The sequence below is a fragment of the Amblyomma americanum genome, chromosome 1 (assembly GCF_052857255.1).
Source record: "Amblyomma americanum isolate KBUSLIRL-KWMA chromosome 1, ASM5285725v1, whole genome shotgun sequence".
In the NCBI taxonomy this organism is placed as follows: domain Eukaryota; kingdom Metazoa; phylum Arthropoda; class Arachnida; order Ixodida; family Ixodidae; genus Amblyomma; species Amblyomma americanum.
In genome coordinates, this window is record NC_135497.1 from 165,707,172 (window position 1) to 165,779,260 (window position 72,089).

Genomic DNA, 72,089 nt, shown 5'->3' on the forward strand with positions numbered 1-72,089 from the left:
GCCATTCTTTTTTCACTCAGACGAGGCATGCAGATAGATCCCACCCTACACCTGAACGAAATAGACTTAGCCGTGAAAAAAGAACATAAATTTCTAGGTGTAACATTCGACAGAAAGCTCACCTTCATGCCTCACATAAATGCGCTGAAAAAGAAGGCTTCTCGATCCCTGAACATACTCGAAGTACTGACGAGAAAACACTGGGGAGCCGATAGGACATGTCTGTTACAAATATACCGCTCTGTAGTACGCTCTACCCTGGATTACGGATGTGTAGTGTATGGATCAGCGAGACCATCGTACCTCAAACGGCTAGATCCGGTACATAATTTAGGTTTACGTCTCTCCACTGGTGCATATAGGACGTCACCCATAAACAGTCTCCATGTAGAGACCAATGAACCATCGCTTACAGATAGAAGAGCCATACTCACATGCTCATACATTCTAAAAATCCGTTCACTGCATTAACATCTATGTTACCCTATCGCCACAAAGTGCCTTTCTAGAACACTCTTCAACAGCAAGCCGCAAGCTACTCGGCCTCTCCTCTTGCGATTTGAAGACATGTGCCGGAACCTTAGCATATTAGACGTATTGCCAAACATTGCCCGAAGGCGAGGTCCACTGCCGCCATGGCACAATTTCCCCGAAATCTGTGATTTCACTCTAACACAGTTCCGTAAGAAACAAATTCCGCAACAACATATAATACAAGAATTCCTCACACTCGAGGAAATGTATACTACTTTCACAGCATTTTATACCGACGGTTCCAAAACAGATGCATACGTTGGAAGTGCAGTTGTACAGGGAAATTGGAATAAAATATTAAGACTTCCACAGTGCGCTTCCATCTTCACTGCGGAATGTTACGCCATTTGTGTAGCCATAGAAAAAATACTAAACGAGAACCTACCCAACAGTATTATTTACACAGACTCAATAAGTGTGCTCACAGCCCTTCATCCTAGAAATGCAATAACCCCGCTGCTTGGCGACCTCATACACAACATTACAACAGCCATAGCTCAAGGACAAAACATAAGACTCTGCTGGGTACCAAGTCATGTTGGCATAAAGGGCAATGAAAGAGCAGATTTGTGCACTGCTCAAGCTTGTGAAAAGCAAATTAAAAACATAAATGTGCCCTATAGAGATTGCATGAACTTAATACATATTAATGCAAGGAAAAAATGGCAGTCCACCTGGAACAACGAACTAAATAACAAACTACGGTTAATAAAATCAGTCCTAGCTGAATGGAAGTCATGTGTGCACCAGAAACGTTTCAAAGAGGTCATTATCTGCCGACTCCGGATAGGTCACACACACTTCACACACAACTTTCTGCTAAGGAAAGAAGACATACCAGTTTGTACATGCGGAGATGAACTTACAGTGACTCACATTTTAATTTCATGCTCTAAACTGGAAAGGCTACGGAAAATGTGTTTTTCTCCGTTTCATAACCAGTGCATCCCTTTTCATCCAGCACTGCTCTTGAGTGATAACGCAATTGTGGACATGTCCTGTGTTTTTAGATTTTTAACAGAAGCTGGTTTTCTTAAAAATATTTAAATCATGACCCAGTACTTCGCCTGACACACCTCGGCCATTCCTCATTCCTGAGAAAAAGGGTGAGGTCTGTATTTGATTGGTTGGAAGCCTCGAGATCCTTACCCTGGTAAGGATGGCTGCTGAGGTGACCCGACCCCCTTTAAACGTTTTTAATAGTACCCATTTCTAGCATCTTTTTCCTTCATCATCATGAGGTAATTTTAACTATTTAAGCACTCTGCACCAGCGACGATTTTCACATTTTCATAAAATCATCCAGAGATTTCTCCTATACCTCCAGCTTGGCGCATGATGGCCTTAGTTGCCTATGCGCCATAAAACCCAACACAACACAACGTGAGCATGGATATAGTATAAGTATTACTAAAATGGTCGAAGAAACACTTTTGTCCCCGGTACTGTCAAGATAAGGGGCTTTGTGTTCGTCGGACTGGCAGTGCATGAACTGCACGACATGGAACAAAGACCCCGCTTATATTCTTACAAAGTTCTCATGCCTAGGGTTCGTGGAGAATAAACTACGTTATAACGTATGTACCTGCCGTGAGTGTACGGGTATTAGACCATTATGGCAGACGCCAGTCACAGAGGCGAACGGAGGGCCGGCCTATAGGAGCTCACCACTAAATTGTATTGTGACAATCTCCACTCTCTACTGCTTTCAAATCATAGAGTATCAGAGAGGGCGCATGCTATGCTATGAGTGGATACACGGTAAAGAGATAGCAAAGTGGCATTTTTCGAGGCGAAAGCAGAGAAAAACAGCTGGCGGAGACATTAAGCAAAATATAGCCCAACCCTTATGGCTTTCCTCTATCGTTTAATGCCACGCGGGAGAAAAAAGAAGAAAACAAACATATTCTGAAAGCGCATGTAACCTTAGGCCGGACAAAGCCAGGGAGGATAGCGACCGTGGTGATCTTCAAAGAAATTCCACTACTTTTCCAAGGCAGCCCGACGCCTTGGAATGAGAGTCATGCGTCTTGACGAAAAGGATGCTGACGAAGAACCCCTTCGCTCCACAATGGGAGACCACTTATCTCTAATGCGAAGCAGCAGCGCAGTGTCCCACTCGCAACGCAATTACACACGCGAAATGAACCATCCCGTACAGCACGCCCATGGTGCTTAGCCCTTACAACAACTCGGCGAGCATCGGGCCGCCTAGTGCGGCTAGCCAAAATGGAGACGAGTCTCTGTATGCGTAACGCGTCCGCTTCCTAGTAGCACCGGCTGGAAAGCGAAGTGACTCGCGGCGCATCCACCCCTCCCCCTAACAAGTGACAACGCTGAACATTAGCCAACGCCTAATGACAGTCCCGTACATCATGAGATCCGGCGATGACAGCGGTCCGGCTGTCTCAGTGGCGTGCGCGCGAAGGTTTGCGCTACGGGCGTTGACGGCCTCGGCGAGCGTTCGAAAGGATTCAGCCAGCGGCGACGCGATCCTCTGCCGGATCGGAGCCACGACGTGCCCGTGGTTCGCCGCGTGTAATCTCTGCGTAGGCGCGAATACCTTGGATGAAGTGACTTCCACAGCGCAAGGTTTTTGTTGCGCCGGCCCTGAGGTCGTGCGCCAGATGACGGAACTGGTTTTCACGGCGTTTCCTTTCAAGGGTCGACCTTTGATAAAGCGAAAACAGCGCCCCAAAAGCTCCCCCGGTGCGCCAGCAGTCCATCCAGATTAGATTAAGCAGTTGATATTGAATTTCCTCGCTACACGTGGCGGAGTAACCGCTGTGTAGACGCGACGTCGATGCGCGATAAGCTTCGCCACATTTCCGTTCTCTTTCAGCACTCTGCGTAATTGTTTGTTTTGCCTTCGACCGCGGGGGACTGCGCACCTGGAAGAGAAAACATCGCACATGCATGACGCATTTAGTTCGTCACGCAGCTGGAATTTGCGTTCCGGTGACCAAGGCACACACGTCCTCTGGCAGCACAGACAGCGTCGCGGAAAAGTGGCGAGCACGGGATGGTGTGCATGCAGAGCGTAGATTCTCAAGAAAATAAATGCCGTGTTGCAGATTTCTAACAATGTCATAAGAGTCGATAATGCGATTGGGCTAAAAACTTGCGACCTTCCCAAGTAATTAAAAAAAAAGAAACCTCTGGGGCCAACAGCACGTTGTACTACCAGTTCGGAGACGTAAGATAATCTATTGTATTAAAATGCGCCTCCAGCCCCCAGTGCAAGATATGGTTTCCGGGCGTATACCGGCAGCCGTCCTTTGCCTACTGTTCTGCAAGGTCTTTCTTGTCTTGAGGGATTGCCTGGACTGGTCATATCAGATTAAACTTTTGATCGAAAGTTGCTCCCTCATTCTTCGACTACTGTCTTTTTCCAGGATAATGCAGTGACATCACTCACATAGAGCAGTCAACGCTGGGACTCCAGATGCGGAGTCATAAATTTGACACAAGTGCATTACACTAAACGATTTGGCCCTGGCGATTGAATTCAGCGCGAAAGCTAGCTTTGTTGCGTCACGATATGTGAGCTGTCAGACACTTTGGTGCAGGTTCCAATTATACGAAACGGAACAACCAGTTGGCACAAAAGACTAATTGTTTTGGATATTCCCCTACTAAGGTTGAAAATGTCTTTTGGAAAATATACGCCAAAGGAAAACTAGTTCGAAAACAGAAAGAGGGCGTGTCACTCGTTATTATGCAGCAAGTTTTAATTGAAGACTCGAACCTATTTCTCTTTCATATTGGTTGGACCTGTACATGATTTAAAGATACGCATTTATTCAATTGACGGTAGAAATTTTATATTAAACGTATCGAAATATGTAGTTCGGATGAATAACTGAAGGGGTCTCACATGAAGCCTATGAGCGTTACAGGCTTTCAGTGATCAGCATGGTGAAGACGCCACGGTGGCTCAGTGGCTAAGGTGCCCGGCTGCTGACCCGAAATAAGCGGGTTCGATCCCGGCAGCGGCAGTCGAATTTCGATGGTGGCGAAATGCTATAGGCTTGTGTACTGTGCGATGTAAGTGCACATTAAAGAACCCTGGGTGATCGAAATAATCCACAACCCTCCACTACGGCGTCTTTCATAGCCTGAGTTGCTTTGCGACAATAAACCCCTAAAACAAAACTAAAACCGTATCAGCGTGGTTTATTTCATGTAATTTACGATATGAAAGAAAAGCGGCCGAAACCTGCCCAAGCAAAACGCCAGAGATAAATGGTGTTGAACCCAACAGTAATGAAACTTGAATAACATAGCTAACAGATGGGCATGGAGGCAAATAAATACGAAGTGATACCGACGTTTACTATTCAATACACGCTATTAAGAAACAAGGTGTGACTTAAAAGAACACAATAATGTAATACATACCGAGGCAAAAACATCTTTGCGCAGGCGAAATTGACACCCTACCTAAACTCTTTTTAAGGGAGTCCTGCTGTTCACAAGCCACCATAGGACTCACTTTTATCTTCAGACATTGAAAATGAAGAGATCTCTTCGCACTTTCAATCCCAATAATATTTATTTCAATAAATGCATCCATATGCATTCAAAGCAAGAAAAATACAATTTTAGCACGCACCGTGCATGGCCTAAATGCTGCCAGGAATCACTCTTGTGAGATGAACATACGATGACAACGATATAACACAATGACAAATGAACTATTGAAAGACGTATCCGCGTATTTTTACCGACACAACATTGATTATATTTACACTCGCAACGCACTTGCTGTCAAGGTGGCTCTTTAGCTTCTCAACCACAGGACCTAGAACTGCTGTTGTCAATGTTAAATGTCATTAACACTTGAAAACATGTTTATCTTCTTTGATAAAGTCATGTTTTGTCAAACGAAGAAAAGAAAGTTAATCTTTATCTCGAAGGACGAAGGCCAAGCTTGATCCTATCATTCAACGCCGCAATCAACATTTCACCGCCCCCGGCCCCTTATTCACTCCTCCCCGAGTTGACCCCATCGTCTCGCTGCCACTAAACTGCCCCCACTAAACAAAGGCCCCATTATCAATCCTGCTATTTGTAAAGAAAGTACAGACATGATCGAGGAACGGTCCCATAAACAAGGTCGCACTGCCACACCCCTCCCTTTCGCCGGCGAGTCGCTGATGATGACGGACTCTTCCTCAGGACATCTTTTCTATTCTTCTACGCCTTGGTTGTCTTGTGCTACTTATCCTTTCCCTTTCTCTCCTAATCCTGACCAATATTTGATATCTCACAGCCTTTCATTATTTCTTCACAATTTTTTTCACTATTCTTTGCTTCCTTTTCCCAAATCATCCCTGTGTGTGGAACTCTTTTTCCGGACTAACATGAAGCGAGGAAAAAAAATCCTATCCTGATTTTTTAGGTGCCGCATAAACCTTGCAGACGCCGCGTAGATAACAATGCCTGTCTTGAACAGCGTTTTTACTAAACGCATCCGTTCCGGAGCCTGTAAGAGTAACTGGAAGTCCTTACAAGTTGTTTTCTTGGCCCAACCAGATTCCTGATTACAGCGGCCAAATAACTCCCTAGTTCCTCTCACCTCACCATGAGGTTATTTGTAATTTTTCTTTAAATATGCATTCAACCGCTTCACTTCACTTCACTTTATTACCTTAAAGGCCCCCGGGATTGGGGGTGTTACATAAGGAGTGGGTTACATGTATAAATCAGATTTAATAAACAAAGAAAAAACGTAAGGTACATACATTATACACTGTTAAATATAGTCGCTAAACAATTCACAAATGTTGTTGGACAGGTGATTGCGGCGATGCCGTGTGGAAGGCTGTTCCAGTCCGTGGCTGAACGTGGAACGAATGACGATGCAAATGTAGTAGTGCGCGTACGAGGCCGGGTAACTTGAAAGGGATGACCAATGCGGGGGGAAATGCGTGCCGGCGGATTTATGCAGGGCGGATGACGAAGTGAGCTGTAATAAAATTTATGAAACAAGCACATACTAGTGATACAACGTCTACAAGCTAGAGATGTTAAGTTTGCCTGTGCTTTTAATGAGGATATACTAACATTACATGAATAGCACGAATATATGAATCTTCTGGCTCGACTTTGTACTGATTCTAGGGAATTTGTTAGATAATTTTGGTTAGGGCTCCAAATAGCAGAGGCGTATTCTAATTTAGAACGGACAAGTGATTTGTAGGCAAGTAATTTTACGTTTTGTGGAGCATGGCGTAGATGTCGTTTAAAGAATCGAAGGCTTCTGTTAGCGGATGATATGACTTTTGTCACATGCGCGTTCCAGGTTAGATCATTGTAGAATGTTACGTCGAGGTAATTGTAAGTCTGAACTAATTCTACCGTGACGTGCGAGATTTTATACGAGAAGAGGAGAGGATTACGTTTTCGGTTAGATGACACGAGTTTACATTTACATTACATTATTTAATACCTAAATAAATATGCGTCAGAAAACGCTGTTGCATTTCTCTCACGCTGTAGAGACCGGTAGCGCAGAACATGGAAAAAGGTCAGCGAGACAGCACAACCGGACTTAAGGCTGCAAACTTTTTTCTTGTACGTTCATGAGAATATACCCAGAAGTTCTAAATAATATACTTCGATTAACACCGCCAAACCGAACATTTGCGCAGGTCTGAAGAGCACATATGTTTGAAAATTACAACCTGTTCTCTGCTTAATATGTTTTTTTCTCTCATTCGGACATCTATTTTCTGTTAAACCTTGAAAGCAAAGCGTCACTTAAAGTAATTTAATGGTTAGAATGAAATTGTTGGAAGCGATGAAAGAAAGTGGTTGAGTAAGGAAGGGGAAGGAAGCGAAGTCGTCTTTAGAGGAAATTTGCGAATACCAGTGCGTGGTTTATTACGGTGCAAGAGAGAATTATACTTTGCTGATCACTCAGGTAGGCATTAGTGTTAAAGCTATTGAGCTATTGAAGACACAGATACTAGGCACAGGAGGACAATTTTTATATGCCTTGGAATATAAGGACAGTAAATGAAACAAGGAGACACAGAGCAAGAAGCAAACACGAGAAGAGCAAAATAAGATGAGAAGAACGATGAGAGGAAAAAAGAAAATAAACATGACTTGCTTTCTTGAGAAGCCTCACGAGCCGCCAACAGAAGATGGAGAAACGTTAGACTTTAGTTGCGAACCTTGGTCATTCCCCCCACCCTCCTCTATGCTACGTTTTGGCGTTAGTCCTTCGCAATCATCGGCATAGCTTCGTTGGGCACCGAAAAGTGTTACTGCAAAATGTTGTTCCGAAATGGTACTGTCCAAACATTTTCTTCGGCCTTAGCAGTAGCACTATCAGGTACAAAAGTTCACAGTAAACTAGGTTCGTTGCGGGGCTGTGTAACAGAGGCCTAGCCACCATTCCCGTCATTTGAAAGTTCCACGGGAATCAGAAGGAAAGTTCTGTCAATCCTCCAGAAATATGGAGCCCCAGGGCAGCGGGCCCACTGACAAGCCCGAATGGAGAGTTCTTTTGAAACGAACACTACAGAGCGAAACCACAGCACAACACTATACAGGAAGGCGTCTAACGCACTATTGCCCTAGCTGAATAATTTTGCTGTGCCCTGTGTCATATTTTGTTCACAAGAAGAAACTAAGAAAATAGAGGAATATGTTACCTTTTTACTGAAGGCCGGTTCCTTGTTTCGCTTAGATTTGAAAGAAAAAAATGAGAGGGCGGTCATCAAACCTGATTCGAGAAAGCTGCGATAGCAGTTGAATTTACATTCGTTGATTATTTTGATGATTTTACTCTTATGAACGCTTTTACTGGGTGGGTGGATGTGGGGTGGGGAGATGGGTCGAGGGTGACGGTGGGTGCAGAGTGCAGTGGGGAGCTCTGTGGTGAGGGGTGCTTCTGGAGGGTATCTGTCTTTACCGCTGCGCTTTTGAATTGAATTTCTCCGTCGGTTTTTAGTTCTTCTGCTGCGTGGGCTTTTAGTGGGAAGAGGCCTTGTGGCGGGTGGGTGTGGATAGAGCTGAGTGGCGTTTCTGGAGGGTAAATCTTGGTGGAGGTGCGCCGGTGGGTGGATTTACATGCCCCTAGATAGGGGGCATGCTTCTGGAGGTGGAGGCTTCACTCCCCGATGCTTCACACAGAGGCTTCGCTCACCGGGGCTTCACATAGATAACGCCGGCATCTTCGCCAAGTTACACTGTCACTGCAATCACAGTAAAAAAGGCAGAAATGAAACAAACAAATATTAATATTCGGAACATCAACACGCAAAAAAAATCGAGGTCTTCGAATTACTTTTCAACGGTGTTCTGAGGCTAAACTTAAAAAATATAAGCACTCGAGCATGAACCTGCACGCACGCATACATGACTTGAAAGAACGCAGCGAAGAGAGCTAGGGCACGTTTATTACGGAAACTGAGTAGCACAATGAGTGTGCAGAATTGGGTGTGTAAGGTGCCGCATACTGAACTTCAAAATCGTAGCGCAAAACAGACGTTGAACTGAATGTTAAGACAAACACACAGCGCTGCGTGTACGTTTCTTAAATTTCAACCTACAGTTGTGTTTCGCTAAGATTTTAAGTTCAGTAGCACTACTATCTATAATGGCTTTGCACATCGCTGTCGGATTCAGATTAAGGGCAGGGTTACAAAAGCGGTGACGCTCCTCCCTTTCGGCGGTTTGTCACAACACAAACAGGTTTGGCTGTGCCTAGTAACCATGGTGTAGGAATACTAGTGACCATGCTGCGGCGAAAAGAAATCAGACTCACTGCGGTGAACCGGCAAAGAACTTATACTAGACGCACAGCCTGAACTGAGTGAGATAGAGGCTCGCTCACCATTGGCTGCATCGAAGTCTTCATGTAGGTTCGGCGACCTGGGCACCCCATCTCGGCGTGTGTTTCGGTGAAGAAAGTATGTTGTAGACATCTGCACATGTGTGTGCTTGCATGTTTGCATAAATTCTGCCTCCATGTCTGATGTATGTCGGCGCGTCATACACGGCTCACAATCAATACTACCTCACATAGGTTGAGGACTTCCCCTGCTTCCCCTTTTTTTAGTCATTTATGATGAATGGCTCAATATGGCCGTCCATGCTGAGGTGCGTGAAACGCGTTTGCACTCCTTCGCGAGGAACACTTTGGGGCTGGTTGGGGCTGGTTCCTTTCCATTTTCAGCGCCACCCCCCGAAAGGGAAAAAGGGGCGCTTGTAGCTTTCGTCGGGACAGTCCCTAACGGCGTCGGCGCAACATCGCTGCTCCCTATGACAGGCCTACTAGCAGGTATGGTCAGCAGCAATTGCGTACGTCGATCACAGCGTTCTCTCCAGCCGTAAATGCTCCTGGGTGTAGGGGAAAGGTTAGCTTTCTTTCCCTTTAAAGGCACAAAAACAATGCCCCAGACGCGGCCACTCCGGGCTAGGAAGTGCCTATATTCTTCGACGCCTCGATGTATTTGAGCTGACAGTTGCCAACAACGAATAGCAACTGCCGGTGTCGACGGCGGGGAATGCGGCGTGGAGACCGCCGTCGCATTTTGTCTTCTCGTCTTCGTATCGGCGGCATGTGCCCGTAGCGCCACGAAGGTGCGAGTCACGTCCAGCCCTCCCTCATCGCGCACTTCGCAGGCCTTACGTTTCCTAGCATTGTTCAGGAAAAGGCGTCCAAAGTCCGGGTGCACCTGGTCCATGCGAGCTCCAGTTAGCGACCACGCGAGGCGGGAGTTGAGAGCGGGGGAAGTGCGCCGGTCAGGGAAGAGAAATCTTGAGTTTTTACTGGAGAGCAGTACCAATGGCACTTGACAAAGATGCCGGCGTCGTCAGTGTGAAGTGTCGGCGAGGGCACCCTCCAGATGGAGCGCCACCCAGCATCAAACCACCTACCTACACCCTCCACATGGCCGCTACCCACTAGATGCCCGGGCAGCAGCGGATTGGAAAAGCGACGCAGAGGGAAAGTCTGCTGCCCTCCGAGAGACCCAGCCACCTCCCCACGCCACCCCCGTTACTAGGAGGGCTGCCCTTCCACCCACTGCCACCCTCGACTCACCTCCACACCACACCTTCATCCACCTGCACCCTCCTAAAACGCCAATCACCCAACTAACTCCGCCCACCTTCACCCTCCAGAAAAGTACCGTCGCGTTTGTGAAGTCTTGGCTCAGAGTAAAAGCATCAAAGTAATCGTCGAGAACAAAACAGCTTTAGCGCATCAGGTTTCAAGATCGTGGTGCAATTTTTTTGTCATTATTCTTTCTTTTATCTCTCCCGGTTGGGGGGCGCGGCCAACTGAAAGCTTTTTGTAATTAACCTCCCAGCCTTGCCATTCCCTGCGAGTTATTATTGTTTTCTTTCAGCAGTTCATGCACCGTGCATCGTCGTGTGCTTTGTGCAGTCCTCAGTGGTTGTTATACAAAAAACTTTCTCTTCGTCTGATATGCCCTTCGCCAACCCTTTACTTCTTGATAAACTTCAAGCTAAATGTTAAAGACCTCCTGCAGCGGTATTCAGCGGCTATGGCGTTGTTTTGTGGATAATAAGAACTCGAGTTCTGTTCGATCAGGGTAGCAGATTTCGGTGAGGTGCGGAATGCAATAACTATCATGTGCTTAATTTTCGACCACTTAAAAGGACACTGAGGAGAAATTGAATTTGGCTTGTATCGATAGAATACCAGCTCCTGATCACAAAAACGCCGCTCTTGCTGAAAACAAAGCTCTTGTAAGGTAGAAAATAGCAAGAACCAAAATACAGGTATCGTCGCCACAGGCCAATCTCCCAAGTACAAGCGAGATGACGTCATAGGACAAGCGACGCCACCTTGCAGGAAATTTTGTTCCTACATAGGAATCGCGAATCTCTGAGGCTGACAAAGGAAGGTTGCGCGGTTCAATATTGAAGTAATTTTGTTTTAAAACCGATAGTGCACTTTTATCGCACAAGGAAGACAGACAAAATACAACCTGAATGTTAGAAGCAAAGAAAACCGATGCTTGGCGGCGCCACAGGCGGCCAGGAGAGTTTCGATTTGTTAAGTAGCTTCGCGTCTATGAGCTTTGCGTGCCCCGTGGTTTTGTTTTTGACGCAGCTCGATTTACAAGCGCCGAACAGCAGAGCAACTCCAAGTGTCGCTTCAAGTGCTAGTTAACCTTTGAAGGAGCCTGCTAAGGCTGGTCAGATGATCGCCACGGTCGATTAAAAACTATGATGGCACGATGGTCGGTGATCGTACAAGGTAGTTCGCAGTATAAAGAGCACTTGTGTCTTCGCATGCTCGCCCGGCGAAACATTCCCGCCTGTGCCAGTCAACTTCAAATTACTTAACGGAAATCGTTTATTAGGAACGGGAGACAAGGCACAAGGCAGCTAAGAAAAATTGCTGTTGGCCTAGCTCTGTTAGGCCAGGATATACGTAACGAAAGTGCGGAGATTTCTGCATCGGAAGAGTGCATTCACTAGATGCGCCTTCATTGACGGTGACACCTCGAGGCGTCGTGACGGAGTGGTAGCGTATCCGTCTCAAACGCCGAAGGCCCTGGTTCGGTTCCGAGCCTCGGCACAGGCAGGGTTTCTTTTATTCAGTGAGTGGGCGGGGGGCTTCAGGGGCGCCCATAGATGCCGCCACCGAATATGTTGGTTAGCGATTAAGCGCAGGATCTGTTAAAAGGGCTCTGAAACGCCTTCCGAGGAGGGCACATTAACTCACTTAATCACATCACTGTGTTGCCATGAAAACAAGAGCCAAATAATACTCTTCTGCACGCAGCAGACGATCCACAATCACGCGTCAAAGTTAGCGAGCCCTTACCGGAGACTTTTTCATGCTCGCACCCTCCTCCGTCCCCCGCATCTCCGTAGACAATGTGAGAGGTGGCCATTGGTTAGATTCTTTCAGACGTCAGGCAGCTACCGTGGCCGCGGCCAATAACCCGCTTAGATCCGGCGGGTCGGGAAGCTCCGCTCCCAGAGGGGGGGTCGGCGACGGTGCGCCTACCTTCCAGCGTGCAAAAAGTGATGAGAGGAGAGGGAAAGGCGCGAAGACGATGAAATTCAAATTTTAACTACAGATAACTCCGCTTCTACAAAGCGCATTTAAAAAATTCTTGCTGGACACTATTCGTGAAGCGGCGTGCATCATTATCCCTGGCATGCCGCAACTTTATCAGAGCCCCCTTCACAGCCCCTCTAAGGCGCGTTTTACACCGGCGTAACGCGCGCGCGCGCGCTGCACGGCAACGTCACGCCGGCCAAGGAGAGACCCTCTATACTGCAATTGCGCTTGTCCGCCGACGCGTTCGGCGGCTTCAGCGCACTCTGACCGCACTGGCGGAGACTTGGAGCATGTTTCTATTTCGCACCGAGTGCGCCAGCCGCCGCCGGCCCGGCCAGACCGATTCTGCTCCGCGGCGAGGTGCGCGTTGTGACGTCATTCAGTAGCTTCGGCAGTTGGGCGGAGCTGCTCTATTATGGCTCTCGGGTAATTTAATGCATTCACAGTACACATCTGAAGGTACATGCAAGTGGGCGAGAGAGCCCGATCCAGTGGACCCGTTGGATGCAGAGGAAGCCGTTGAAGCGTCGTGCGTCGGCTTTAGTTTCAAGCCGCCAACTTTAAACGCGACCACCCTTGAGCACCCATCCGTTTTTTGTGGCAAAAAATAAATAAATAACTTGGCCCTTGCAACCATGGGAGACCTTGATGCCGCCTGCTGCACCGTGCAACCACGCCGTCCAAGGAATCACAATCCGTTGGCCCCAAAGCCCCGGCCAGCCTCCGATGGGCGCAATGGGAGCAATGCGCCGACCTTGTCCTGGCCCCTCGCGACTCCCCGCACTGGGGTTATGATATTTAGTTTGCAACTGCTGCTCACGGCGGAAGGGGGAAATGACCCGCCAGCGCCTAACCTAACCATGCTCCCTCGAAAGCATCGCACGCTCTGTGGGGCTGAGGTCGCTGAAATGCAGGCCGGAGTTTTTGCGAGAACTACGTCCTCGGGTTCGGGATCCATCATAACGCTGGCAAGACGCCGGTGCAAACGTAAACGACGCGACGGTACCGACATCCGATAGATACCTTCAACGTGCGGCGGCGGTAGCTTTCATTTCGGCAGCTGCTAGACCGCACCGCTAGCGGCCAGAAGTCATGGAGTCGGCGTTTACGTCACGTTTCACGTCACTTCGTTTTATGACGTCATAAGAGTTCGCCGTGACGTCATAAGAGTTCTCGAGTTTGAATCAGAGCGGCGGGAAAAAACTTTTTTAACTTCCAATCCAAATTTCTTTGAAATAAATGCATCTTTCGCTCCCGGACAAGCGGCAACGAAGCCATGAAATGCCGAACAATCAGATTTTGCTAACAAAAAAAATTGATAGAGTTCTCCTCATTGTCCCTTTAATTACGAAACCTCAGGTGTTCAAAATTGATCAAACTCATTTGGTTATACGGCATTCTTCGTGGCTCACAGATTTTGTGCTCCTCCTATTTTTTATCCCGTTTCCAAGCATACTACATCCAACAAGGAGTAATTATATCACCGCTAGAGGTCACAAGAGCTACTACTTTGGTCTTTATTTGATCAGAAACGAGGACTACAAGTGATGGAGCCGTTTGTTTCAACTACGTATCTGACGTTCACGATGGGCTTTCACGCTCTGCACTGAATCACTTCTTTCCAAGAGCCACGCCTTCGACTGGTGCCCGTGAGTCCATGACGCACCTTATAACGTGCTCTGCAAACCAACGGCGCGCTTTGCTTTATCGCACTTACGAGCTCCAAGGAGTGGGAATTGTTCGGACATGCACAGAAAAATACGGCGGGGAAAAACAGTGAGCGCTTACGAAATATAATGCGCGTCTTCGCGAATGAATAGCGGAAAAGGAGCCAAAGTTCACGCGTGTTAAATGCGTAGCTTCCTGGCGTTCGGACGCAATCGCAGAGACCCGCTAACGTGAGAAGAAAATGCACGCGCACGCACTGACAGCTGGCGCAAGGTGTTACGCCGAATGAATTGCTAAAGGACCCGTGTGAAACTGCTTTGGCCGACGGACGAGACAAAGCCGTCGCCGAAGAGCGCTCTGTTCGCTGTCCCAAAGCGGTCGTTTCTGCGATGTTTGGATTTCAGACTGCATTGGCACCCGACGATCTTGCCAGAATTCAGTGCTTTTTGATGACGGCAGCAGTGGCGGTCGGCTGGGAAGAGACATCAAGGCCAGGCTATGTACGGATCACCCGGAAAGCCTGTTAGTGCGCAAGGCTATTCTCGTACTACCGCGTACTAATGCGTGTGAGGGCTGCGCTCACGCCGTACATGCGATTAGATCTTGTCGAGCTTGGCAATGCGTCCCTTATTTGTAGTCGGGTTACACTCTGTCTAACGGCGTGTCTGTAGACACTGGAGTCGCGTAAACGAGATAGCAGATTTAAAAGGACGTGTCATACATGCCTATAGTAACCCTTGCTTGCTCGTCGATGCAGGTAACATTCTTTAAAGCACTGATTTAAGATATCGGCTCATTTTGTAAATGTTCTCTTTACTTTTCACTGCAAAGCACATGATCAAGTCTGGGAGAACTAGTGTCCATTTCCTTTCCCTGTAAAACAGGACGCATTCTGCCACAACTGCCTCTGAGAAATCAGGCGGGAACTTTGCTTTCTGGTAACGAGAAGCCATGCAGCGTGCTGTGCAAAAATTTCTAGGCAGCATCGACAACCTTCCTCTAGAAAGGCTGTCTAGCAGACCAGCAAAAGAATATATACGATAACTCATTTACTGGTGCGATATGGTATTTCCTTCGCAGGTATCAAGTGGATTACAAAGGCATGATATGATCCAGCTGGGACTTTTGACCTTGATGAAACAGCAACGGCTCTACCAAAAGTATTGAAACGAAATGATATTGCGTGTTGACTGGGGCAAGCTGGAGACTCTGTGAAGAGGCACTAACCCCACTTTTGTCAAAGCTCCCGTTTCATTGTACTTATTTATGGCTTCCCCTCTTGACTCAGCACAGAAAAGGATTGTGCCGGAATGCGCAAAAACAGCTTCGTTGCAGCACGCGAAATGCCTTCCGATGCTCGGCCAGTATTACACCTCCTTTTTCGCTCATGGCATCTCTTTTTATTCATTGGCCCAAGAAAAGCGTTAATAGAACGAACGGCAAAGCCCGAGAAGAGTGTCGAGGGGACCCATACGAAAGCAGCAAGGGGCGTACAAAGGGGTTCAGGTCCTGTTTAATAGGTTCGAGAGGATGAGCCACCTCAGCTTGCTGCGAAAGCTGAACTTTTATGGCCTACTTCTTTTGAAGGCGGTGGGCTCGATACCCGAACGCCGCTGCCGCAACTAATCCGGAATGTTTCACTAAGAAGTCTTCTATCACACCGTGTGTAGAGCTTTGGAACGAAAAATGAAGATGCGCTTCCTCAAATAAGGTAACCTTCAACCATAGCCATCGTCCGCCTATTGGAAGCTCGGGTGTACACTGCACTCCACTCTAATGCCCTGCTCCTTATGCCGAGCTACATTACTGCGACAAAAGCTGAATGGTAGAGGGATTTTAATCTCTGCGAGGACGGCTTGGAATGTGCTGCTGTTGTAGGTCCTTCGATGAAAAAAAAGTCATTGAATGAGCTTGAGCTCTGGACAGGCCTGGTTATCTTAATAAGCTATCGGATGAAGAAAAACAGAAGAGCAAAGCTACTTCAGGCGGACCTTGCACTATCGTGCGGCCGTACACGCGCCTCGCCGGAGAAAAAAATAAAAATGAGGTCGCTTCTGTCCTGCACTTCCTTACGCAACGCGGTGATTACCATCGAGGGAAAGTGGCGGAGAAAGCGAAGCGTTCGACGATGTCCTTACGCATTTATGGCCGAGAGCCGCTCAGCTCTATTCGAGCGCGGAAACAGCCCGTACTGACGATACGGATCGGCAGGGGCGACAAGATCTAGCCACGTTCGCGCTCCTATGAGATTCCCGGTCCTTCGGCTGCTACTGATCCGACGGCCGTCGTGTCAATTGACCTGGCAGCGCTTGCTTGCACGCAGTCTCACCACTAGCGGCGCATTTGTGAGCGCGTATTCACTGCTCGATATCCTGCGTTTTCTGCTCGACGTCCGCCTACGAAGGAAAGGCGGCAATACTGCAATGCCGAATGGAATAAAAAACCGCAGAGGTGAGCTGACCATGCCTTATAGTCACCCCAGCGTCATTAACGAGGTTTAGCCAGCCGGGAATCTCGCGTGGATCCTATTGCGCCGGCCAGGCTCGCGCTGATACTTGAGAGATGTCAAGATGTCAGCAAGCAAACGGGTCGGGGGTGTCGCTCGAAAGCCGCTCAGTGCTCGCAGTGGTGCAGCAATGCGATTCGCTCACGTTATACAGTCGTGTAGCGTGCACAAGTCGAAACTGTTCTGGGATTGTGCATCGTCACCGCTGGGCTCACGTGCATCGATTTGCACCCGGATGACGCATCGGCTAGTGCGCAGCCGGACTGCCTATAGGAACGCAATACGTGTGCAGTCCGCTTTTTAACATACGCACAAATAATATTAATCGGCTGACAGAGCTCTCAGAGAATGTTGTGTGTTTTTAATTCTCCCATGAATTTATACGCTTTCACGCCTTATATCTGATGATGGTATCTAAATTTTCCACTTACATTTGTCGGCGCTGTGGCAATGCGAGTGTCGCTTAAGCTTTAGTTAACTCCGCAGCAGTTGTCATAGAAATATTCTAATTGTGGGACATACCTCAGAGTGCCCGAGGGGGTGGTAGTCGGCAGGAGCATCAGCTAATGCTTCGCTCGTGCAAGAAGCAAAGTTCTGTGGAAGTTACAGAAAAAAAACGCAATGTCTGGGAACGAATCCTCAATGAAGACCATGGTAGCGGCTCCACGGGAAATGCTCGGAGCAAAAAAAGGAAAAGAACTTTCCAAAGCAAAAACACAGAATGATGCATTACTTTGCGCATACCTGATTGACTTATCTGCCAGGTCAGCTACACCAAACTCGCGTTTTAGCCATTGCAGATCCTCAAGCTTCCATTTAGAAAGTTTTAGTGCGCACGCAAAGCTACAGCAATTTAGACAGTGTTCCCCGCTGAGCACTTTTCGCTCTCTGAAAAGAACGACCACAGCTGAAAGGCTGTAGGAACAAAAAAAAATCACAAAGAAGAAGAAAAGGAAGAATTCAATTAAATAAAATAGCAAGTGGTTGCTGACGATTTCAGCGCACTGAATTTCAGTAAACAGCAGTGATGTGAAGCGGACACCCGAGATCGTAAACCCTGAAAGAAACTAGGGAGCAACACCACCTCCACCCACCCAGAGGAAGAAAGGAGAAAGAAAGAGGTATGCAAAGAAGCACACAAAACAAATCGCTTTTTTAGGAAACCACCCAACTCGGACTACAGTATTGAGCCTCTGGAGCGCTGCTGTTTGAAGATATGCCTGCTGTCGTTAAACGATAATTATTTGGACTGACGTGCGGAGCCCAAAGAGAGCACCTGCAATGGCGTTATATCGCTCGTATCTCACGATACATAATGTGCACACCGCTAATAAAGCATATTATTGAAGCGTTCACTGACTGATATGAAAAAGAAGTTAACATGTAATCAAAGCCGCAGTTACTTTCTTTTTCGAAACCTGGTCTAATTAACATCGTCCGAGAAAAAAAAAGAAGCGCGAAGCAATTATTGCCGCCCTCCCCCTACCCTTTCTTCCTATCGCTCCTCCATTTCTTTCCCTCTCCCTGTCCTTTTACTCAGCTAGTTGCAGCTCAGATGCTTCAGGTTTCGATGGCACATGCCGCAGCTAGCAACATCTTTTCCTTCCAGTGTTATTTTATTAATCAAAGGCCACTAATAATAATAATAAAAATCTTTTAGCACATCCATTTTATCCGGAATGATTATGCTAGTGGTGTCGAAAAAAAAAATAATTCGAGTATAGGAACTGCACTAGAAACGAAAAGAAAAATAACCGGAAAGTCTAAAAAAAGCCTAGACTTAGCTTATGAAAGATAGTATTCACATGGGAAACGCTGCACCGAAGCCCTGGCTCCAGGCCAAGTTCGCAATCGGTTCAGAGAACCTACCACTATCCAGTTCCCGAAGGTGAAGTTTACACGAGCGCAGATGTACGGTGCCAATGAAAACGCCGCTTGGGTCGCCCACACAATGACGCCGTCTGGGAACCGAGCGTCAAGGCTAAAGGATGGCGAGGGAATGCCCTCGACGTTTTAGACGTCGGGTACATCCTGCAATAAACGCAAGAGGGGCGCCACTGCATAATTAGCAGCGGGTAAGCCTCTGCATAGACCCTTTTACCCACTGGGTCCCTGGTGGAAACGAGCTTACCCGCTGGACCAGACTCAAAAAGGCGTTCTTGGGAAATCATGAGAAGCTATACAGAGCCCATCTCGTAACCTGGACGTATACCTTAGGAAAGGGAATAATCTCTGGTCATCTGTGCTAAAGGAAATGAGATCTGATTGCATTCATAATCTGCAGCTTGTCTATTGAACGGGGCAGCTGGACCCGGCCAAGCGCCGCGTTAATTCAGTTGCGTCGAATTTAGAGTCAGCGCTGTCACGGCCCATACGTGGCGTGGTATTTTCTAAAATCCAACTTTCTCCACTGAAAAGCAAAAACACGAGAGAAGCAAATGGTAGTGTCGCGAAAACTATTCAACCTGACGCTCACATGACCGAATCCGAGTCGTGGCGGCTGCGTTAGATGGAGGCGAATTGCAAAAACATCTGTGAGCTGCGCGATATCAACCCGCCTCAAAAGAACTTCATCCCATTACTACATGGTTCCGGTGTCTACAGGGACTGACACATTTACTGCGTATTTTCTTTTATTTTCTCATGATGATGCCACACAACTCACACTAAATACGACCCTTAAGATTAGAATTTAATTGAACAGAAAATAAAATTTTATACATTTTCTGTATGTGTCTACAAAGGTAAGGTATTTAAGAGTGTGTGCCATGTGTGTTATGACACATTCTATTTCTCTGGACACGCCTTCAGCAAAGTAGCCTTAACTCCTTGACGAAATCAACAGTGATATCATATAAAGAAACCCAGATGGTCGAATTTTTGGCGGTTCCTGCTTATTTTTTTTTTTGCTCGCCCCGGTAAAGCTGTCTTAGCTAACAGCGTGGACCACTAGTTAAACTAGAATAACTAATATAGTATGCATTTTAGTACGACGTCACGCGAGTGCACTACTCGTGCGCCGATGGTGTGAGCAAGACCTTTCTAGTTTCTACTGTTTATAAAGAATTTGAGCTCCGGGGTTCTGCAGAAAGATCAATGGCGTATAATCAAGTTTTACTGAAGCGTTTATATAACCATCATCGAAATTCAGCTGAGTGTCTTTTAGTGCGAATGCCCAAGGGATAATAAGACCGGCAATAATTCTTGGTTCGTAATTAATTTGTCAGTAAAATATAATACAATAAAGACCTTTCTAGCGCATATCTGCTAAAAACCAACACAGCGTTGGTGAAGTTAATGATTTTTCAGTATTTGACATGTGCAGCAAGATGCACAGTTCTGTCTTTTTCTGTGGTGTGTCAAATTATTTGCAGCGCTTTGCTCTCCCACAGTATTTTAAATCTTTGCTCATGTTGCAAGGAATACCCTGCGCAAAGGGTGATGTTTTTGATAGATGAGTTTAGAAATGAAGTCCTGACTTTTTTCGCCGGTGCTGTTCATGCAGGACGGAGCAGCGGGGGAACAAAGGGACAAGTGTTGGACTGGAGGACCACTATAAACGCAGTTCACTTTGATTAATGTTCTAACATTAAAAAAAAAAGTTGCGCGATATCTTCGCGACAAAAAGAAAGAAAACGCGAGCAAGTTCAAGCAACCGTAAAAGGCCAATCCATTGTGAGCTTATCTATTTTTATACGACGCCAGCGTTATAAACAGTCGAGCCCAATTATAACGAACCTGACGGTCACGCGGATTGTATCCGAAGTTCGTAATAAGTGGACTAGCCCTGTTACAATAAAAAAAAGCATTAAGTGAGGCAAAACTGGCATTTATTTCTTTAGAAAGTTCGTTGTGGATGTCTTTTTTTTTTCAGATCAGAGCCTATCAGGTCGCTTTCCAAGCTCTCCAGCGCGGTCATGTGCTCCTGACCGACAGACTTTCTGCGGACGAGCTGCTTTAGGGATGCATAATACCAATGGCTATTAATATGGCAGGAATGGAATGGCAATGAAGGAATCGCAATCTCCTGTGTGTTCTGTGATGTACAGTTTCTGGATCTTTTGACTGACTGAGTGAATCTTTTATTAAGCAACTTAAGCGCATGTGTAAGTGCCCTCGTATTCTTGGCTCTGAAATTCACAATTGTCAGGGTTCTTTGGAATCAGATTTATTTTTATTGACAACGTATAGGTTGCTCTGTGAGAGCAAAGAACTGTCATACTCAACACTTATTCCCACTAAAGTGAAGAAGATGTTTGCTTTATTGCCTGACCAAAGTCACTGGGGAATCTCGAGTTCCGGCAACACTTTCGCCGATGGATTATATTTTGTCTGCGCTCTCAGCACCGAACATTGTTACTGCGTCTTTAGCAACTCTAACGTCTACCACGCCCCGTGCCATTGCTGTGGGGATAGCCGCAAGCCATGGACAGCCCCGCAGCCTACAAAGCGCGTGTGCTGGTGTTTGCTTTAGAAACATTTTCTCCGCGAGGTTTATATCCTTTTGTTCGAGCCGTCCTAACGAGCATGACGAGATGATCCAAAGCCACAAGGGTGTGGCAGCAGCTGCCGTCAGTTTAGAAGAAAATTACCATGGGGTGTTCGTTTCTTTCCCTCTAGGCTGCACGAAGGCCACCCAACATAGAGCGTTCCTGCCATCTACGTCAGGGTTGCCGAGGAGGAATTATTTCGGATAAACACTTTGCATTCAATTACACTTCCCGCTCATTTGTATGCTGCAATTAAACTTGTACATTGTGTGTGTTATGGCACTAGAAACCTCCTAAAGAGTGGTTCGGCTAAGAAGCCGGCAGAAGTGATTGTAAAGCCTTGACCAAACCCTCCTGAAAACCTTCCCTCAGCGCAGAGGCGAGAACGCCACTCTGACGATCCTGTAGCACCGCCCGCTTGGTGCCTTTTGGGCGACCGCCTTCCATCAAGCGGAGGGGGCTCTAGGTATTTCATATGGGGACTTTGCAATACGCGTCAACCGAATCACCCCTCTTACTCTTTGCTGACCTTCCGCGCTTTTAATCCGCGATGTCTCACGACCACATTGCCTACTCTTCCTTATAGCATGCTGATACTGCCAGGAATGACGCGAAGGTGCCATTGTATTGAATTGCTGCTGCACCACCTTTGCGCGTTAGGCCGCATGGTGCAGAAAAGGTACGCTTGGGCTGCCAAGAATTCTAAATGGCGTCTACCAATCGGCACTGCTAAGCAGAACTGTGAAATACCTGACAGGGCACAAGCCAGCAAGAGAGGTGCTCTACAAAGCAACCTTTTGGGCTCTTTGAGCGCTGTACGAGAGTTCGTTTGCCGCCTGCTGGCGCGGTCTAGCAGCATAGCGAGTTCGAATATATCGACTTTGCCTTTCGTGTACTTGATGAGAAAGTACGTGTGCACGCCGCTGAAAATTCCTCAGTCGAGACGCTGCATGACCTTTGCTTAAAGGTGAGCGGCAGCACCAAGCGTGAAAGCCGGAAAGTAATTAACCACAGCGCTTTGGCAAGAGCGCTCCTCCAAGGTAGGGCAATGACCCCGCGAACAACAAAGCTGCCAGACAATAAGCGCTGCCTACACGCTACTCTGTCATTTGCCACAGCTAGGCGGCAGACGCAACGTACACGACTTGATCATGTAAAGCTCTCGGATTTCGTAAGCAATAAGAAGAGCTTTTGGCCTTACTTTTGGTTCTTTTTCTCCCGCTCACACCCAAAAGGAAAGAAACCGCACCGCGCAGCTCCACTTTCGTGACGTACTCTCAGACGCAACGGTTGGGCAAGAGTGTGCCAGCTGGAATTCGAGATAACTAAAATGAGGGAAACGAGCCTGATTAGCAACCGCGCCCAGTATTCCCCGCGCGTCAACGCGATTACGCGGCGCAGAGAGGGAGGCAAGAGGTATAGTACTCGTTATGCATCCCTAGTTTTACCCAACGCCATTTGATATGCGATGGAGGACACTCAAGTAAATACTTCTAGCTGTTTTCAGCTCGCCGAAACAGGATAGCCGCCGCTTTGAATCTTCGCTTCATGCATTATGCAAGGGAGGTCAGTGGGCAAAAGAAGTCCCTGCCATACCGTTGTAGCAAAACCATGACGGCCTCGTGCGCTCTGAAAGAATGTACCGAGCCAGCTGAAAACAGCGAGTTGGAGGCTGAACGTTGTCGCCAAGGGAATCAGCGGATTAAAACGGGGTTGGGAGCGAACAGGGCAGGTGGCGACGAAATAGACCCGAAATTGCGCTGTACCTATAGGACACGCACATAGAAAAGAAAGCAAAAGCAAATATAACAGCGAAAAAAAAAGACAGAGGCCCAGTTGATTGAAAGCCAGGGGAGCAGTCTCATGTCACGAAACTGCGGTTAAAAAAGACAAAAGAAAGAAAAAATAAGGAAAGAAAGAAAAGAAAAGGAAGGAAGGAAGCCCAGAAAGGAGGAAGACGAATGCGGCCAAGGTGGGCTGTGATGTGAATGAATAACGCCGACCCGACATCTCGAGCTTCCCACGACCCGCGTTTCAAGCATCCTTTCTACACTACGGGAAACACTCGAGAGCTGCGTCAACCTGCAAATTGATGCAGCCCGACGTCATCATTTGGCTTTCCGTTCGGTCGCACATCCATAACAATCGCGTGGAAGTCAGAAGCCATCGCGACTTCTTACCCTTTCCTTTATCGCTCACTTTTCACGCGAACTGTTTTCGCGCGCTCGCAAGTGGACGGTAACTCCAGTCGAAGGCTGTCGACCAGCATCAGCGGCGGCGATTACCGCGAGCCACGCGTTGGAGCGAACGAGGGGGGCCCGCTCCCTCCTTCCATCGCGCACTCGCCAGCGCCGAGAGGCCATTGACGTAAGGACACTCCCTCTCTCTCCGCCCGCGTTGGGTGAGGGGGAGGGGGTGTCCCCACAAAGGCCCCCCGCGTCCAAGGCTGATTTCCATACGGCGACCAGAGCCTCGCGCAACTCACACGCCACACCTGAGGCCCGAGAGGGCGCGAGCTTTTAGAGACCGCGGCGCCATCCCGCCCCGCACAGAGAGCCCCAGACGACGGCCCGGAGGAGGCTGCCGCTGCTCCCGCGCCACTCGCACTCCCGACGGCTCCTCGATCGGCTGCTCGGAAGCATAGCGTCACACGACAGCCTCGCGTAGCGCTCTGTCTGTCGCGCGGCTTCACCCCCGAGTTACACCATGCGGACGCTGGGCCGAAACGTGGCGCTCCTCTTCGGGGCTGCAGTCCTGCTCGCCGGTGCTCCACTGACTGCCGTCGCGCAGAACGCCACCGACGAAGAGCCCGTGACACTCGCCGATATCCTCGATGTAACGACAACCAAGGCGCCGGAGCCGAACATGCTGGAGCGCATGCGCAAGATGGTCCGAGACCGCATCGACGAATCCTACGACAGCATGTCCGAGCGGTTTCTGTCGGCCAAAATTTCGCCGCCCTGTGCCTTCAAGTTGCTCAAGTTCGTCCACGCACTGCGAAACTTCGAGCCTTGGACGCTACGAAGTGAGTACCGATGCTCCTCGTTCTCTTTTGCGCTGCAGCCGTGCTTGGGAGTGAAACTGCTGAGATGGCTTGGGCCTTTCCTGGGTTCGGGAGTATTTAAAAAACGACACCATTTTTTTTTGTTTGCTTTGAAATGAAGTCAGTATAGTCGACATAATAGAACTCTGATGAGCTGATGGGAGCGATTGCAACCTGGCTCTGTAGCCCATGTGTGAAAAGGGCGCGCCTACTCCGTCCTTTGGCACATGTGCTACTTGACAGGATTCGCTTTAACAAATGGCATTCCGTCACAACACATATGTCGGAATTGCAGAGCAGCCGGATAACGCAACTGAGCCGGCCTACGTGGCCAAGTAGTCTAGGAACACAGAACAAAAAATGGTAAGCAGCAGGACAAACAGTCTGATTTTCTTTAAAACCAAACACCCGTCATATCAGGTGTACGTCCGGCGCCACACGATTGTAATCACTGCGTTTAAAGCACCCGCGCGCCTTAGCTGCAGCTGACGCGAACCACGCTCGATCTGTCGTTTACTCGCTCACTACAGCACACGCGTCGAAGACTCGGCGTGAGATGGATTGCCCCGATATCTTGTTGTCGTTACGAGACATGACGTTGTGTGCCAACCGCCGGCGCAGCATGGAATCCCAGCGCGTTGTCGATTAATCAGTCGCGCTGTCGTCTGGAGAACACGCGCCGAGGAGACAGTCCAGGGAAGCCCACCTGCCGGGAAAACACCGGCGGCGGAGTATCCCCACGTGCCGCGGCACGTTCACCGGCAGGCGTTACACAATATCCGAAGGCAGAGAGATTGACGGGTGCCGTTTACATTGCCCGAGCGCTGGCGCAAGCAAAGGCAATAGCGGAGGTTAACCGCTGCACGCAGAAAACGGGTGCAAGGGGCGCGAGGGCGCCCGTAGTGGAGCCTTCCGGCGTCGCCAGCGACGCGCGGCCTTCGCGCCCCACTGAACAAACACGCACCGCGGTCTGGGCCAAGAAAATAAGTAAGAGGGGCAGTCGATCAGGAACTTCCGCGGCTGGCACGGCCAAGGTATTATAGGCGAGTATTCGGCCACTCTTCGGAGCGGCTGCGTCTCCCGACTGATTCCGCAGCTTTCTCGCGAGGTTCACTGCGCCTTGATCTTGCCGCTAAGACTGTATAACAACGACGAGCTTCGGCGCGGCGATTTGCAGATGGCGCGAGAGCGAATGTCTCTCTCCGCGTAGGTCGGATGAAGAAGACCCCGCTTTTCTACGCAGGCCATCGGGTACAATTTGTCACCCCACACTCCTCTAATACGTTCGTTCTTCCCTTTGTGCCGAACGAAATTTGCTGAGCTCCACTTGCAACGCACTCGCCGCTGCCCGTGGCCCCGATTCGCAGCAAAGCCAGAACGACACCCTCGAAGCGGTGCAGTGAAACAGGAGCGAACTCTAAATTCCCTTTCTAATATATTGCTCGCATGGAAGCCTCACGCTCTCGTAAACGGGACTCCAGATGGTGCACGTGTGAAGAATTGAATTCTTCATAACGTGGGAGACAAAAGGATACATCCTTCGCCTGGCTCGTACGCGTTAAATGGCAAATAAGACGCTTGCTGCGTATTAACTGCCCTCTGAGAAGAATAAGAAAGGTAAGAGAGGAAAAGACTCTCTTTAATGCTGACTGGACAGGTTTGGCTGGCAGGTATGGCACGGCAAGGGACGCACAGAGGCAGCAGGCGCATAGTGATCATGAAAATGTAAAGAGACCCGGCTTGGAAAATAGCAGTTGCACTTCTACTAGTAGCTCATCGTATACTGGTTGTGAGGAGGTGGTATATTCGAATACAAGGCAGCAAAGCGCTGTGGGCCATACTATCGACGCCACCATTTATATATTCTTCACAATAAGTTCGCATCTGGATGAAAAATAAACGTGCATTGAAGGGCGATAGAGGAATTGAAAAACCCTCCGTCCTGCAGCCCCCTTCGGTGCGCTGCATTGAAAACCTGTTTCACGTGTGAATATTTCTGGGATTGAGAAGCGCTGCATCGGCCGTCGCATCCTGGATAAAGAAGTGAGATGCGAATTTTTCACATTCTTGCATCCTCAGAATAAACAAGTCGGTTACCTGTAATGAACGAAGATAATAGAATGCGTTTCGCTTATATTTTTCAATGTATGCAGAGAAGTTCGTATGTGGGCCAGCATCTTGTCGGCTGAAAAAAGACACTCTAGAGCGGGTACCGTCATTAAGTTCAACAGTCCTTTTCACTTGCGCGTAATAAGCTCTTAACCTTCGCTTCACCACATTCCAGTCTTGTGAAGCAAAAACAAATCTGTCTTACGAGGCGAAATGCAAAAAACCAGGGTGTGCTGTGCAATGTCAGCGCACGTTAAAGATGGATCGAAACTAATCCCGAACCCTCCAGTACGGCGTCCCTCATAAGCCAGGCGCTGCAGAGGGATGCTAAATCTCACAACCGCACCAAAGGACATATCCCGGCCCCATAACTTACAGGATATATAGCCAGCCACTCCACAAGACAGGCGAGAACAACGCCGTGTGAAATTCGCTAACGGAATGTTGAGAAGGATGGAAAACTCCTTTTGAAACCTTTGTCATATGCGGTGCTCGGTGTCATATTGCGCACTGGAAACTATTAAATGCCCGCAAACGGACGCAGTGTGAGGTCACCGGCCGGTTCAAGCAGTGCCTTTTCTCTTTCGAGCGGAAGCGAGCCGGATGTGCCCTTCGCGCTGATTTGCATCGGTGTTATGCGTGCCTGAGCAATACCGCTGTGCGAAGCGCGATCTCTCAAGCGCTGAAATATCGAGGTCCGGAGGCGGAAGGCAGTGAAGTCACCAAATGAAGGACATCTGATTTATTCATGCGATCTCGCCGCTGTAAGGACTTATCAGGTGTTACAGTTCGGGTGAAGTTTCCTTTATAGAATGTCGGGCAGCAGCCTGGCTAACGAAAGCGGAAGTAAGTCAACGATACGCTCTGAATCCTTGGCTTGGCTGATGGCAGAATGTGAAACTCAGTCTCGTGTTTTTTCTCTCTTTTTTTGTTCGAAGCAAAAAAACAACAACAAAACAAACACTTCCCACCATTCGAGACGGTATTTCTTAGAGCGTACGAGTGCTGCTCTTGATGTAAAGCGCGCGAATAAAAACGCCTCGTGTCGTAATAATTACAAAATGAAATTCAGCAGCGGGAGCAGATGTGATATTCGTGGCCAAGATTTTAAAACCAACAGAGCCGACATGCGACTTGATTTTGCAGCCATGAGAAGCAGAGAGAGAGAGAGAAAGCTTGCGGCGTCAAGCTTGCGGCCGTCATACACACGAATTTAGTGACCAAATACGGTTGTTTTCTCCGCAAATCTAAACTCAGTTCCTAAACTCTAAACACGAATACGCCTATATGTGAGTAAAAAGAAAAGAGTAAGCTGTCCCCTAGCGCACACCCTTATTTAAAAGGGTGTGCGGTAGAGGACAGTTTACTCGCTTTTTACTCCTTTCTGTTTATAGTGTAGCCGTGCCAAGCACGCTGCAGTGTAATGTGCACAATCCAGCGCGTCAGCTTATCGCCTTCTCCGAATTGTTAGTAATGGCTGTATTGGTAGCTACGTGGCAATAACGAGAAGTGACGGTGCTTAACTGATTCACGGAGACGTAAGCCACCGTTGTAATGCTCCTAAGGTTTTGCCGCGCAGCCAAATGTTTCTAAGAAAGCGGTTGTTAGTTATTCAAAAGGTACGCTGAACTGTGTTGGTTTTAGCAAAGCTGCCCCCAGGCGCCGTTGGTACAGAAGAGATGTAGTCCATTTGGGAGGGCCAGCTTGAAAGATTAGACACGGACAGCGTAGAGAGCATGACAGGACACACTTTTGGCCCTGCTGCATGAAATCGAACCAACTATAGCCCCGAACTACGCAGTCCTACTTCTACAGTAGACAGAGGCCTGCCAAAAATGGCCTCCAGAAAAGCGCAGGACAGACTTGCTTTGTGGCACGTTGATTACAAGACCGGGGGATTTCAAGCAGACGAAATCTCTGGTGAATAATTTCCAAATATATGTGGGTTATCCTACAGGCAGGCGCTGAAGTGAATTGGCATTGGTGCTTGAAAGTACGTGAAGTACAGTTCACAAAACTTTACATCACAAAAAATTTGCCGCCAGGTAGCTGCCGTTTCAGAACCAGGTAGTTAGTATACTGGAACTGAACAGTCCTTAATGAACTTTGAGAAGCGAGGCGAAGAGATGCACGAGCATTGAGGATGTGATGCCAGCCTTAAGACTGAGATTTGTCTCATCGGTCTCTCGAGACTATATGACAGCCGGTTTGAGGACTGAGCGCGGTAGCTACAATATGTGCTGGAACACATATGTATATCTAATAATCAAGCTACTATTTCGTGACTGAGAAAGCATCTTCATGTTAGTGGTCAATCTTTCTCATTACTTTTTTCTAGTTTTCTTCATAGTTTGTCTATTATAGGCGACATTAATAGCGTCTTCTGCCGAAAGCATGGATCGAAGCAGCAGCAGCAGCAGGCGTGCATATCTGCGCTGAGCCGTGACGCTTCTCGGCACAAAGCGGTCTCCGTAATAACCGCCCAAGAAGCAGGGCAATGTACAGCCCTATACATTCACTATGAGACGGTCAAAACGGTCCATTTGTCCCGCGTCGTTCACGCTCCGCGAACAGCTAGTCCAAGGACAGCAGTAAAGACGGCTTTCGCGACATCGGTGTCTTATATTTTAGCCGGCTAAGGCCGCTGGTGCGCTCTTAATGTTTGCGAGCGGTCCGTTGCCTCAATATTTAAGCCCACAAATATTCCCCTCGGCACTGCTAAAAAATTTTCACTGACGCGCAGCTTCTTTGCGCAGCGCTTTGGCGGCACGCACGCGGTTGCGCTTATTTAGGGAGATGCGCTTCTCTTTTTATTCAAGGATGGTGCTCGACTTCATGCTGCTCGCGTAGCGTGCTCTAGCTGTGCGTGGCGGGTGCCGTGATTTCAAACGTGCCGTACCTGTGCCTCCTCCATAAATGGGTAAAGGTTGCGTCTCTCCGGCGCGCGGATGAAAACGAGTCGGTCTAGTTCGAACTGCAGCTCTGTGCGCGAGGAGTATTAAGTCCGGGCTTTCGGAGAGGGGCTCGCTGTTCGCGAGGTTGCGGAGTGCGGCCGCGGAGCGTCGCCCGGCGGAGGCGTCTAACCTGTTATCGACGATGCCGCTAAGCGCGCCCGCCGGGCAGCCTTGCGCGCGGCCCGCCGGAGGCACAACCCGGCGACCGTCTCTGACGCGCCGGCGCCGCACACTGCACGCAGCCTTGAACGCGGGCCGGTCGCGTGCCGCTGCAGAAACGCGGCCGAACCCGATGATCGCTCAGAGGCGAAAGCCCATTTCTCGAACGAGGGCAGCGGTGAAGGTTGCCGGGCGTTGAAAACACGGAAGCCTGTCCTCGAGCGAGCGGAAGCTGCCGAGCTCTTCGGGGCGCCCCAGAAACAATGGCCGCGGACTCGCTGCCACGGCGGAAGGGTCCGGGGGTGCGTGGAAGGAGACGGGGGTTATGTTGAAGAAGGAATGCAAATGGAGTGGTCACGCGGGATGTGCTTCCAGAAGGGGAGTCGCATTGCGAGGACGCGGCGGCTGACGGGCCCGTATTGAGATGAGAATGGGTTCGCTCGTTCCAAAAGCAAATGCGCCGTCGAAGGTCGCTTTAATTAACGGCCTTGAAGTCTCCCCCTCTGTCAGCACCTGCTACACGATGCGAATCGTGTACGCACGTGACGCAACGCGGATACGGCGTGAGCTGGAGACGCCAGCGGCGTGGCACTCCCGCTGTGCTGGCTGGGCTAAATTGGGAGTAGGCTGATTAAAAAGAAAGCAGCCGACGTCCGTCGCGTGCAAGGTACAGCGTTCGCGCTGCACTGGAGCATGCGCTTGACTTCGCAAGGGCGGAAGACCGTTTTTCAGCGCGCAACTACTCGCGAAGGTGCGCAGCTTAGAAATGCAAGGTTTTGCCCGACAGCTCGGGCGACAGGAAGGAAAAGAAACAACAACACTGGAACGGATGCAGCGTTTGTTTGCACGGAACAACTTCGTGCGGCATGAAAGCGAAGGGTACCCCTTCCGCGGCGGCACATCGACAGCGGTGTTCGATGCTTAAACCGGGCCCACCAGTTGGGTTTCACTTCGCGTTGGCAGCGCTCCACAGACTGGGCGCGAAACAGAGAACCGAGCATGTGCTGAAATTCAAATGTCTTCTAAGCAACTCTCAAGTGGTTCAAATTAACCCCGGTGATCTCATTACTTCTTCACAGCTCATAAAAAAGGAAGAGCCTTCTGCTTGCTGTCGAGGAAAGCTATACCGTCGTTTAAGCGTTAGCTTCCCCTGCGCAGACAACCTATGGATCCGTGCTTGTGGTGCTCGAGCTGACAGCACGATGAATGTTCTTACTAGCGTGAAAGTGCGTGCCACGGGAGAAACATAGACAGGCGACACTTGGGGGCGCTAAATTTAAACGTAGGTGCATTCGCGCATCCAGCAGTTAAGCGTACAGCTGACTTTTGTACAGAAGCTAAGCGTACAGCTGACTTTAGTTCCCACTCACTGGAAAATTGCACTTCGCCGGCCTGCGAAGATTCCTCAATAAATACGGATATAGGTAAATAATTTAGTGACGTGCGAATAGTATTTTTTTTAGGCTGAATCGAACACGATAGGCTAGTTTTGCTACCGACTTTAATACAGCTAGCGTATCGACAAAGCGAATCGAATATGAATCGAATAGTGAAAGAAATGAATAGAATACGAATCGCATATTCGCGTGATTATTCGTTACTTGTGCGAATGTTAGTACAAAAGCAATATTCATACGAAACAGTGAAGCACTAGTTGTGGCTCTATAGGTCATGAAATTAAAGCTATAGCTGTCGAAAGGAGCAACACAGATTTCCACTATAGGGACACGCAACATAAAATCAGTACATTAACTGAATGACCGCCGTCTTATACACATAGGAAAGAACCTTTCGTTACTGGTGAGGACAGCCAACAAATTAGCGCCAAATCTGAGCTGATGAAAGGGACGACAGTTTGAGCCATGACTTCCGATATCGGGCACGTTAGCTCTACCTGGCAGAACCGTGTCGCGTTGCCCAATCTTGTAGGCCATATGCTCATATGAGCACTATGAATGCCGCCACGCAAAGGGACAGCGTCACGGCGCTGACCCTCGTTCCCGCACACAAAGATCGCGGCAGCAAGCTCTACGGCATCAGTGTGGGCTCTGTTTCTGGAACAGTCGTTAAAAAAAAACTACGTCATGACCCTATTCGAAATTTGTGACAACTATTACATAAATAATTAGAAAATGAACTTATTCGATTCGTTGCGAATAATTTTGAACATTCACTATTTCATTCGTTCGCCGAATCGAATGATAGATGCTCGATTCTCTATACGAAACTTTCATATATACTCTCAGCCCTACTAATTATTTATATACCGGGCCATCAGCTTCGGTGTTTGTGTCCTATATTCTTTTACGGCGTAGGTCAATAATTGTATCAGCGCTTCTGATGGCTGAAACACCGAATAAATGTGCAAACGGTTGCTTTATCGTTTTACATTGAGAACACAGGAGGAGTATGAAACATTTCTCTTGGCACTTTATCGGTAAACTGGGTGACTCCTGCAGAAACGTTCTACTGCGGCCCTGACGTGAGCCAGGTGTGCCGATGCTGCCAGGTTTCATTTCAAATTTGGTGACCAAGCCTGAATACGACTCTCGTGCGACTACAGACCATGGTTCCATCAGTCGCCAGTGCTCGCCTACCATTTGGTTCACCACCCACCGCACTGTGCGGCGTTTAATCCCGTTGGCGCCATGCCTTCGGCCAGGAGCACCGATCACTCACGCCAACGAGCACCCGCGATCCCTCGTCATTAGGCTGTCAGAAGCGCCGGCGTAATGCAACATTCTAATGGTGCCACGTTGCCTCCACTGAAAAAAAAAAGAGAAAAAAGTACCTTTCCCCCCGTCTGAAGGTTTCAAAAGCACTGTCAGTCTCAGGCCGCCGACGCAGCTGCAGACGTAATAATCCTTACCTGATGGGCAGAGCCAGTGCACCAAGGACCGAAAACAAAAGGATGACGTATCTGCTCCAAGTGCATCGCATAATTGCCGCAGTTCAGTGTTCCTAGAGTGCCCGCTTTGGGTGCGAAAATAAACGCGCAAGACAAAAGAAGCACTGGGAAAAGCTTCTTTATTCTCGACACCTTCGGGCCGCTCGACGCCAACTTTTGGTATACATATACACACACTCACATGCAGTGCGCGTCAGTTAAATATTTATTGCACGGGGCAACAAACTGCGCGAAGAATTACAAGCGGACATCAGCGGTCAAGTTATGCTCTTGGCTGTGGCGCCGGTCCTGTCCCCAGGTTGCGTTGTGGTTGTTTATCGGAAGCCAAGTAAACGTGAAAGGACCGCATGACTCGAAAAACGTTTGACCCGAGGAGCGCGCAATGAATTATTTATGGGCACTTTGTGAGTGGAGAACAATGGGGTGGAGGTGTTCGTTAAACTTACCTTTCCGTGAAATATTTACGAACCAAGCAGTCACTCCGGCGCAGTGGGGGAGACAAAGCATTGCGCAACGGCCTCCCGCCATGACGCTCGCTCCCCGCTCGCCCGAATAACAGCAGCGATGAGAGGAAAGGGCGCAAACAGCGACGCCGCTTTGTTCGGGAATGTTTTTCTCGCTTCGGATAACTTGACTGCTGGCCGACAACCTCTGAGGCACGGCGATAGACGAAGACGCCACGCGCTCCAGTCAACGCGCGCGAAAAACAGCTGCCTCCTGGTGGCGGCACAAATGGCTCCGCGGACGCCCGTGAAGGAGGAGGCGTGCAAGAGGGGGCTTCGCTCCTTTCGCGTTACCTTTGCGCGTGCAAGAAAGGCGTCGTGGCGCTGGGAAGCGGGCCCCTCAAGATATAAGTGCGCAGACCGTCCTCACCGGAAATTGCTGTGAACGCTTAGCTAACGGAGTTCGCACGACCTTGACAAGTTCGATCTTTACTCTTCTTGTAGTGAGGTCCCAAAGAAAGGGAAAGTTTATTTGCCCTTCAGAAAAGGGCTTCCGCAGCGCTGGGAATGGCGGGGGGTCGTCGCGACGTGTCTCTATTAGCGAAAGTGCCACGTGCTGCAGGCACGGACGAATCGAACAGGGCGTATTGATTAGCTGCTGTTTTTTTTTTTTTCGTGGCATGTCTCGCAAGCCACACCACTTCACAGTTCCGCACTTGTTTTCCAGGGCAGCGAAGCACGCATTGTTGACATTTATTCCCTTCACGGACGAGTTAGAGATAACTTGCGCGCCGGATGCCCAAGTCAGTGCACCTTCGTGAAGAAGGGTAATTTGCTTCACATAGCAACGCCCGTATAGGCGATCTTCTCGAGACGCTGGCTCAATATGTAATGCAAGACCTCATAACTCGATCCCTGTTTGTGTCTGATAAAACATAGAAAATTAAAATTACGAAACGAATTCGTGCCTACTTTGCTCGCATGCAGCTGCGTTCTTGAAGTCCGTCGACAGGTCTGTCGCTGTCGTTTCATTCACCCCTTTGTAAAAACCAGCCGCCCCCAGAGTGTGCGCCTAAAGCAACAACTTGCCGTCTGTTGACCTCCCCAGATAACTATTTGGCCGGGTTTGCCATTTCAAGACAACGCCGTCGCAACGCGTGGCGCAAGGTTATGCAGTACTCGGCGAAAACAAACAAGACAGAAAGTGGTTGGAGGACGACCGCACAGACAGACGACCGGTCTGAAAGCAAGAAAAGAAACGCCGTCATTCCTCCCCGTGGTAATCTGGGGCTTCGATATCGGTGGTGGCCTTGTTTGCCAGGCAGGGTTTGGCGGAACCAGTTTATGAGCTGCCGGCGGAGTTTTCAATGCCGCCGCCGCAAAGCCACTTTCAGGACCGAATGGTTTACTTTCTACCAACTCATAGATCTGCTGGGAAAAAGAAATGGCTAGCAGTTTACTGCTAAGTACGAAATATTGTGCGATAGCTCGGTTTTCTGCGGGTGGACACTGCCGTCACGTACCTCAAAGCGCGATTGAGGTGTTCACTGACCCAGGGTGGAAGTTGTGCGCCTTTCATTTCCTCAAAATCAATGGCGTCTAAACCTTCCGCTGGATTTGAGAAAAGCCCCGCCGCGGTGGCTCAGTGGTTAGGACCCTCGACTACTGATCCGGAGTTCCCGGGTTCGAACCCGACCGCGGCGGCTGCGTTTTTATGGAGGAAAAACGCTAAGGCGCCCGTGTGCTGTGCGGTGTCAGTGCACGTTAAAGATCCCCAGGTGGTCGAAATTATTCCGGAGCCCTCCACTACGGCACCTCTTCTTCCTTTCTTTTTTCACTCCCTCCTTTATCCCTTCCCTTACGTTGCGGTTCAGGTGTCCAACGATATATGAGACAGATACTGCGCCATTTCCTTTCCCCACAAAACCAATTATTAATTATTAATATATGAGAAAAGGGAAGGCGCGCAACTGCCTCAATTTGTAGGTGGACGCCACCGACTACTCACAGCGCGAATGAGGTGTCCACTGAGCCAGCGAGCCAGTTACACGTGCTACTCGAGGCTTCATATACACACACGGACACACGCCGCCGAAACCCGGGAAGTGCGGCTAGAAGTGCTTTCGCACTAGAATAATAAAGGAAGTCCAGGAGATGCAGTGACGCTCCGTCTCAGAAGTTTATCGAAAGTATTATCAGTGAAAAATTTCACGCCATCACCGTCATCACACGGAGCCTGGAATAGATATGCGGAGCTTAATTCCGAGTCTAAGATTTATGCACTGCACCATACATCCAACAATGAGCCCTACTTGCAAAAAAAAAAAAACTATTTGCGAAGTTGCGTTCCATAAAGTGACAACCGTGAGTGTGCAATGAAAATACGGGACCATCTCTGACTGTGTCCTTTTTCCTTTATTGCGAAGAGAACTGCCTTACCGAATGGGACAGGATATGCGTTTTAGTTCCGGATCAGGTTTTTTTCTTTGACACGCTAATGGCAGCTGTGGATGCTCTCCACGTCCGTGAACTTATTAAGCTAATTTAACGTTCTCTACTCTGGTGTTCTTTTGAAGTACACCCGTGTTCACCCCATACCGTCATTCCGTTCTTCAAATTGATGGCCACATTTTGTTCAGCCATTAAACGGCCAAGTTTCAGAAAAAGGTTGCAAGTTTCATCCTCGCTTTCTGCGCTGAAAGAGGCGAAAAAAGAAACATGCTCACGATGAAAGTAGCGCGAAGGACGAGCACAACACGAACAAGTATGACACGACGCGATACTTGTTCCTGTTGTCCTCATGCTTCGCGCACCTCTCATGAATTCGATTCAACGCAACCAGCTTTCCGCGCAACTACTTGCAGCGTGTGATTGCGAAACGCCAGACCCTTGTCCGAACGCCAGCCGGTTGCCGCTCTCAGCGAGCACTTGCCGGAGCAAGCCTCGCGGCCTTTGCATTTTCGTTTGGTCCAACTTATGCTAGTCAGAAAGCGGTAACTACCTCGGCGAGAAAGTTCAGCGGTGTAAGCGTGCGCCTTCCTCTTGCAGTGATCGATGCGTCGGGCAAGTACCCCACTGGCCTGTTCCAGGGGTCTCTGTCCGACCTGGGCGCCTACGACCAGTGCATCGAGACGGTGGTGCGCGACGAGTACGGCGGAGAGAAGGTGCGCGCCCAGTATTGCAACGTGCACATCAAGTTGGGCAGCGACATGTCCTTCTTCGAACACGTGGACGACGTCCTGCGTCTCTCGCACCGCAGGGTACGTAGCTGGTTGCTGCACTCTGGTCCCGGGGAGTGACCCGCTGCACACCATTCCCGAGCGTGCGAGCGGCGAGACGACCTCTGCCGTTATAGATCAATATTTGTTTCCGAGAGCACGAAGAGCATACTATCACTGTCTGCGTGGCAGCGCATGATCAGTTAGGCCTTTTTTCGAGCCCTATCTAAGCAACTTCTAACTTCTACGGGGCACTCGGGAACAGATCACTCACGCCCTCTCGACAAGTGTGCTGGGGGCTGCAGGTAATTAACATTGTCCCTTCTTTCATAACTGCGAGAACCCTTCAGCTGGCGTCTTTCGATGGTGACGAAAGGATCTTGTGCTGTAGGTTAAACAGCTGTAAAAAATTTGCTCGCTTCCGCGAAGCAAAGTCAGGCGAAAGCGGGGAGCCTCTCTTGGAAAGGAAAAGCTGGCCTCTTCCTCCCAGGTACAGGCTCCTCGCTTGCTATAGAACGGAACAGTGAGAGCTCGCGCAGGCAACGTAGGTTCACAAACTGCTACCAGAATGAGAAGCAGTGAAACAGTAGGCGCTGGACGCCCGGATTATTGCTGTGACGGATAGCCAATGTCACGTACAAACTCATGGTGGTAGGGACGAGGCTTGGAACCCGGCACTGTTACCAGACTGCGTGCGAGGGCGGCGAACACTACCACATGGTGGCTGACTGCGTGAAAAAACCCGGGGCCTGATTCCCAAGGCTCTACGCATGCCTTCACGCGCAAGATTGACTTGTGATTGGCCATCGGCGCTTAGCTATCGACTCGTTGGAATTTGTGACCTGCTAGTGCACGGGCGCTGGCTGGCTGCAAACCGTCGCCTTACGCACATACAGGTTAATTAATTTAGAAGCCTAGAACGCAAATCTTGTTGACAGGTCATCATGAAACACGGCGCACAGCAAGAAGGGACAAACAGAACGAAAAGACACGCCGAAAGCAAGCGCATAACCAGTGAAGTGAATCAGAAAAATCCGTTTCCGGTGAGCGCATGCTCAACTGAAGCGGACAATAGAAGGCATACTTATTCTACACATTATGCGATTGCTCAAATGTGTAAGGGAATCCCCCAAGGTTGAGTAGATTCGTAATAAGGGAGTAAATACTCATTGACATCCATCCGAGCGCAGCCATACGGCTACAAAGGAAAGCTATACAGCTTCGTCAGAAACTTCGAAGTTGAAGAAAAATTCGTCCTGGCCTGGGGTTCGAACCTGGAACCACCGCTTCACTGGAGCAGTCGCTCAAATGCGCTAATTGCGACGGCTAGCATATGGTAGGGTGAGAGCGAATTGGTCAGTAAATCGATATGGGAACAGTGTTGCTCAAATGTTTAGCGGAATCCTCCAAGTGGAGTAGATTTGGAATAAGGGAGTAATTACTCATTGACATCCACTATAGCTCAGCCGTATGGCTATACAGATACACAGCTTACGGCTATACAGCTTACGGCTACAGAGCTATACAGCCATACGGCTATGCACCTATACACCTATACAGATTGTAGCCTTATGGCAGCGCTTGGGTGGATGCCAAAGAGTAATTACTCTCTTATTGCAATATTTGATTATTTCATGGGAGCTCAGAACTGCAAAAACCTTGTAGAAACTTAAAAATGGTGTGCTTAGAGTCGCGTTGTACGCTACACGTGTTGCCCACTTCGTCCTCCAAGGTATTGGCCCAGCAGAGGAAAACAAAGGTGATCTATCGGGAAGGTAGCTAGGACAGGCATCCGATCCGCTGCATCTCTGATTCCGTATATCATTTCGCCAAGCAGGAGCGGCGCCACCACTGCTTTAAAAATTGCTCAACGACACCACTCTCCTGCGTTGTCATTTCACCGCGTGTTTTTCAGGTGAACTATCGCACTGGGTCGTTTGCCAGAATGAATTAAGACAGAAGTCTTGCATATTTATGTTTTATGCAACCTTAGATAACTTTTTTAGTTACAACAGGCGCGGCTGGTTGAAATGGGCAATTTGTGATGCAACGACCGCTGATCTCCACTGCAGCTGTCGTCACAAAGAGACGTTTTGTTTTCATTTTCGCTGGTGCTTAGCTGGCCGCTAGTCACAAGTGTGTCACTTTTACGCTTCTTATGGCGAACGTTAGTCAACGTCTGTCCATGCGGCATTTCTGCTTCGCTTACTCAGCAGTCATGACGCGAGAACGCTGCATTGATCTTTCACTTATCTGCGTATCTGACAGGGGCTAGTCGCCTACTTTCCCCACTTAATCTCTGCACCGGCGGAAGCCCATTACGCCCTTCCAACGCTACACGTCGCCATCGCAGTTTGTGATCATTATATTTATTACTTTACGCTCCCCGCTTCGTGAAAGCGACCCTGCGCTAGCGGACCGTAACCGACCGACCTCCGCCGCTGACGTGGCCGAGTTCGTCTGCTCGAGTGAGGAGGAGGCCGGTATCGGTTTCCGACCTTGGCGCCGTATCAAAGAGGGAAGGAACGGAGCAAAATGCCAAACAGTGGCGAGAAATACCCGGTGCGAAAGTGTGCCTTCGAAGTGTGTTTTACCGCCGACGAACTACCGCGCCGCTTCCCGGTACCCGTTCGTTCATTCAAAAACGGTTACTTGAAATCCCGGTGCAAGGGACGAATTGCGCGCCTCGACTGAAACGGGCTTCCCGAGGAGCCTCGATTGTTTACGCGACGCCCATCGTGTGAACGCGCCCTTGCGATTATTTTCTCGGTGTCTTTCTCGAAGAGTCCCCGAGTTGCGAGATGCTGCAAGAGAGATAAAAAGAAGTTCCTGGGGGAAAGAGGGGGTTGCGGCTGTGGCCAGATCCGGGATGGTTTTTCGAAGCAAGCGCTACGCTACAGCGACGAACAAGCATGCAATATTTTGTTGGCGCTGCAAAGGAGTCATAAAAAACAAGACGGAAGCTGGCATACTTTATACATTATTATTACAGGAAAATGATTTGATGGCAGATACAGTTTGTTTCATTCTATCCTATTCCATGCGTAGTTACTATCCGTCGCACCGAGCGACGAACTCTTTGCTACAGCGAAGGTGCGGCAGCGTTCGGGTCTATGAAGTAAAAGATTGGCGTAGAATTGTAGCAGCGGTCGTTTTAAAATATCAGCTCTCGTTTTTTTTTTTCGCTTTTACGCTCAACAACACGACATTTTTGCTTAGTAGAAAGCCAACTCTTAATTGCGATCGCAATAACCGCACGGTTTTGCACGACCACTCCACATAAGGTTTGTCAGAACCCTTCAAAGTGCGAAGCCGGCATACTGCAATGATCCTTGCCAATAAATTATTTTCTGTCGCCATAATCGGATCCTATAAATGGCGGTGGAGCTGCGGATCTATAGACCTGTCGACGAGGAGTGAGAACTATCGAAATGGAACAGTATTCGCCTAGAGTGCCTTTGCTATCCCACCCAGGAGATGATGCCTAAGAACTAGCACTTTACATGCTTCTTTCTTTTTTATCTTTCTTTCAGACGCCGACGTTTTCTAGGTTCCAGAACAGCGAAATCGTTCATGGCGTCAAAATTGGGCTTTGCATAGTGCAGGAGTGCACACCAGAAGACATCGAAGCAGTCGCCAATGTTTGTAAGCGACAATTTTTCTGCCTGTTGTCTTCTAGCTATCGACTTTATCTTTGCGCGCTAACACAGCATACCGGGCATTGTGCGACTAGGGTTGTGCTTGCCCACGTATATACATTTTTTTTTTCACTGGACGTGTTCCGAGAACGCTAATACAAAGTAACAAAAAAATAACAGAGACAAAGCTAAAAGCCATACAAACCGGAAGGCCTAAATACACTGCGCTGAAGACATGCAACCAGGTCATATTTGTTGCGATTGCAAATGCTCTCACGTTGCTCAAAGCACCGCCTTCGTGTATAGCTGGCAATACTTGTCGCTCCCACGTTGCTAGAGTCGGGGCCACTTCCTGCCAAAAGCGCGCAAGAGAGGCGCAAGCGAGAATGTTCCCTCAGCACGCGAGGATTGCTCTTTTGCAGTGATTGTTGCCGGGGATACCAAGGTCAAAGTGACGGACTGCGTAACCAACGTGCCCCCAGAGATCGACACCACGCAAGCAGTGATCATGTAAGTCTGCGAAGGTCTCACGAAGGATTAGCGGCATTCGCGGGCTTCCCAGCGTGGCTCGGAATACCACGGAAAATTTTACACGTGCCCCGATGAGCTAGTCGTGTGAACTGGCCGCATACACGCTCAGCGGGCAGCTTGCCTTGGAGAGCGCAGTTTGTTAAACAAGGGGTCTTGCGCGAAGGGAGCTGTTTCTTATTCTTTTCATTTCACGTGGCTCGGCAGCGACTGTGAGCGTACAGAGGTGAATAGACACTTTTAGTTGGGGCGTACGCATCTCTTACTGCGTTGCGTACGCTGTGAATAGTGTAAACACGACACATTTAGTTGGCTGTGCCGTAGCGTGCCTCACGCGAACGCGTAAACAGTAGTGCCATCTAGTGACAAGACGACAAAGCACATCAACGCTCGGTTGAAGGAATTTTCATCCTTGATAACTGATAACTAGGGTGAGTGCATTGCGAGCCTTTTTTTGTTCCAAGAAGAAAAACTGTGCAAACCGAAGAAAATGTAGGAACTGACTAAAAGCTAGAAAACTGCTTCGCCAGGTGTCGTTGCAACGAGGAAAACACGCTGCATTTAGTTAGGCCTAGGAGCTTGAAAATCGCCAAATTATCTGAAAAACAGGGGCTAGTTAACGCTTAATTATACCTGTACGTGTGGGCAAGAGTAGGCTAAATAAAAGCGAACCACTACAATTTGAGCGAGCTATTGTGTAAGAGAATCCAGCGGCGACATGTATTTATTCCGAAGCGGGAGAGATGGTCGCCGCCATGTTCTCTACACAGCACCTAGCGTCCCACATTGCGTACGCTACGCTATGCTTTATAGCGGGCGGGCGTCCGCAACGCGCGGCTAGATACGTTGCGTTCTGCGCATGCGCATTTGTTACCCGCAGTGTCGTTGCGTGCGCTAGCTCACTGCGTACGTCCAACTAAAAGTGTCTAATGTATTTCCCCTTGGCGTGCTGGTCAAGTGTGAAGAGGGCAACTGCCGTTGCCTCTTGTAGACGCATGAGCGATTACCTCTGACATGTTTTTGACAACTCTTGTGCAAAGCATTTAATAAATGTAGTGTTATTATTGAGTAATAATTTGTGTGCTCATTATTACTGGCATGCGAGCAACTCCGTTTCCACAGAAAATCAAGAATGTAAAAATGAGTCAGCGTGGTTGCTGGCAGTCCCTGTGTAAATGCGATATTCTTTGGAGCCCAAAAACCTGGACCTGCATTCGTTGCAGGAAAAACCAATTTAAGAACATTGTGAATTATGTACATGGCCTCTTATAATAATAATAATTGGTTTTTTGGGGAAAGGAAATGGCGCAGTATCTGTCTCACATATCGTTGGACACCTGAACCGCGCCGTGAGGGAAGGGATAAAGGAGGGAGTGAAAGAAGAAAGGAAGAGAGAGGTGCCGTAGCGGAGGTCTCCGGAATAATTTCGACCACCTGGGGATCTTTAACGTGCACTGACATCGCACAGCACACGGGCGCCTTAGCGTTTTTCCTCTATAAAAACGCAACCGCTCTTATCTTCTGGGAAAATAGGCGTACACCATTCCGGACACACTGCGTTCTGAGGACTCTGCGCATCAATTAAAGCACAAATGATCTTACTGGTTCTCGGCAGGCAGTTCATATACGCAAGCAGACGGTTTCAGCGTTGGACTTGGTAACCACTCAACTATTGAGTCCTCTTGTATTCAGCGGTTAAGCACAAAATAACATAGGTCGAGTTCTTTTTAGCGCACACGAAGACGGCACGGTAAAGGACGAGGGAGGGAGACAGCACAGGGGGCTACTTGCAACTGTTTTATTCAGAAAAAGCTGGTCACTTATATATATATATATATATATATATATATATATATATATATATATATATATATATATATATATATATATATATATATATATATAGAGAGAGAGAGAGAGAGAGAGAGCCCTTTCTGGGTACATAATTCGGCTGATTTTTTTCCAAATAAAACAGTTGCAAATAGCGTCCTGTCCTGTTTTACTCTGTGTGTCGTCTTTGTGTACTCCAAAATGAACTCTGAGAATGGACCAGCCGGCACCACAATGCATATTACCGGAACATAGGTCGAGCTCAGGCCGAAAGAAGGAAAGAAAGCAACAACGGACCATTTGTCACTTCCAGAATGTTTAAAATTGCCTCACTATTACCTGAATGAGTACTTTCCCTTTCTTTTACAGCGAAGGGATGTACATTTCCTTCATGGTGCGGCTTGCCATGTAAGCCAAATGTAGCGAAGACGCTATGAATATGAGGCAAATACATTGGGAGGCTGTATGCAAAGATGAGGTCGTGCAGGCAGAAACAATATGAGAAGGAACGCGAGAGCGCGTGGCCGACGCAGTTAGCGCACCGCTGTCGCCGAAAGGGAGCGAGAATCGGCGGCAAAGGCGCATGCCCAGTAAGCATGGCCGGCTCGTCTTTCTGCGCATGCCCCTGGCACCGCCCGTTCTCGTCGTCTGTCGGCAGCAGCGCTTTACGAAGCGCGGTGGCCGCTCACTCCCGTGTTCCCTCTCAGATTGCTGCTGCCTGTATACATATGTTCAGAACTCAGATTTTTGTCTTTATGACGTCAAACTTCGCTGCATTATAACCGACACTGTAATATGATCCCTGACATGAAAAAAGAGAAAGAAGTATTCACTTCCCAAGAATTCCCTATGGCACCTTGCTAGGATCACGGTGTACGCAGGTCCTTCGGGACAGGCCATTGGCAACTTGCGCCGCGTTCAAGACAAGTGCGACGTGTCGCACAAAATAAAGCCGAAAAGACGCGCGGGGCTGCTGGGGAATGCCGCACGTTTGACAACTGGTACCTCGGTCTCAGGCTGCCTGTCACGCACGGCATGACGCAACAACTTCCTCCTATTTATGCTTTTGACCAGCGCGCCCTTGACCGGCTGACACGATCCGCGCCTTGCTACCGCCCTCGGTCCCACGTTTTCTAGGCATATCACTGTCAGGCGCCGCTCCCTCGCAGCTGATGCGCTGGACAGTCCGCGATGACGCAGTTGCGTGAAAATGACGAGGGTGCGGCTTCGGTGGCGATTTTTGTATACCGACCCCCTTGCGCATGCGACGAAATGTGAAGGCGACCCCATGACTCCATCACCGCATGTCGCTGTTGGCCTCTGCCGCACGTTGTTGCCGCTGTCGCACGGTTCGCCGGGATAAACAAGAACCTGTTTAAAGGGTCGCATCTTTTGACAAATGAGCAATCGGCTGCATAAGATGGGCCTCGACCTCTAAATGCTAGCTTCTGCTTTAAAGCTTAGTGCCTGAGTTGGGATGCGGGCTTTGAACGATAGACAAGTTTCTTTTTTTGCCTTTAGGCCTATAACACGCGCTTAGCTGTTTATCTGCGCGACCTTTTCGACACCGAGTAAATCGTTCTTAGACATGATTAGGGAACTAGTTGGCAATGAATCGACGCGGGACGGAAATGTTGCAACAGGGGCGGGTTTCCCGATGCTGCGACCGGACGTGAGGGGGCAAACTGGTAATTTTCACGCCAGCGCGCGCAGATACTGTGAAACTGGGCGCATGTATATTCATTCCGTGAGCGAACCTACAAAAGCGGCACTGAGAAAGTACAAACAAGCGAATTCCGATATTGATGACGTCAAAGCGTTCTGCCCGTGGCATCTAGCCAAATTGTGACGTCAGTGCGGACGAATAGCGACAACGCATGCGGTCGGCAGCAATGGCGGGCGGGGCTGGTTACGTGAGAAAAAGAGGGGGGCCTGCTCGAGGCGCCGCTGGGCGGCTGGAAATGCCCCCCCCCCCCCCCCCCCCCCCGCGTATTCAGATTGCGCGGCCGAGTGTTGCGCCCGCTGCTCCGTCACAGTTGGCGGTTTCCTTTTCAGTGGCGCGCATTTGGCAACGGAACTGATTCTCACGCCAGGTGTAATTCATGCGAGGATCCAGCAACCGAAAGAGGAAAGAGAAAAAAGTTCATATAGACAACCAAAGAAAGATCGACGTCGGCTAGACATGAGAAACTGCACAATAAGGCTTGTGTGCAGCCTTCTTCTGTTTGGCCAAGGCTGCGGCGTTCTTCACTATTTATCGTTTTTTGAGACGAGTATTCCACGGACTGGGGGGGGGGGGGGGGGGGGGGGCTGTTGATCGGAGAGGGCGCGTGTGCTCGCGCGCGTGCTAGCCGTCAGTTTATTGCCGAAGAAGGAAGTTCTCACGCGGTCCGGCAGTCAGTCGCAGCCGAGACGCGTTGCCCTGACGTCTGCATGCACTTTGCGGCGTCAGGTCGCACCCGCGACGGCTTTGGCTGCTTTATGTGAGCATTCGTGCTTCCGTTGTGAGGTGAATAAAATTGGCCGCAGGTGAATGAAAAGCTGTTAATCTGTGTTTTCCCACTCAATCGTATACGCTACCGCTAGTGCTGCGCTGAAGCTTTATGCAAAGGTGACAAAGGCGGCGAGACACGTGGCGCAAGCGGCGAAGGGCAAGCCAACAGTGCGGTGACATGCCGCGGTGTCCCAATGACTACGCGTTCTGCCCCTGAGCACAAGGTCATGGGTTGAGTACCTGCTTAGAGCGGCCGCATTTTGATGGAAGTGCAGTAGAAAGTGCTCGTGTATTAAGATCACGATCGACATCAAGGTGCGTTTCAAAATCCACAAAAATCCAACATACATGCAATGAAAAGCAACCCCAACTTGTAGGAAGCAATCTTCAGGATTTCACTGCGTTGCACACATCAGCCTAAAGTAGCTATGAGTCGTAAACACATCCGGCGTTTTTTGGAACTAGTGTTTAATGAGAAAAGCTGCCAGGCGAAGAGTGGAAAGCGCTAGGGCAGAGAAGGGGTTCGTTCAGAAGTCGCTCGAACGCACCATGATGCAAAGCAAAGGTAGGCTTCACGCATAGAGAAGCTCTTGAAGCTCGCTGGCGGTAGCTGTAGATATGTTATGGTCCAGAAAAACATAATACTTATTGATAAGTGTTAAAATGTGCGGCAACACATTTACCTTATTTTGCAAATAGCTGCCCAAGAACTTTGAAGATATGCGAGTTTGACTTTTCTTACTGTTCATAATTTTCTCTTTCAACTACCTTTTACGCAGCTCTCCCAAAGGTAAAACGACTGTCGGATCTTCAGTCCCTGTTAACGTTTATTTACGCTTGATTTTGTCGCTCAGAATAAGAGCATGCAGAATATAGAAGCGCTCAGGTTGTCAAGCTTTTTGTTATTTATCTATGATACAGCAGTTTGAAAGAGGGGTCAATAATTGCTCAGCTAAGTAGCTCTCTTAATGACATTTTATAATTGTTATGAAACTCTGCATTGATCGTTTCTAGGTTTTTGCAAGAAGTAATGCGCGTCAATCAAATGACGTCCCATTGCTGTCACCAATAAGATCTGTAGCAGCTATATATTTTTGTGCCTTCATTCTCATCACTTTGCTCCCTTACAGTGGTATCCTGGGCGTGCTGGCTTTCATCATGGCGGCAAGCACAGCAGTCGACCTCTACCTATCCAAACGACGTCGAGACGAGCAAAGAGGTATTTGAACGAATACCGATTTGAAAAGCTTTGCTGCGCACACCTCTCTAAAACTGGACGCTATAAGGTATGCGAACACTGCAGACGCGTCAGTAGAAAGGGCAAGACTGTGATGGCCAAAACTGTGAAGTTTGAAATTCAATATGTGTTAAAGTTGATAGGAACTCACTAGCACACTACTAGGACAGCAACAATACTTCAAGCGATTCCTGCGTTGCTTTATTGATCCAGCAGCTGCCGCATACACGCATTAGAGTTGAAGTAAAGAAAAATAGGAAGTTTAACACCAAAGGAGTAAGCGGGAGTGATCGGAATGTGAGTTGCAATATGATGGCGATATATGTACGTGCTGGCTTGATATATTATATGGCCTATTTTATAATGCGCCGTCTTCTGAAATCGTTCTACTAAACTCTGATTACTACAACTTTGACTGCCTATCGTTTCGTGCCATGTCCCAGCACGACTACGTAAATCTACGCATGCAGACCAGCCGCTTTCTAGCATCGAAGACGATGTGTACAACCCCGGTATACGACACGTCGAACTGCCGCATTTCATGCACTGTTCTTATTTTAATCACTGCTTATGAATACCTTTAGCGCAGATGAGGTATTATTGTTGGGGTTATATTTTATTTACGGGAGAAATAGCAACGCGGGTAGCAAATATTCGCAGCCATAGGAATTCGGACGTCACGTTCGCAAAACGTCAAAAAGACAGAGACGAAGGGCCGAGAACAACCAAAATACACACAGAAAAGAACAGAAATACGAGAACGAAACTAGATCAAATGATGTTACTGGTATTAAGCAACATTACTTACAACTTGATTTTGAGGAAGGGACTCTCTGAAAGCAATAATGGTATAAAGAAAAATTAGAACTTGGAGCTCTCATGCCACAGGGACAGGTTCGAATTTTTCCCTCTACCGTCTTTTTTATTGCACTCATAATGAAGCTCTTTTATTAAGAAAATAAATGGCAGGAGCACGGTGTAACATTGCATCTCAGTCGTCGTTCGATTTTTTGCTTTAACTTGTGACGCCAAAGCGATTAATCATACCCCATAATAATTTCTTGGTGAATATTATTTTTATAGCCTGCCGTGGATAAAAGCCCATTTTGGTTTGGCGAAGACTCCTCCTAAACACTCCCAGGCCCATATGGCGTGTTTGTAATACACTGCAAGCTACACTTGCTTTAGTTTATACGAATGCATTCCTCCTAATAGGGATCTCTTTAGAAAATTACTCCGACGCTTCAATCTTCCGAAGAAATGCCCGTTTATTCTGATCCGTTGTTCCAGATCAAAGAAAGTTGCGACATAACGAGCCTGTTGGGTGATGCTCGTCTTTTGTTACATTATCAGGCGCACAAAATGAATGCTGCTGGAGGTACCATTTAAGGCGCTTCCGTCTTCGTGCCATCTGTCAACACACGAAGCGTAGACGACGCCTTGGGCCGCTCGTTCATTTCAGGGACGGCCCTCACCCTCCTGTCGAGCTTCTCCATCGTGGCCAACTCCAAGATGCTGGTGAAGGTGACCACCGACAAGCAGTCCGACGCGTACAAGCTGCGGTTCCTGCACGGCATGCGCTTCTTCAGCATCGGCTGGGTGGTCCTCGGCCACTCGTACAGCACCTTCAACTTCACCAACATGGGTGAGCACTGCCGGTCTCAGTGCGGTTGGCACTTTTTGGCTGGCACGCGTTGCGAATCCAGAGAGAAAGAAGTGCGCGATTAGCGAGGTGCTCATAAAATACAGTAATTCGAGCAGGGGTGAAAAGTGGACGCCCACATGCAGGGCGTTTCACCTAAGGCTGTACACAATTTTTAAAAATTTTGAGTTAGAAGAGCGAGTTTTGTCCTCCTAGGATTATCAGCGGTACAGCACATCAGAATACAGCCAAGACAGGCTAACTAGCAGGCTAGTTAACAAATATTGAATAATCAACTTTTTAACTATTGCTGTTAGACTCCTAATTTATTGAGAGACGTGTAGTCATGGTGAGTAATACCCATATTAGTTTTTACAGCTTCGAAAACGCGGATACCCTCGGCGCTGTGGCCCAACAAGTTCTGCCTACATTGTGCCAAATACATGCACTTTTGAGAAGCTTGCAGGCAAAGCAACCTCTGCAGTGTACGTAACTCGTCGAAATAGCCAAAATCTGTTGGGCCACAGCGCCGAGAGTAGCCGCGTTTCCTGAATTGTAAAAACTGGTATACATATTACCGTGATCTATACGCCTCTGAGTAATTAAGGAGCCTAACAGTAATAAAAAAGGTGACTATTTGATGTTAGACTTGTAGTGCTGTCTAAAGGAATACAGATATGAAACGGGTGCACTCGAAATCTAAAAAATAGTGCCCGTTGCTTGGCAATGATGCTACTGGCATCGGTTTGCATTACCGATTGTGACAGAAAATTATCTGCTCTTCTAATGCAGCTCGGCTTGTCAACGCTCTTCACTATGGAGATAACATCACCTTCTGCTTCATCATGGCTGGTTATCTCAGCGTAGATACCTTCTTGTTCCTCGCGTAAGTACACCTTCATTCTCTTTCACAAGTGCAGCGAATTTTTCTGTTCCTTTTTTTCTTGGTTGTGTAATCCTGAATATGAAATTCATCTTCTGTAGTGAGCGTGACGACATGCAACGCGGTGCACTCCTGAAGAAAGAGCGTTCTACTACGCAGTTTGCACAAATGCTAGAGGAACAAAAGCGTCATGGGCTCATTACTTTATGTTTTCATCCAGAATGCTCTTGGCTTACTGTTTTATGTCGTGAACATATTGTGGGCTTTCAATCCTTAACTGGTATGTTCTGCACGAGGGCCGAAAGAACCAAAATGCAGTACCAAGCAGACAGGCGTTTCTAGCTAGACACACGAACAACTTGCAAACTACCCCACATTTTCGAACTCTTTTATTGTGAACTGGCAACTGGGCTATTATAACGCGCGTTAATGCACACACACAAAAAACACAGAAACCATGTCTAACTTAGCGAATAGCTTCCTTACCTTGCTGAGTTATTCAAGGAATTTCCGTGGAGCACTGAATTCCTCGCCTTTCTTCCAATTCTTCTTGGGTGAGAGCACGCTTTGGCGCTATTTTCGAGAACTTTTCGCTTGCTGAAGCTGACACCAACGCAACACTACTACCTGGCCAGAGGCGAACAATGCCAGAGCTGCACACGGAACGCAAGATGTCACGCAATCGTTTCCTCTCCCTCGCCACTAAACCACATGACCTCGCTCGCCCCTCGTATCCCGCCCCCCCCCCCCCCTCCATCATGACCCTTTCTCCCTCGGCGCTCTTACTTGCTTCTTAGTTACGCCAATTGGTCAAATGAAGAAAACTGCCACGGCAGCCAAATAGCTTAAAAAAAAAGATAGAGAGCAAAAGGTATGGCTTTGTTTCCTATCTGCAGGCAGTTTTTGAGTGCAGCCGTTCAGTGCTTGCCCTTTTGATCTGATCCATACTTTGGTAGGAGGGGCATCTCTTTTCCTCTTTGCGAATAACCACGATAAACTTCTAATTATGGTCAAAAGCTACCTTTCCAGTAAAAAAAAAAGAAGCTCCGAATAACTGGCTTACGACACGTCTTGAAATTAAGTAGGAGGGAAGAGGAGGAAAATACTTTTACTGGCAGTCTCAACTTTGGCACCTAGGACGTCGATAGCAAGCCGGGCCACGGTTCTCTGTAAGGCATATGTCACCCAATTTTCATTCTTTTATTGCCATTGGAATAAATACGTGCTATTATTATATGTACGAATTATGGTATCTAAAGTATCGGGCTTTTTTTTTCTTTATAAATGCTGGCAGCCGAAGGCACTGATGCCTCATTCCATTTCAAACTGCTTCCACTACGAGCTTACGCATTTAGCCCAGCCCCTCTCCCGGTTCTCGAAGCATACTGCAAAGTGCTGTTCTGTGAAGCCCACCAGTCGCATGTCGCATTTCCTGTTATTTACTCAGTTGTCTGTGATCTCCGAAGGGGAGCACACAACACACACGAACGATCAAAGAAAAGTACCAGCATGACGCTTCGTTCGTCCAACTTTGCCGCGGCTTCTTCTGACGGCAACCTGCCGTGGACAGATCTCGTATTTGTTTCTGTATCGTAGTCGTAGATAGTGATGTCTGTTTCATCATTAGCGGCGGTAATAAAATTGCACACGGGTATCACTCAGGGAGTCGTCCCCAAAAGCTTTATGAATGAAGTGAACACCTTTTGAGCTTTCCAGGCTTCAAAATGTAGTTGATGCAAATGCACTGATCAAGCCACCTCCCTATTATGAATGCGAGTTGTTAGTTGCTCATCACCTCATTTCATGCTGTCTTACTGTCTAATTAGCGAAGAAATCCAGATTGATCAACCCTGGAAGCACAGTTTGCTGCCCACTAGCAGATGGCGAAATAGGATGGTTTTGAAGTCGATGTAGGAGTAGACATACATGATGTGCTCGGTTACTTTCCGTACGGACGTTCCCGTACGCTTGAGAAATATTAAGCGACAGCACGTCAGCAGATCCAAGACATTTTTACATAATCATATTTAGGTACCATAACTAATGACTTTTTAATAGCTCTAGTGTACTTAAAGTAACTGCAAAAATCTGACCAAGACCTTTGGTTTTCTTCACTGATTCTTTGTCTTTTATGTTTTTGCTCCTCCGCGAACAGCGGCTACCTCCTGACGTACAACTTGCTGCGGGAGAACTCAAATGCCCTGTGGGGCACTATTGTAGCCATCATCAGGAGATACATTCGGTAAGAATACTCAGGTCGTGTTTCCTGTCGAACGCATACTTGGAGTAAGGCCTCCGAGCGATCGGCAATAACAGGGCACCGAAAAGCTAAGACTGCTCTTTGGCGAGCAGTATCTCGATCATCGTCCCCTGACCCAGCGGTAGATAGCGCTTAGCAAGACGCTCGTGATATCCTCCGCCTGCTTTATGGGTTCAACGACGTATTAATGCGTGGTAAACAATATACAGCGCGATGGGCTGTGTCACTATTTTACCGAAAACAAGCTATTTAGACGCAGTCGTGATATCTATAAACGAGCTAAATAACGAATAGATTGAAGTTATACTGAGAATACCTGCAAAAAAAGTAGGCACCTTGGTATACATTAATCGGCGTCACAAGGCAAACAGGAGAACAGTCTCTGGCAGTGCCCAATAAAATGACCTGCTTCGAACTAACTTGTGCATTTGATATGTTTCAGCACTCAATAATATTTCTTCCTTTTCTCCGACTCGCTCCTCATCATAGCAACTGGAACTGATGGCAGACAAAATAAGACAGGTATACTAGAGCTGCGGAAGCTTTTACATGCGTGCATATAGTGGACAGCTTGTAGATTGATGAAAAGAAGCGACACGAGTAAGAAGTGTCACTCTTTTAATAATTACCTTGCTGAGTTCACTCACGTGTGCCTCTTTTAACTGTCGAATAGAAAGCGGAAGCGCATGGCTCTCTTTAATTTCATTTTCATGTTTTCATTTCCAGGGGAACCATTCCCATCGCCTTCTGCGTTATGTGCATGTTCCTCGCGCCGCTAATGTTCCGCGGCCCTACAACGCCTACGCTGTACGAGCTCTTCTACAGAGAAGTCCGCACCCAATTTTGGGCCCTGCTGCTTCAAATCAGGAACTTCACTGGAAACCTGCACATCGTAAGTGTTTCTGTCGCTAGCTCTTAAGCTACTTGCTCCCGAAGCAGTACAACCAGCACAGAATTTGTACAAACGCGTAAGCTGGTACCTTAAAGCCGTATTCCATTTAGCACTAGGTGGGTGTATGAGTTCATCTGTAGGTATCTGCGTTTGTAATGCTAACGTAACAGAATGCAACACAAACAAAGCATGAGAACCAGGACTCGCACCCTTGCGCGCGTCACGGGTGACCCTTGTGAACGACTGCCTTGGATAACGTTCCGGCTTGAAGGCTTCTGTGACATCCACGCTGAGCAACTAGTTGGTAGAACACTGCATTACAAGCAACTGCATGCAACATTCCGAAGGTCCAGAGTTCGGATTCCACTGGCGGCTCGGCTGTGTTCTTTTACTTGCTATCTAATTATATGCTACCCTAACAATTACGGAACCAATTCCCCCGAACCAACGCCACCCTATAAAAATTCATATTACTCTGTGAACTTCTTGGTTCCAGTGACTTCGGCTTATTTTGTATGCATAGTCACTGACGAGCGACACACCACGGATCCGAACAACGCAAAAGTTGCTCGCGTTGCATCCCATGCAGGCCGACAGAACGGATGCATACAGGTTATGTGCACATGTATGTGTCCGCGTCTGCATGTGTATATGTTTGCGCACAGTACATGTAATCAGCAAAAGAACTGGAGGAGGTGTGTGGCTCGCTGAGATGCATGTAAAAAATAAGACAACAGCACACGAAACAACAGAACCGAGAGGGGAACTTGTAGTGTCCGTAACAGCAGTGGGAAAAGTCGTCTCCCTCTAATGATGCTTTCGCCCTCATTTCAATGGTACCGAAGGAGCATCGATTGCTCTCTCTTCGGTTTGCTTAGAAGGTGAGGCATGCTTTTGTCACCAGAGCTAATATTTTTATTCAAATAATTTTTCCCAGGGAATGTTCGGCCACCTTTGGTACATGTCGACGGACTTCCAGCTGTTCGTGATCTCCGTTATCATCATCCAGTTTTTCAAGAAGTAAGTATGACGCGATAGTGTATTTCCAAAACAACGTTTCAGAACGTGGAGTACGCGGACTTAGATCAGCTGTTCACAAGACATATATGATGTATGAGAAAAAAACTCGGGAGAAGGAAGCCATGCGGTGTAACACTCCTTTTTGCTTGTTTTTGTTAGCCCCTTTAGTTACCGTGATCGGCTTTGTAATTCATTTTCCTGTTCAACCGTGAGTATTTAAGAATCGGCATGGATGATAAATGTCCCTTCTCCTTGAATATCAGAAATGACCGTTTTTATAATCTATGTTAGTTGTTTTCACACAGACGCAAAAAAGAATTAGCTTGGCAATGCAAAGTTGATGACAGTCAAGTGAATTCATGAATGAGGGAGGGTAGGGCAAGATCTTCGGTTAATATACCACAGAAGACTTGCGATTAACGGAATGAAAAAAAATATCGTTAGGTTAAAAAGTGCATTCAGGAGCTACCTTAATTTGCATATTAAAGAACAAGCGGCCTGACCTATAGTTTCTTCCCCGTTATTTTTGGTTATGTCGCTTTTGAGGGAGTAGAGGCGCTGTTCAGCGCATGTTTCGTTTTTGTGAGAGGAAATGTGGCTTTCTCGCCCACAAGTCGCCTGGTTAAAGCAGGAACGATTTTTCCTGTGCGAAAAAAAAAAGCAGCAACTCACGACAAATGCAACAATATGACAGTCGAATTGGTTTTTTGGTTAAATATAGCCCAAACATACCAGAAAACAGCCAGCAATAATGCCTTTTTCACGGATTTTTGTTTGCCTCAGATTATTCCTGATAAGAAATCTTCTTTTGTTACAGAAAAATATGGACCAGCATCATCGTTTTTGGAGTGCTCTCTCTCATAGCGTGCTCTATTTCCGCTTGGCAAGTGTCCAACACCATCTACACACCCTTCGTTCTCCCGATGGCGGACAACTTCACGTGAGATCCCTTTCTGTTCATAATACACCGAACCTTCTCCATCGTCAGTGCTGATAGGCTACCCAGCTCCGTTATGCTCAGTAACAGTGAAATAGAATGAAATGAGGAGGACGCGCTACCCAAGAGAAATTATATAACCTCACCCTCTTGTTTCCGACATCCTTCTCTGGCTATTTTTCATCTGCTTTATCCGCTCGGCCCCATTATATGACCACACGCGTAATTTCTTGTCTTTGTGACGTAGTTTTTATCACTTCCTTAGATACTGGAAGGAACATGTAGAAGTGAGACCGGAAGTTGTTTCGCTGTCATTCTTGTTCTCGAAAGGCACGGCAGAGGTTTAAGTGCACTTTCAAACGCGCCATTTTGTTTACCGTCAGGGTCTAGGAATGTGCTTGCCATGCGTTTCGTGTACGCCATATGCACTCAAAGGGACCCCAAGCAATTGGTTTACTGCTCAATATAAATTGGATGAGGTTTTATTTCGGCGCTGACTGAACGTTTCCCCTGGGTGTCGTACACAAAAGCTTATATTAAAAAGAAGACTTTTTCGTGTGTGAACGTATGCGAAGCTCACTAACCTTTGTTTCCTGGTTTTAGGATAATGACCGGTACGCTGAACAAATTTTACACTCACCCGTCCTACCATGGCGTTGCCTTCTTCTTCGGAGCGATCACGCAGTTGTTCCTCTACAAGTATCCAACGGTGAAGCTTAGTAAGGTGAGTGGTCAGTGCCTCTCTAGCCTCTCAGATCAGGGGCTAGGTAAAAAAAAAAAACATTATCGCTCTCATTCTTTTATCTTACCCTTACACATGCAAATAACACTCATTTTGGCTTTATTTTTGGCCTCACTCCCGTTCACTGACGCCACTTACGGAAACATGCCCCAATGCGCTCAAAATTGACTACGCATGCTGTGGAGCAAAACTTTGTTCCAAGACAAGCAGACTGCTTTTTATATCTACTTTGCTGTTTATACGCTGGGGAAGGGGGGAGAGAGAACAACAGAAAGAGTCAGAAACGGGTGGGGGGAGGAAGGTCCCACGGACCGAATGGCCGCGTCGATACTGGCGTCTGATCAGCGTCGGCGTGTTCTTCGCTCGCAGATGCTCCAGGCGGGCCTGTGGCTCATGAGCGCCGCCTGCGGCCTCACCGCCATCCTCATCATGTACGACTGGAACCGGGGCGAGCACCCCGCCGAGTGGGCCAAGCTGTCGTTCGCCTTCTCCGAGCGGCTCCTGTGGTCCGTGTGGCTGGCCTGGCTCACCTTCGCCTGCTCCACCGGCCGAGGCGGTGAGTGCTCCCGACGGCCGCGCTCGCTCATCTTCCGCGTCAACAGCGGGACAGGAGATGGTGTTCCTACCTCTTCAAGCTGGCTGACTGGCGTAAAAAATGTTGCAGTGTGCATTGTTCACTGCGCCGAACGAAACTGCGGCCAGTGAGCCGTAAACGAAACAGGATGGAAAACCAGAATGTCTTCGACTTCTAATGCCGCGATAGGTGACCGCTTCTAATATAACGCACCACCACCCTTGGAGTGCTCTTCATGCGATCTGTTTTCCCCTCAGCATAGACCATCCTTTCCCGCGCTGGTGCTAGAGCATGTGTTATCGTCGGTTGCGGAACACAGCTATTGTGCTTTTCAAATCACTGGTCTATCGCCCAATCTTATGGGATCGGTACGAAACATATACCGTTCGTCTGCTCTCCTAGATCAGTTTCTAGGGTTGTAATGAACACGTATGTTTGGTCAAATGGTGACAAATAAAAACTCCGGGCACCCTTTTGGAGGCAGAGCAGAAAAACCTTAGACGCCGCGTTAACAGAATAATTGCAATAGTCTGGACCAACTGCAGTCAGTCGCGCTGCGCGAAGATGCGTGCGAAGCAGACATTTGTGGTTCCTGCTGTCGTTTCCTTACTGGGAGAAACTTGTAGCCCCCAAAGCATGAACCAGGACCGCAGCAGTGGCCGAATGGTTGAGCATCCGCCTCGCATGCGGGAGGTGCGGGGTTCGATCCCCAGTGACGCCGGGTGCCCACCGGTGATACAATGGGTACAAGCTTTCCCCAGGTCTGGTGCTCGGCTTATTTAGGGTGAAATGCTTGGGAAATGGGTCTTTGGCCCCACCTTGAGAAATCGAAAATACCTTGTGCCATGGCGCTTTTTGGCCTCAGATGCCCTTGCGTCATAAAGAATCATCATCATCATCATCAAAGAACGAACCACTGCGAAACTTCAGTGTGCGCATGTATGCATTTAATCACAAGAAAATAGGAAAAAAAGAACGAAACTACACCGCTGTCTTCCTTGACGGCCTGTGTGAATTAAGGTACATACTTGAATGAAAAAAAGACTATCACACATACAAGCAGGTGAAGCGACGTTCGCTCAGTTGTGGCAGATTGTCGGACTGAGGATATATAATGCTCTGATTACTACACAGTTCTCTTGTCACTCTTCGAGAGTTTAAAAGCCAAAGGAAAGTAGGCTTACTGAACGAAGATGAACGTTTATGCCCTCGCGAAAAAGCCGAGGTCGGTTCTCACGGAGCTTTCGGCGCCTTAAAGAAGCCCCAGTTGGGTTAGAAACAAGCACAATGGAGCAGCTCTCCCGTTCAGCGGCCCGCGTGTTTTTGCCACCGAGAGCTATAACAGATGTCTTACCTTCCTTTGTCTTGCAGGCTTCATCAACACGTGGCTGTCGTGGAGCGCTTGGGTGCCCTTCAGCCGGCTCTCGTTCGGCGTGTACCTGCTGCACGTTCCGTACTACTACATCCGGCTGAACATCACCCGGGAGAGGATATTCTTCTCGCACTACACAATGGTGAGTGGCGGAACCGTCAGGCGCAAGCCGACGCAGTGTCCGCGTCGTGTTACTTCGCTGTAGTGTCCTAGAGCAATTTCGGCTGCTTGTAATAAGCGAAGTGACTCCCCTTGATTTACTTATAAAACCGAAACACGCTGGCGGTGCGTTGACGACAATATAACTATGACACTGCACGGCTCTGGTAAAAGACCCTTTCACTAGAACATTAACTCCCGGAAACGTGTGTTACTTGTTGCTGGCCTCAAGTGCTGCGGAACGGTTCTGTTCGTCCGTTTGATTCTATGGCGCAGCTTGCAGCAACGAGCACAGGGTGCGCTTTACACCCTTTATTACCTTCTGTTCGCTTTGATCCATTATATATGACATAAATGGGGACCACTACGTAACTTCACATTTATTGGTAGAAGTTTTCGCACCGTGGAGATCCGTCGCCGGTACTTAAATTATCGTGAGCAACCAGAGTGCTCCGTCCGCAACGTAAGGCCCCCTCGCCACTATGCCCTTCGGACGCTATAAAATGTTTTAGTCAGAAGAGAAATTGTTTTACTCGCCAACAGATAGCTGAAAACGCTCAGATGAAAATGAAGTAGTCTGGCTCCCTTTAGCGAGGGTCCGAGTGACGGGCTTTCTTGCTTGTACGCGTGGCAGGTGACCCAGTACTTCGGGGCGCTGGTGGCCAGCTACCTGCTCAGCTACATCCTGTTCGTGGCCTGCGAGGCACCCACGGGCCGAATCGAGAAGCTGGTGCTCATGCCCAAACGACGGCCGCAACTGCACGACAACAAGAGCACTGTCCCCTACATGGAGGACAAGAGCGACAAGCTGCACCCGGAGATGCTCTACAAGCCCAAGGCTGACATGGGCTCTAACGGCAACATGGCGCCCGGACAGTCCAGCTACCTCTGAGCTATGGGACTACGCCCCGACGCTGCCTCATTGTATTTACCATTCGCCGGCCTGAGACCTGCATTCGTGGCTAGGTGTGCGCGTGTGCCGTTCGTGAGCTAGTTGTGTTGGGTGTCTGAGGGCTTGGCCGCGCGTGTACAAAACTCACTAGGGGTGGGAAAGAAGCTGACGGCAGGTTGCTGGCTGTGTTTCGAAGGGACTCTGCGAAAGCATTTCTCGCCAGGCGTGTCATTGTTTGTATTCGTGGAGAATAGCGTCAATAGTGCTTTGTTGTGATTTAGAGGTCGTTTGTTGTAGTCGAAGTGTGCGTTGAAGCGGTGCCGGTGTCGCCTTCCCCGTGTGTGAAGCATCTGATCACTTTTTTTAGAGATTCATCAATTTGCCTCTCCCCAGTTTTTCTGGCTGCAGTGTTTAATTTGCCTTTGGCGGAACTTTGTATAAAACTGAGACACAGTAGTCCAAATTCAGCAGAAAAAAAATCCGAGAAAAATATCAGATACGCATAGTACGCCCCTCTTAAAAAGAAATTTCCTAAAGCTTCCAGATGAGCAAATTACACTCAGCTGCAATGAGACACGATACATATTTATGCTGCAAAAAAGAAAATGACTCCCATTCCTGTGCTGACACATGAAATACTGTTCTGCACAGTTATAGCTAAAACAAGCTGCACTTCATGCGGTCACGCCTGCAGCGTGTTCATTTAGAAATGAACAAAGTGGCATATGAGACGTTGACTTTCCCTGCGTTTCGAGTGTGCATGTTGCTCGTAAATCTCCCTGTAAATCAGAGCATTAACGGAGCTTAGGGTTCATGTTCGATAGGCGCGTATTTGTTGCTACACAAAGCTGTGGCGGCTGTTACCGAAGTGAACAAAAAACACAGCAGTATTAGAGCCCATGAGCGAGCACAACGCGTAGTATTGTGCAGCGCAAACAAATGCACAGAGGAACGCATGCTTTCAAGCTGTGGCTCAATTAGGCCAAATGCCGCCACTTGATGAAATTTGTGGCAGTGACTGGAAAGGAGCCGAGTTCAGCATTTTAGTGTCTCCATATCACATGAACATCCACTCTTCTTCACGGCAGAAGCAACGTCGACAGCGGCGTCATGGTTGTCGAGGCCAAGGCCCAAGATAACAAGGGTAGAGAGTGACTCGCCGGAGAGTTTATTTTTCTGCACGTCGATCGCAGAAGCAGATAGAATTTCAACTCAACCGACTAACGCTACAATAGCGACATACTCATTTTACCGAGAAATTGAGGTTGGAAAAGTTTCGCTGCCCTTTTAAGCGCGTTCTACGAAAAAAAAAATCAAAGAGCTACGGGGTATCTTTCCTGAGCCTTTGAAAATGGGCACTTCCTGGTGCACTCCCCGGTGCACCGCTAAGCAGCGCCCTGGACCAGGGATAAGTTTTCTTCAACTAACAATATTTGAAATGGCTGTATATCTTGCCCCTGTGACCGCATGGCTTCGCTTAGAACGACGTTACATGAAAAAAAAAACGCAACATTTTCTTATGTTCCGTGGTTTTGGTGAATTTTGGCTTCCTGCATACGTTTCTCATAACAAGCCGCTCATTTTCTTATTTCTACTTGCTAAGAATTCTCTTATCAGCGCAGCCGGCTATCTACCCACGTGTCATATAATTGTGTGCTTCATATTATAATAAAAATTCCGATTGCACTTGACAAGCTTTTCTTGCAGCAAAATTTTCGAAAGAAACTCATCGTTCTCAATTTTTTTCTGGCTCGTCGACAATCGCGTGTGCACCGCTTCGTGGGCGAGGAAAATGGAAGAAGTATAAAAGGCGGACAGTTTTCTTAATGCTCAAGAATAACACCAGCCAGTGTGAAGGCGCCAGTGTATTTAGTGTGTACATAGTTGTGACCGCAGCTGCCATGTTTACCCTGTGGCCATATGTAGAGTTCATCACTGCTAGTTCGGACTTCCGGCTGTTTTACGGCGGAAAAGTGTATTATTTTTCAGTTCTTGTTGTTATGTTTATGTTATACTGCTCACTACTATTGTTGAATAAAATGTTTGTGGTTCTTCGTTGTCTTTCACTGACGTACCAAATAGTGCTTAGTATTTATCCTCACGAATGTCCCTCTCAAGAAGTGATTGTTGCCAAGAGCAAGGCCAATATACCAAGCAAGCTAGACTCATTGAAGGAATTCAGCCACTTATGAACGCAAAAAAGGACATATTCATAAATACGCTGCAAACAGGCGGGGCCTGGAAACTATGTTAGAATACGGTCTGTCAAGAAAATGAAATGAAGTATATAGCCGGAAAATTAAGGTATTGTAATGCTGCTTCGCTGTATTCCTGCTATCAAAGCATACATCTGATCGCAATGGACACCGCACAGTCAGGCTGGAATGAAACGCGAACACGCATGTTCGTACTTTTCTACTCTGCCGCAAGATTTCCTGTGTAACCGGCTTATGAATATGTACTTAGGTAGACCTCTTTTACCCAGAAACACGAATCAAACAGTTTGTATACAGCAGCTGAATAAAATTACCAAAAAATAGGAATATGAACGCCAAGAATAAAAACAACGTCGTCCTACTCCCAGTACCCCAAGCCGCACAGGTCATCGGCCCAATATTGCAACAGGATGGTCCCATGCTGGTCATTTGCAGTGCCAGCTTTGCCAGTGCAGTACCAATGTTGGGCCAATTACTTGTGCTGCTTTGGACGAGACTTGTGCTACTCTTTGGTTACCGTTCCTGGGCGTCATGCACTGCTCTTTTCGAAGCGTTGCTGCTCTTATGCCTTCACTTTTGTGCAGGTGCGGACATAAGTAAACGGAGCACGCTATTCGGTTGCAATTGCAATCATGCTTTCCATATCGGACATGAAAAAATGTTTGCCCATGAGCAAGCGCACTCGCGTCCGCTACAAGCCTTGACATGCCAGAGCTCCTAGTTTCAATTATACATCGCGTGAAAAATGCTAGAAGGCAGTAGCATGCTTCGTTTACTTATGTCAGCACCTGTACGTATCTTTTGCACTAGCCCATCAAACCTTCAAGCGTGGTGTTCCTTGATCAGTTTCAATTATGTCAAAGCAGAAGACATCTATCTTTAATTTTTATGAGCTCTGAAAGGAAAGAACGCGCGGAATGTGAAATAAAAAATGTTGCGCTTCTTAAAATGCTGCGTTATCAAAATAAAGAGCACTCAATATGGGCAATACATTTTTCGGGGTCACGGTATGCATCCCGTCGACGCTGTCTCATATGCCCTGCGTGGCTATCACATGCCGCCTTACAGCGCCTGTTTTGCCCAGCTGCTAGTTCCTAGAAACCAGGCTGGCTAAAGTGCAAAGCCAAGACCTCCGAAGTGTCGCGTAATTGTTTTCGTTCTTTATTGATTTCCATTTACAGACAGTGATTGAGGGCGCGATAAAAGCTGCAGAAATGGAGCTTGAGGTGCCCTCGACCCCTTCTACAAGCAGCAGCACGGAGAAGCACAACTCATGATGTATTATGCGGTAGCGTCACAGAGGAACTGAACATTGAAGATAATGAACACGAGATACAGATAGATTTTGTTTTTCGCAGGACAGTAATAAAAGACAGAATTACAAAAGCAGGCTCAAAACAAGCACACCTATATAGAATATTATGGTACCGTGTTTAAGAATAGATACGTACGGATGACTTCATTTCTTTGATCTGCAGAGCACAGACGTCAATTCCTACTTTATTTAAGCGATTAAACAATCTTGGCAAATTATTCTAAAGCATTAAGTGTCCATAACTTCAAGACGCATGATGACGCAGCGTTGCCGACCTGAAGTCAGCACCCTTTTTACAGGATTTACGAAGACGTCCGACTCCTGGCAGCCGCTGCATCACATCGCGAGTAAGATCATCGACGCGATATAAGCGGACATTGCCTAAACGCGCGCGTCGCACAAACGATTTCAGGCGCGTATTCAAAGACCACGCTGAGTAATACTCGCTGAGACCAAACCCTCAAGGTAACTGTGTGGTTGTCAAAGTGCGGATTACTTTCTCTCTTTAGCGCTTCCTCTTTTCAGATTACGCGCTTTCACACTTATACAATGGGCTCTTGCACACAGCCCCGTACCTAACACTAACACAAACACAAGCTAGAAAACTCGAATCTGCACTCAACACGCTCCACAAAGCCGCCATGGGTGTACCAATATGCACGTCAAGTCACCGACTGGAACACAGTGACTCTTGCCTAACCAACCCAACAGCCCAGAAGCAGACAAGCAGCGCGCTTGTCTAAAACGGAGCAGGGATAATGGCAACCTCAGGCGAACAGGGATCATTGCCATTCAGCTCACACTAATTAGTGAGCACTCCCAATTACCGCGCTATATCACATTCCCAAACAAACCAATAAATATGACCCCCGCGGTGGCTCAGTGGTTTCGGCACTCGTCTGCTGATACCAAGGTCCCGGGTTCGTTACCGGCCACGGTGAGCGCACTTCGATGGAGGCGTAGTATAAAAACGTCTTTATGATGCGCGCTGCCAGCGCATGTTAAAGAATCTCATGTGGTATAAATTACTTCGGAGCCAACTGATAGCCTACGTGTCACTCCGAGACGTGAAGTGGACATTGAGGACAGTTCCACCCAGTTATCGCTCTCGGCAAAAAAAATGATTCTCCGGCTCTTTCTGGCTATGTTGACGTTTCTCCGGCAGCAAAAGACGCATTGATCACCGAGAAAATTAGATTAAAAATCTCCCCCCAAGTCGATGCAAACCCGTGTCGTCCTTGGACGGATTGGCACCCTTTTGGAGTTCCCGGGTTCGAACCCGACCGCGGCGGCTGCGTTTTTATGGAGGAAAAACGGTAAGGCGCCCGTGTGCTGTGCGATGTCAGTGCACGTTAAAGATCCCCAGGTGGTCGAAATTATTCCGGAGCCCTCCACTACGGCACCTCATTCTTCCTTTCTTCTGTCACTCCCTCCTTTATCCCTTCCCTTACGGTGCGGTTCAGGTGTCCAACGATATATGAGACAGATACTGCGCCATTTCCTTTCCCCCAAAACCAATTATTATTATTATTGAAGTGAATGGCGGTGTAGCGTAGACTCTGGGATCCGCCACGCACATTGGTGTCGATGCCCGAAGCAGCTCAGAGATGGCGACACCAGGACTTCCTTGTTTCGTGTGGTCTAGCCTATGGACCTCCTGCATGTTTGTAAACAAACGAGGTGGCGCTGCAGTCGCTAGCGAGCTCGTGGTAGGCAAAAGGTCGGGGAGTGGCGTCGCGGATAGGTGTTGTGCGCGGGTTTTCAAGGCTTGTAGGCGCGTTTCCAGTTTCTGCGAATCATAGCAATGGTCGATGCTTCCAACTTAGTAATTTGTCGAAGTACACGAGCTCGCGTTGTCCACGTGCGGCCTATAAAGAGAAATAGTTTGCCACTCGGTATTGTATATATGGTTAGTAGTAAACATGTAGAAAGCGTTCCTGCCGTTTATTTATGCGCTAGGCATTGAATAAAACAAGTTTTCACACTCTGCACTAGCCGGAATGATTTTACTTCGTAACAGTAGTGAGGGGAAGTGCTGGCGTTGTTTCGTCGGAGCAGACATGCGCTCATCGTCTGCTGACATACGTACGTGTCGCGCTGCGCGAAAAGTGGGGGCAGCGTCGTGTCCCCGATCTCCTGTCTCGCTTAGCGCTGTTTTTAGCCGCATGACCACGCACCAGCCAGGCCGACTTGTCCTCTTGTTAAGCTGGTCGATTTGGTGAAAATGTTTGATTTCTAGAATTATTTTCTTTCCTAGCCGTGAAGTCTAGTTTCGTGACGAAAAATTATAGCAAAATATTGAGTACAAATTTATAAATTACGCTTTTTAGAAGTGCGGTCGTCAAAAATTGTGAGGTAATTTCTTTGATTTCAGTGCCGCATTTCTTTCACCAAAGCGAAAGCGAAGATGCCATAAACGAGGGAATAAACTTTAAGGTTCGTTTTGTGACCTCTCACATTTTCTGCGACTGGATCACTCACCTTCGTAATTCGCATGAAAATCAAATGATTCCATTTGTCGCAAACTATTCCTGAGACGTTGGGGAGCGTAATAAATCTCTCGATTTTTTTCCCTACACGTGCAGTATTGTGTTAGTTATTTTTTGTAAGAAACGTTTTCATGTAACTATGCATGCATAAGTACTGATCATATAGAAAAAGAACTAATCGCGTCATCATACAGAACAGGGCTTTATGCACATGCTGGCATAAAAAAAACTGCGCACTATCTACTCAATTATTTGAGACCTAGCTTGGGGGGACTTGACGACGGTGTTATAATTACCCAGAACTCCACCAGATATAGCTATAAATAAAAGGAATGACTGAAACTAGCGTAGGAATTCCATATTTGCACCAAGTTTAGTTACATATCGCATGCATGAATAACGAAAACACTTTTCATGCCGCGTCCCCCCTCAATCTCGCCACGTGTCTGTTAGTAGCACGCCTGCGGCTGCTTCTTTCCAAACAAGCTTCGCGATCATGTATTACCTCATGAAACATGACACATGCATGATGCAATGAAAAAGCATATGGCGTTTAGCACACTTAAGGTACGCTATTCTAAGCACAACAACGCGACCGCGCAAGATTGACGCAACTTACCGGACTTCTTTCTACTCGAATGAAATAATTACGTCGTCATATCAAGAAACAGTTTCAAGTAAATATTAAATGTCTCAAAACGCGCCCTTTAAACATGGTGTGCTATTAACAAAAAAACGCATTCCTTGGGGGCGAGTGAACCTGTCGGCGCCCCGTGCACTCCTGCTCAAGGTGATAAGTACGTGTGCAGCTACATATGTCTTTTTTTTTTCCTTGAGCAATTATCAGCCTACTATCCTGAAGTTCAGGTGACTGAACGCAGTAACTTGCATGCTATTAAGTGCATTGAGTGGCAGTGCCTATCGACTCCAGACTTCGCATTTTACCACCGTGGCCCAATGCCTGTTAGTCAGTTTCCGAATGCGACATTTATGCGCGAGAAACCTATCGAGGCTAATTTAATTTTTTCTATGCTACTACGCGGATCCAGCAGTGACGCAGCTGGTCAATATATGCTGCTTCTGCAGTGCACAGGCTTGAAGCAGCCGCCGGTAACTGCGGCAGCTGCGGTAGGCACGGGAAAGCGGAACCTGTTTTGCCTACCATGCGAAAGTCGCTGCTAACATCAGCGCCACCGCATCTTCGTGACGTCGCGGGGTGAAGGAGGTCCATAAAAGCCCCGTTTTCGGTGAGTTGTCTCTGTGTGATAAGAACGGGGTATACCCTATACCGATACAAGCCAACATCTATTTTCTGTCCTGTTCTCAGTGTCCCTTTAAAACTCATAATTTACAATTTGCTATTTATACTAAAAAATATGTCGCGGGACGACTTGAAGCACAAGTAAAGCATCACCGCAGATACAGAACAAGTAAAGCGATATACACGGACGCTATACGCTCTAAAATCAGTTGAAGCGCGTAAGAAATGCATGTGCACCCGGAAAGACAGCACCGATCACCCACAAGGCTGGGCAATTCTCCGCCCATCCCATCATAACCACGCTGGAAACCCACGCGATAATATATGCCCATAAAAGACATCTCTCTATTAAACACAAAAACACCAGCATCAGCATCCATACCGACTCTAGCTATGCGCCATACGCGAAGCAAACTGCTGAAACCCCACCTATACACGACATTGTGATGGAATTCCATAACTGCAATCGCATCAAGAGTCATGAGGGGACTGAGGGGAAATTTGTTGGTTCATCCACTGGCGCACGAAATTAACCTCCAGGCGCCCTCGATCTCATGGCCAGATAGAGATCCATTGTCAACGGTAGATGCCGTAAAATATAAATATCAAATAGGTGAACACGGCAAAAACGTCCGATCGTACAATATTCCCACAACCGTATCCGTCACAAAAAATAAAGCAAGCCCACATCCACAGCAGAGTTCAGACTCTTTTAACCCCATTAATGCTCCTCAACATCGCATGGCATGATACAGCTCACATGTTCCAAATGTCCAGAGATAAGGGCAGATACAGGACACATTCTATGCTCATGTAACGCTCTCATTTCCTCTCCTTATTTCCCTTACCATCCGCCTTCCTCCTGTAGTGCTTGGCTTCACTCGATGTCGGCAGATGAGCAATGGCCGCCTTAGCGGAGCAAACGCTCTTTAGACTGAGCTTTAGTACTAAGATTGAAAAAAAGTTTTTTTCCTTCTCCTTTTATCAGATTCTACCCTTTTCCTACTGTCAATTTTTAGATTGCTACAAGTGCCGTCACGACCGACTATAAGAAAGCTCAAATGACTGGAGCTCAGAGCCCCGATGTCATTATTAGCCTTCGGGCGCACGTGCTCGCAAAACATGCAGAGAGGAGTTATGAAAAACAAAAAAGAATGCTTTCAACAGCCACCGAGAATCAAAGGTAAAACACTTTTTTCATTTGAGGTGAGATTGAACAAGCGCTAGAGTAATTTGTGATGTGCTGTTAGATAGCTACACGAAAATGGAAGGAAAGCACATATTATTAGAATCTCAAACCTTGTGACCAGAGAGCTACGGTTTTTTGTTTTTTTTCAATTTCATCAGAAGGAAGGCGAAACTTCTTTCCCTGAAAATTTGTAAAGCATAAGCTTTCGTCCTTTGAGATTTAAGCACGTGTTTACCGAGTACGGTGGCCATTGTAGCAACTGTAAGGTAGAGTTTCACTGGTAACACGGCTGATTGCTTTGATACGCAAAAAAAAAAAAAACTTTCCCCATTTTTCCTGAGCACTTACTTTGTGATCATCAGAGGAGTTGCAAGTGTTCGTCAGTGTGAGTTCTCCGAACAACACAGGGTATTGATTGATGTGATAGCCCTCAAAAAAGAAAACAGGCTGCCAGAGAGTGGGTTATGTGCTTTGATGTCTCGCCTTTCACACTAAACCAGTAGTTTTTCAAGGTGCTAATACATTTGCCTGAACACACTTAACCTGGCACTTGGGCCAGCCTTTAGTGATGATGGACTTTCAGACTAACCTATGCTGTCTAGATGGCACGGTCCCATATTAATTGTCGCTTTACTACACTGCTCTTGCACTAGGTGAAAAAGCTCTTTGGAGTTCTCAAAGCGTACGTTCAGACCCTTTTTCGATTCGCGTACTCCATTCCTCACCAGTTCCGTTTAAAAACCATAAAGGAATGAAACATTAGGGAGAGGCCAAACACTTTTTTTGAAGCTGCAAATATGGGTTAACCCGTCATTCTGGTGGGCCAACGTTCTTCTCACGCTCCTCTACGGCTCACTCCTACCGTCATGGGCGGCTTATCGAGCTCGCGCTTCGCGAGCAGAGGCTGAGTCTACCAGTCTAACTAGTTTCACGCTAGGCTATAACCTGGTCGCCTGCGTCGAAACTTCTCTGTGCGTGCTGCTGTAGTAGGATACAATTAAAAAAAAACTGTACTTGCTAACAACGGGCCACGGTTCGTGGTGTCCTGCTTTACTCCGCTGACCATTCAGAACAGTGAGCGAAATCAGTTTTTTGATGTTTGACTACATCAAACAAGCCATGGGCATAAAAAGTTTTGATCTCATAATATCTTCTTGTGGTTCGCTTCTTGTTTAGGTAGCACGAAGAGCTGTAACAGCGGTCGAATTTTGGTCACAGAGAAATTCATTGTGGCGGTCGATGCAGACAAGCTGTATCCGGCCTACCGTAGTATATCGAGCTCGGTGCATAGGTGCATGCGTGATCGGGCAATGGGAATGTGCTCGTTTTCGAAGAAAGCATGCGACTTCCGCAAGAATTTCTGCAATGCCAGCTTGGATAGCTGGGTCCTCTCCTACCTTTTCCTTTCTCCATGTTGGAAACTCATTTAGTCGTGCACCCTACCCACAGAACAATGAATCTGCAAGGCCCAAATTACCACCCATTCCTAAAAAAAATTTCCGCACCTGCGCGAAGTCCACTGTACAGAAAATCATTACGCCACTGGTTACGCCAGGCAGAAATTTGGCGCGATGATGTTTTCGTACGGCTGTCTCCAGACTGTAATACACCTTTTGGCCACCAGCACCGCTTAGCGGCGACTATAGAAAACGCCAGAGAGCACGAGAACCTGAAAGTGGACAATAGATGGCAGCACCATGTCGCTATGTTACCAGGCCAGCCCGACAGCCTTAACAAAAAGACCATAAAGAGACGAACAGCCGTAATCGGCCGTCACGCGCTGTTGAGCGGGCTATTTCAAGCCTCAAGCTATACTAGCGTTTGCGCAAGAATGCAATCCCCTGTGTACATGTTTAGATTCCAGGCGTGTTTTACGGGTGCCACGCATGTTACATACACCGGACGGCCATGCACCGAAGGCCAAGATTTATACAGGTAAAGGAAAGTAAAGAAAGCTGTGGCAGCTAAGCAATCCCCTTGCGCAGAAGCATTTTGTACGAGCATGCGTAGTGCAAAAGTAAACTGCTTAAATATACTGAAAACGCCACTAGTTAGTTACTTTTGTAGCGATAGGTGTTCGGCGGATTTTCCCATGCTAAACGGCGTCGTATGTCGTAACTGAAAACTTTCGCGCTGGTGTGTTCACCAACTAGAAAGTTATCCAGGTGAGACGGAAGAGGGTGCTGTCAAGAATTTATCCTGTTTTATCAGGTGCCCACTCGCTGCAGAGGTTATGGCCGCGACATCATCATCATCATAACCTCTGTAGTCACATGACCCAGGTACGCTTCCAGTGGGCGTCTTGGTAGAGGATCGGAATGCTTTACAGGCACTTTTTCGCTCCTGTGTAGGCGGAAAGTCAAGGAAGTTTGTTTACATAAAGACGTTACGCATGTATTTTGGTGCTATAAAATATAGGGCCATTATTGCTAGAGACTGAGTGAGATAGCAAAATTCCTGCGTTGACCATGTTCTTTGAAAAATCCGCCGTCAAAGTTGGCCGATCCTCAACACATTGAATACTACATTCTAAACCTAATGTGTCCTTGAAATGAGGTCAAGTACTAGCTGTAAAGCGAGACTATTGATGGTTTTCACCAAATAGACGCCATGATGCGGCGGCACCACGAACTAGTTCATGAAGGATCGGCACGCATGATACCACGTCGTTTGCTCCTTTGCGAGCCCTTCGCCGGCACATTTGAGCGTTGTGGCTATAGTGTCCCTATATAAACGTACCCTAGAAGCGCTGTTAGATGGATATTTGCACGCAGACGAGATAAAAGATGGTTTGGTTTGGTTTATGGCGGTTTAACGTCCCAAAGCGACTCAGGCTATGAGAGACGCCGTAGTGAAGGGCTCCGGAAATTTCGACCACCTGGGGTTCTTTAACGTGCACTGACATCGCACAGCAAGACGAGACGAGATAGAAGAGTCACTGAGTGTCGCTGCCTGATTTTTAGAGTGAAAAGCTCTACTCCTCCCATGCTGAGCCTGAAGGTCAACTGCCTCTTGGATTTGACCTCTAACGGGAGTCGCCCTGCATGCGCAAAATCGCGCATGCCAGGTACCTCGATCTTCATCTTCAACTTCGTCGCCACAGCTGCGTGCTTGGCAGTCACGTCCGCCGCTGCGCTGGCTGCTGCTCGGCCGCTCCTCCTCACCAGTTGTGGCATGTGATGTGTCACGTGATTCGCTCTTGCGCTGGGCAGTCACGTCCGACGCTGCGCCAACCACCGTTGTGGACGCTCACTCTTGCACTTGTGGCACGGGATGCACCCCGTGATTTGCTCTCCCTGAATTCTTGAAACAATAAAGACAAACAAAAGCTAAACCGTGTCAAACCATGCTTAACGGAGCTTTCGCTCTGTATATCCTGGCTCAGGTGAGTTGAGCCAGTTTTTTTCTGGTGCCATCACATGTCCAACATTCTAGGACAAAAACTTTGAAAATTAGAAAATTGTAAGACACCGTTATGGAAATATCGAAGGTAATGGTCTACTCTTCTGATATTTAGCCTAACCTTTCTTCTAATGTATTTCTATCGATCGTATCGAACAGTTAAGACTGCCCCAGAAAACCGATGAGGAGCGCTTTTTACGTTAGCTAGATGTTAATAGAAAAAAAAAAAAAAAGACCGCCGACGGATGATCTGCGGATATATTGATTTTTATAGTGAAATCTTGCATTATATGAAAAATTGCGTTCATAAATGGTGTCCCGCTAGAAAATGCTTTGTCCAGAATTGTTGGGTATGATACAGAGACATCATGGGCAGAGGAAGTTTTCCTGTTGCAGTGGAGCGCTTGCAGGACAATGACAATGCAGTTCGTATCAGGCACTGAGCCTATATTCCTAATAAGATTATCTTACTGTCCTAGAATGGCCTCATACCCACGCGATCATACGTAAGAATTCTGGTGATGCGCATTTTTTCGATAAGAAGCTCGTTTAGAACGCGATTTTTTTTTTCAATATCGTACTATTCCACCATAACAATATATCCGCAGATCCCTCTTCGGGACGCTTGTAGTTTTCTTGTTATTTATTGTCAAAAACACACCCGACTGGTTTTCCATCCCTCGCAATTAAAAGTGGTGTCCAAGAAAGCTGGGCTTGTATTTGTTAATAAACATTGCCGAGCACACATGACAAACGGGCACATTTCAAGCGCGAAGATTTTTGTGCATGAATATCTCTGCAATCATAGACCTTATTACGGCATGTGTGTATGGTAAAATTGGGCTTGGTTATCCATAGAAAGGTGGGTGGGGTGATATGATCACATTCGAATAGTATTCCTTTCTGATTCTGTTCGCACTTCATTGTTGCCCCATGCACTCACTGTCCCTGGAATCAGCCAGTCCATAGGCAGCACCGAACATTAAAGCCGTGTTTTAAATTGTTATCTAAGTTGCAGTAACACTATATGTAACACTGAAACATTATTTTAATGTTAAAGATCAAGAAATAAAGTTAGACGTTTTCATAGTTAAACATTAAAAGCAAAAAAGGTGCTAATATTCTGTTCTCCATATTATTTAATGCTCAATACTAATAAGTAATGTTATTTTTCTATCGTGCCAATTAGTTTAGCGTTCAGATCAAACTTTGTTGAAATGTTGTGTTCTCATTTTTATAAAGTTTAAAATTATAACTGTAAAACAATATTACAAATATATTTCGAGCATTGTGTCCAAGAGACTTTCTCACAGTTGTTGCAATAAAGATGCTCTTAAACTAGCAGCGCTTTGCAACCAAATCTCCTAGGTTGTGCCTGGCACAGATCGCATGAAGAGCCCCATTATTTTGTCAGAAAACTTTGCTTATTACCCATTCACCACTATCACTTTCAGAGGTGAGTGGGCTGCGTATATTGGCTGTGGTGAATGCATATAGGCATCAAGTGTGACACTCGTTGTTGGTCCTTGCGAACCATTGAATATGTTGTGTGGCTCCACGAATGGCGGGCCCGCATTCTATTGAAAGGTTACTTTGCTATTCCAGAGAACGTTTCATTTATGCTGTTTAAGTGTTTTATTAAGGTCATTTTTTGCCATACTTGCTGGTATAGACCAGCACCGATATGGGACGTACGCAAGATGCTGGGGCGCTGCTGTCGCGAGTTGGGACGACAGGGGGTAAATACTGGTGTTGCGTCCCTTAGTAATACATGTGAACAAACGTTTCAAAGTAGTTTTCTGATTTTCCAGTGAACCTACGAGCTCGTCCATTCGTGAACAAAAGCCGAGTGCACCCTAGGAGAGATGTGAAAGTATGAAGCGCCATTTCAAAGGCGATGTACTTTGAATACATCACTATACGTGCGTGCTAGAGTCAGCCTCGTTCCCCTGGGTATAGCAGTATCGTGCAGGAGTGCGGCATAATAACGCTGTTTTAAACAACCGATCTACTCGTTTATTATTTGTGCAGCAATATTTAAAATGTCCAGCGATGTCTATAGTAAATGCAGGTACCCAGCTTTGCATGTGCAGCGGCCAGTTCGCATTTGTCCCGTCGTACTGCACAACGCAGCCAATGCAGAGTGAGGAGTACCAGTCGGATTTTGCGAAAGAAAAATTTTCGCGCATACGATGTGCACATTGCTGCTTGCTGACCTTCAGATTTAGCAGTCCAGAACAAGGCCTGCAACCGACCTAATGCGCGGTCGTAGAGACCTCGCGCACAGCTGCACTCATCGGATGCGAATTCGTTGTGCGCGTCTAACAACTGTCTGCGGCGAAAAAAATAAAATAAAGCTTGGAGAAAAAATAAAATAAACTACAATGTTCACCATGCTTGTTGGCGGCAGTGCTCCCGCCACAGTGCACAGGGCTCCCCATTTGATTTCGGGGATAGAAAATGGGTGCGGATAGACAGCGCTGTCAATGCACAGCTTCTCATTGTGCCGCTGCTTCTCTGAACCCGACTGGATTCTCGTGCAGTCCGTGATGCTGTTGCGTGCGCTGCATTTCTTCGAAAAACCTACCGCTCAAGATGCCCTAGATAAGTTTACTTTGAAGGCAGTCCTCAGTTTATCCGCACGGTAAACGAACCGCGCACAATAGCAGACGGCGGCAACATCGTGTTTACAAATATAGAGGGCTCTGCACCAGCCATCGTCTGCTGCGGTTCGCTGTTCGCTTTCGTTCGCTTGCCGTGGCGTTTGAGAACTGCTTTTCGTGTAGAGCTCTCTAGGCTGTCTAGTTTTAACGACTATATTAGCGAGCAAATGTAGTGCACGCGGCAGCACGTTGGAGTGCACGAGTAGCTTGCGCTTTTCGGCGAAACTCCCAGCGGATAGAGCGCCATTTGGGGGTATGCCCGGTTTCACAATGCAACTTTATCGCGGTGTTTTAAAAAGATAGCGTCGAAATGACTTAGCGTACTTTGTCGCACTGTTCTATGAAGTAATCGCCAGCT

The 72,089-nt window shown here is 47.8% G+C and overlaps 1 protein-coding gene across 1 annotated transcript; it reads left to right on the plus strand.

The window, feature by feature from the left end:
* The first annotated feature begins 23,826 nt into the window (after positions 1–23,826).
* On the plus strand, positions 23,827–59,246 carry LOC144114121 (nose resistant to fluoxetine protein 6-like). Its single transcript, XM_077647629.1, has 15 exons — positions 23,827–24,287; positions 35,927–36,138; positions 39,630–39,741; positions 40,157–40,244; positions 45,717–45,805; positions 47,286–47,468; positions 48,258–48,351; positions 50,504–50,590; positions 51,335–51,500; positions 52,438–52,520; positions 53,338–53,460; positions 54,061–54,181; positions 54,569–54,755; positions 56,145–56,287; positions 56,939–59,246. The coding sequence occupies exons 1-15, from the start codon at positions 23,969–23,971 to the stop codon at positions 57,194–57,196; spliced, it is 2,265 nt and encodes a 754-aa protein (XP_077503755.1). The 5' UTR covers positions 23,827–23,968; the 3' UTR covers positions 57,197–59,246.
* Positions 59,247–72,089: the final 12,843 nt, after the last annotated feature.

Bases quoted from the DNA above. Each gene is read 5' to 3' on its own strand.
- LOC144114121 (XM_077647629.1), top strand. From the start codon at position 23,969: ATGCGGACGCTGGGCCGAAACGTGGCGCTCCTCTTCGGGGCTGCAGTC. The intron at 47,469-48,257 runs GTGAGCACTGCC...CTTCTAATGCAG, and splicing joins CTTCAACTTCACCAACATGG to CTCGGCTTGTCAACGCTCTT. The intron at 54,182-54,568 runs GTGAGTGGTCAG...CTTCGCTCGCAG, and splicing joins CAACGGTGAAGCTTAGTAAG to ATGCTCCAGGCGGGCCTGTG.